This window comes from Agrilus planipennis, unplaced genomic scaffold (genome assembly GCF_000699045.2).
Source record: "Agrilus planipennis isolate EAB-ADULT unplaced genomic scaffold, Apla_2.0 scaffold200, whole genome shotgun sequence".
In the NCBI taxonomy this organism is placed as follows: domain Eukaryota; kingdom Metazoa; phylum Arthropoda; class Insecta; order Coleoptera; family Buprestidae; genus Agrilus; species Agrilus planipennis.
The window spans coordinates 478,417-541,902 of record NW_020438971.1 but is presented as its reverse complement, the minus strand read 5'-3'; the positions used below and the strand labels follow the sequence as shown (position 1 = coordinate 541,902).

The window sequence follows — 63,486 nt, the reverse complement described above, 5'->3', positions numbered from 1 at the left end:
TGTAAATGGTTATTTTGAGGAGCTTGACGAATCAGTCTATAGAGATGGCATTAATAGACTGGAACACCGCTATGAGAAATGTATCAGCCTTGGAGGAGATTATGTTGAGAAATAAAAAAAAAAAATTTTTAAAAACCTTGTTTTTCTTGGTCAGGCCGGAAACTTATCAATCCACCCTCGTAGATTACTGTTCGCAAATAGTTAAGGATGTGAAATGTTCTGGTTTTAGGGAAATGCGAAGTTTAGCTCAGGATAGGAAAGACAGGAGGTACGTGTCCAACCAGTCTTAGGACTGATGACGTTATGATGATGATACTGAAGTGGTAGCACGAGACGGAATTCACGCTTTCTTATAAAAGCAATGCATTTTTGAGACAAAGGTTTTTCTTTTAACGACCACACTCTCTGTACCTGTGTAAATGAAAACAATGACCTTAACCGTTACGACCTATAGGAAGGTTCCTTTATGGTTGGTACGGCCAACCCTCGTAGCGATCAAAGATTCGCATCTAGTGCTAGCATTTAGTGTGCGACATAACGACTTGAAAACATCGAAACAATGAATGCTAAAGTCATAACGTCAACTGAGTATCCAAAACAGTTCATTCCCACGGATCTAACGTTTCGTGGTGTTATTATTTGCCCCTTGAATCAGTGTATTGCGATTTCGACGTCGCCGACCGGAAGTTACATGTGCCGTAGCAGTTCCGGCGTAATTATTGTTATTAACAAGTCACAGGGGCCAAGCGAAAGGTACAGAACGCATTGTTAATAGTTAGAATGCACATCACCGTCGAGTCTCTTTCTTCGTCCCATTGTCGCGTCCCGATCGGTGGTCGTGTTCCCTTTTCGACTTCTTTTAAATATCAGCTCAGCGAGATATCGCGACTTGTATGCGTAATTACGTACCAGAGACGTAAAGATTGAATGGCGATCAAACGGCGACGACACGTCTTCACGTGCGAAACTTATTCTTTCCCTTTTCTTCTGGTTTTTTTTATTGTGCGTCGTGCGAATACAATGGAAGAAACGAACGTTAAATTCTTCGATCCGTTCGTTTGAACGGTTACCCATATTCAAATCCAACCTTTCATCTAATGCGATCGAATGTAATATAAAGCATTGCACACGGAACAATAACGTGTCCGCAATTAAGTTGCTAAGTTCTCGATTGTGCATGTAAAACTGGAGAAAACTCACGGCTAAATGCACTAAATTTCCTTCAAAAGGCGTGAAATTTAGTACTAGATAAACATTCTTATATTATACTTCGTGAATTTTAAAGAGCTCTCCTGTAATCCCGTTTCAATGCGCCCCGTTGGATAGTTTCATTGAATACACATCATATTCTGCTGTTAAACTGTTAAAGGAAATAAAAGGAAGGGTTGTTTTTGATTGGAAAAAGGACTACAGATTTTTTTTATTCGAAAAGTACCTTTGATCTAACATATTTCAAGATTTGCTTCTTAAAGGTGGTGGTCAATCCTATAGGATTGACCAACAGTCATTCCCGGGAAGCGCATACGCCTTTTATAATATGTATATACCCCACAGTGGGATCCCCAGTAGCGAGTTGAGAACCGAACATAGGGATATTCTATTATGTATTACATGCAATCATCAATCAGCAACATCATTTTATGAAAAATACGGCGTGCTATAGAAAAATTCGTACCTTCAACGCATCTTTTCATACGTAATAAAAGCTCAATAAATGCAGTTCAATACTTTTGAACTTGTTCAAAAAATTCAGTTTGGTTATATTAGAACTGATTCCTGACATGTTCTTTATACGCTCAACAAATTACGCATTTTTGTTTGTGCGACATGAAAAGAAAAAACACTGACAGGGAAATCCATGTTCGGTAAATGTTTTGCCTTACACTATAAAGCTTGAAATTGAATCTCTAAGGATGAACTCCCTCGGTGCTGAATCGCGTTTTACATAGATTCCTAAACGTTTTTATAGAATTTTAATTTTTAATATTTATTCAGTTAAGTTCGACAGATTTAATTTTCTTACAATTAAAAAGTAAAAGGATAATGAAGGGGCACTATGGCAAGAAAATAACAAAGAGTAAAAGAAAACGAGCACTACCACTTTGATTATGTGCATTATCCACAGTTTTGCGTAGATAATAAAACTCTCTTGTTAAAATAGTAGTTGTGTGTCTAAAATACGTATCCACAGGAACGAACTTAATTTTTTGAAGAAACTTTGAATCCGTAAAAATTTCTTGAAAGTAACCTTTATTAAAATTCTAAAAAACTGCAACCATTCTAGAAAGCGTTCATGACAAATGATTCTTAAATTAGTAGCATTTTCATTATAAGCAACTTTGACATATTCAAAGTTTTTATTCGTAATTTTCCGGTGAAGAAATTGTTCTTATGTAAGTACGTTCAACATGAAAACCTGTTGACATCGATTAATTAAATAATAAAAAAATAGTTTTTACATTTACATTAGTCTTGTCAATACTTGTCCAAATTATCTGACTAGATTCCCAGAATTACGCCTGATTGTCACACTTCCAAGTAGCCTCTACCCCTCGTTATTACCGGTATCAAAATATAAAGTCCATATTCTTGTAAATCGCAGCAGGTATATGGTAAATGCTGACTTTGTATACTATTCATTACGAAAAGGCAAATTGCTTCTCAGAAAATGTTTTACTGTACTTATACCTGCTGGGAGCACAATTACCTCAATTCGACTATGGAGTATATAATTCAGTTCTTTTTGGAAAAACCGTCAATAATTTGTAAATACATCTATTGAATTTTGTCAGATGTACTGGAGAAAATTAAAATATAATGTAAGCTACATGTTAACTGGTATTTCAACTTTACCCTTTTCTGAACCGAAATATGAATTATTTGCCTAGGAGAGCACAAAAAAATATTTTCTTACGTACTCTGATTGAGAAACTTTCTGACAGTTCAAAGATTAAAACTCTTAGTATGTGGTCTTGAAAATATTACAATTATATAAACTTTATTTCTAACTCTAATCCTGAAACATTTAAAAGTAAATTTTTTTAATAGCAGTTTTTTTCTCGCAAAACATCCAATGGAAAATGAATGCTCTTATTCAAAGTAACAATTTGATTTAGCCCAGCGTCAAAAGTGGTATTTTGATGTAAAACTAATTAAGTATTAAAAATTTCTCCAAGTATAGAAAAATATAATATATCAACGACATCATGGCCCAACCATTTTTTATAGGTACCGATTTGGTGTCATATTTTCATTTTATTTAGTTATTAACAAAAAATAATGAAACTGTCAAGAAATAATTAAAAGTTATTAGCGAATAAGATTCATAACCTAATTGGTTATTTTTTAGGCAATAATATAATAAAAATTAGTCATTAAGATAATTTAATTTACTTGTAGTTATTACGTTAGAGGTATATTCGGACAATAAAAATAAAATAAATATTGTATCTGTTCATTACAACAATTTAAATATTAAATATACGAAAGAAAGAAAAACTTCATTTTCAAAATAATAATTCACGGTATACAATGTAGATATAACCACCTACTTGAAAATCGTTAGCAGATTTCCTTTTAAAAGAAGACAACTTAGATATTTAAAATGTCAGAAACAGATATCCATTCAATGAACAAAGAAATTATTAGGTATAATTATGATAAGAATAATAAGAGATATTGAATATTAGTTACTACCAAGGAGTTTACCTGCTTTTTTCTTATACTTTAAATGATATTAACCGTAAACTATTAAAAAAAAAATTATTTCCTAAAAATCAAGCCATTTGATCGCCTGGCAATTACCGTTCAAAAAAGGTTTATTACACTATCAAAAAAGTACCTAACTTAAAGAACTTCAAGAGAACTTTATTTTAATAAAGGTTGCTCGTTAACATACAAGAGTTGGTGGCTCAATAACAGAATCATAAAAGCACCCTTTAAATAGAACTATTTTTTTTTTGTAGATTTGCAGAAATAACGACATAAACTTTCATACTTTACACAAAAAAGCAAAAAACCATTAGATAAAAAAACACTTTTTGATACATAGAAAAACTGCTAAATATTCAAATGCTGCAGAATTTGCTTTCAAATTTCCCCGATCGGCTTCTGAATTACAACTAGTATTAATCTATTAACTTATTGCTTTATTTTCTGTCCAATGCAAACCGTTACGTATATCATTGAACTAGTTTTGTCATCGGAATAAGATGAAACTTTTCACACACTAATTTTGATGATAAAATAGATAAAAATAAAATAAAAATGAAATACCTAAAAAGTTAATCCATACCTAGGCATATCTGAAGCTTACATGTGACAGTAAAAGGTCAATATACTGTTATAATTTACCAAGACGATCGGTGTACGGATTTACCTACAATTTCGATTCGACAAATGTTCCGATTCGCCAAATTTTCCGTTTCGTTGACAGCCCTTATTTAATTACTTTTTTATTTCCGTTTCTCCAAGTATTACAAGAAATGTGTAAATAAGAATTATGAAGATGTGCATATTGAGCCAGGTACACCCTATAGGATCCTCCTAGAATATTAATTATTCAAGTTCAAATACGATAAATCAACGCTATCCCTTACACTACGTATAAGTGACAACTACTAATTTGAAAATTTGGTCCGCCCTCCTAGGAAAACGTCTTTGCTACGCCTATGATGTTCTCAAATATGTGTTATACGAGATAAATCGTAAAAACACTCGTCAATATTATTGATTAGTTTTTCGAAGTACAAGATTTGCAAATTAAACCAATGAAATGAAAATATTCTACATTCTTCTACTTGGTTCTCTGCACACTAATCAACTGAAAATTCAGCAAATTTTATTTCGCATAAGAACTATTATATTGGATTATTTACCTAGAAACTTATGAGTTAAATTCTACAATTAATGTAAATTTAAGTATATATCTGTTACAAGTAACAATTACTGTGCAAGGGATACAAAATATATATCTGGCAGTTGGAAAATCGGTACTAAAACATATGAAAATTTGATGTTTCGCAAAGCCAGAGTTGGAAAAACGAGAAACCATGAACACACCCTCCCAAAACATTTACTTTTCATTTATGAATTTAAAGTTCTGGTTTGTGTAAAAAGGGTCTATAAATTATTACTTACTAAATTTAAACATTGTTATAAATTCAACGAGAAAAATCAAAAAGATACAAAATATGTACATACCTAACCTTCTCTAATACTAAAAATGATTTGATTCAAAGAAAAACAAATGATTCTGAGATGAATTTATAAAATTTTTCGACACTTTTGGTATTGCTACACGCAACATTAAATTTCCTCTATACCTACATAAGATAAAAAGTTAAAAGTAACGTGTGGGCATATGTATTATAATAAGTACCTATATGGTTCTTATAGTTATAAGCAGTAAAACGTAACCGTCAAAATAACAACCAACAGCAGCCATCTGACTACTTAAGACGCGGATTTGTAACAAGGCGGAGCAATAAATTGGCGCAGGATTGACGGCGACCAATTTCCGAAACAGCGGGGTTTTCTGGATCATAATTACCAACATTTTTGAATCACGGCCTGGCCTGCCTGCCCAGGCCTTGCAGCCAATGCCTGCCCACCCGCTCGTCGAGACGGGAATCGTTTTCGAACCTAAATTGCTGTTTATTTTTTCCAGAATTTATTGTGCACATTTCGGAAGCAAGTGTGGGTAAGCAATAATAATGATAAGTGCCCATAACGTATCGAAAATATTACAGGAATGAAAGAAAGCATCAAAAAGAAAGTAACACTAATTAATACAGGTAGATACCTATACCAGATTGGACTACTAGGGACAAAATCATGAAATAAAAATAGATAAAAAACAATCCAATGGTTTTCTGACATAAAAAAAGATACATATAAGAACCACCCTTAATAAGGTCTTGCAGAGGTAGTTACGTAAAATTTAGATTCCAAATGAGATTCTGATTCCATTCAGAAAATTTCAAAAGGGATCGCAGCAAAATGGAAAAGAACGCATTTATCTTTCATTTTTCCTAGGATAATTATGAAATACGATCAAAATGTAAACTTTTCTTATTTCAGAAAAACAAATTGATGTTGCAAGTATTTATAGATAATACCACTTGCACTTTCAAAGTGGTTTGATCAGTAGTAATTGTCTTTGGATTACCTACGATTCACTGTGGGCAATTATTCAAGGATATGCCAACAGCCAGTTATTATTGAAACAGTAATAATAATAATTATGAACAACGTGGACCGTAATTAGGACTACTGATGTAATAGTACCGCTTCTTCAGTGCGCTCAACAAGTGGAACTTAGCACCACGTTATCCTGGTAGAACCACCTCCTGGTGCGATTGGCGACACAGTAACCAACGGACGCAGTGGCGGAGCACCAGGACCCAGAGCGCCAATGGCAGGGGTTCCCCTGTTAGCCAATAAGCTTTGCCGATATCCCGCCCCGCAGACGCATTCCAAGCATGGCTCACTGGGGCCGATCCGCCGATCAGTCCAGCTGCGAACTCCGGGAACAGAGGGTATCCTGTGGTGTTATCCTTCAACAACTTCTTCGAGTCACAAAACGATACCTCATCGGGAATTTGTCTATTACCTTATAATCGTAAAATAGGTTGTGAAATCGGATTTGAATTTGGCAATTGTGCGATATTCTTAGTAGTTTTGAAAAAAGGAACTGATAGTGGAGCCGGTCATCCGGACTTATCAAATTGTGAAGTGGAAGTGGTCCTTTTAAAGAACTGGTCATTGAAAGGAACAAATATGACGCTTAAGTTAAGTTAAACCAACAGTAGACTTCTTTCTTTTTTTGCTTCTTCCAAAGGTCCAAATTGCCTTTAGAATGGAATCCATCAGGCGGCAATCGTCAGTACAACATTGTTAGGTCAAAGGATAAGTCTTATCGTAAGATAGTGCTTAGTTTTTGTGAAAGGACAGGTTTTTCTCGTAATACTATTGATGAACTGGTTGACAACATAAATGTATTTTGATGTGAAGCAAGAAGACAACGGCAGAATGATAAATGCATTTATGGACTCGAGTCATCATCATTTGGCCACCTATGGATTGAAGATGAGCCCAAGTCATCATGCTGGTGGAGGCGCAACAATCCCATCGCCTCACCATCAGAATCCGGCGGCTGCAATGACGGCTCCTGACGTGGGTCCCGCGGGCCAAAATCATCACTTTCAACCCAACTACTCGCATATGGGTCACCTAAATCCCCATGCTGGTTACGCCGCACGAGATTTCCTTCTGCGCCGGGACCATCACGATTTTCCGACGGCTCAAACTGCTCCTGCGGATCCGGTACTTTTTCACCATCCCCATGCGGACATGACGCCCCATCAGCATCACCATCTCGGGCCACACCATCAAATGTTATATTCGCGAACGGCGGATCCTCATCACGCATATGCACAACCAAACCATCACCATCAGTACCTTAATCATCACATGGGAATGCCGCATCATCCGTCGAATGTACACGGCGCCTTCTTTAGATACATGCGACAGCCCATCAAACAAGAGATGCAATGTCTCTGGGTGGATCCTGATCAACCGCCGCCGAGAAAGACATGCGGTAAACATTTCACGAGCATGCATGAGATTGTCACGCATCTGACGGTCGAACACGTGGGTGGACCAGAGTGCACGACACACGCGTGCTTTTGGCAAAATTGTTCGAGGAATGGAAGACCGTTCAAAGCAAAGTACAAGCTAGTTAACCACATTAGGGTGCATACAGGAGAAAAGCCTTTCCCGTGCCCTTTTCCCGGTTGTGGGAAGGTCTTTGCGAGGAGCGAGAACCTCAAAATCCACAAAAGGACGCATACTGGTAAGTGGTTCTTTTGGTTCCTGGTGGAGGTTTCCTTTTGTACGAAATATTGTTGTAGTATCCAGCTCAGATGTTATTGCTCGAATCATACAAGTGGTAAAGTATTTGTACTTTACTGCTTATATTTTTCAAGTTGTTACAATGGTTAATTTCTTGAATTGGTTTTCCCTTGGACTTTTCTTTTGTTCTTCCTTTATTCCTTCCTTCAAAAGATACTTAAATCTCATTGTAAAGGTTGTCTATTCCTTGATGTTACATACGATAAGATGAAATTTTGGGAAAACAAAATGAAGATTTGGAAAATGATGTTTTAAAACTATAGCTTTGTTAGAAACATTGGAAGTTACCATTCGTTTTCCGACGGCAGTTCCTTCGTTCAGAACATGAACCTGGTACTTAGCTGTTAGCTTTTTCTTATCAGAGAACTGCACAAGATACTTATCAACATTCAATACAATATATTAAAAAAATTAGCCGATTCTCTTTAATTGAGAGTAGAGAATAAGAATAATTGCATGTTAGAGAAAATGCAAATTATCTCCATTTAAATTATTTACCAACATCCGGTTCATGTTCACTTACATACAACTTATTAGACGCTCCAGTTCCGAAACTATGAGATAGTGAACACAAGCATGGCTGTATTGTACTGAACAATTGTAGGTACAAATTAATTTTTCCACAACATTGCCCACAAAAGTTTTCCTAATTATGTACACACAATGTTTGATCTATGTTTAGATTACTATTATTATAAGGAAGAACATTGTCTTGATAATTATTTACCACAACAAGTGGTTAATGATTTGTATGATAACGAGTTGAACATTAGGAAAAAACAGAAGTTCTGTTGAATTAGGTTATAACTATAGTGAATAACATTCAATAAACAAAACAACCTAAAAACATTTAAAAATGTGCTACTAGCTAAGTGTTTCGTGTAAAGAGTCTATCAAAAGTCAATTTTATAAAAACAGAAATCATTTAATAATTGATAATTGAATGCTTCCGGTATGAGAGCTTCAATAGCGTAATGATCCTTTTATGATAACGTAGGTAATCGAAGTTGTATAATATATTTCAAAATCAAATCAGATTTCCAAAACATTTTGAAAAGTATCCTGACAATACGAAGTGAAAGCATTCCAGAAGATTAAGCCAGTGGAAGCTAAACACCTCCAATGTTTTCATTATCCTTTATGTTGTATTTGGACCTCACAGCGACAATTTTTCAATCATTTGCATTATTACGGTGACGAGACGTGCATACTGTGTATGCATAAACGTATTTTTCAAACTTCACCTGCGCTTCCGCTTATATCTAACACCCTCGGATAAGGCTTTGTCGTGGGCGTACAGAAAAATATGCGCAATCATAATTAAACGCACACGAAGAACGCCTTTATTTCATCGATGAGTAAGCGTTTTATTGTTCATCGCATTCTCTTCTTATTCTTATTCTTATTTATCGTCGAAGTCGTCTTCTTATTCTTTTTGTTATTAATATCGACGATGGAGCGACGGCAACAAATACAAGTGCCTTGATGTTGTTCCTCTTTATTAAAACGAAATAAACAGAAAAAGGACGATCTCTAATTCAATCAACTATTTGACCCCAAACGATCGTCTAATATTATTATTTGTTTGCGCCTGAAGAACGGTGTACAGTATTTCAATTTAATTTTGCTTACTATTACATACAGGCCGGCTCAACAAATATTCAGTCACATTTTCCCATCAAAACAGATTAACGATCAGAAGGATACTCTAAAATGTTTGATTTGAGCCACCCTGTGTATATGGAGAAGAGAAATTGTTTCAGAATTTAATAAAGCATTACATACAAAGAGGCAAGTGGGAAAGCTGGTGGCAATCATTGTATGTGAGCTGAATGTCCTAGAAATAGCTTAAGGATGTTTGGAAGGTACAATAGGAGACAAGAGTACATAATATTAGAAATTCGTGATTAATTAGGTTTTGCAGCATAGCATGAGGTAAATAAATACTATCTATACTAAAAAAAAAGTATACGATTTGAGAGAAAATTTGGAATTTGACCAAAAACTTTGAATAAAATAAGAAATAACGAATAATATGGAAAATTTTTAACTGACTTTTGGCAGTGAATATGCCTTGATTTCAACTTCGAAACAAAAAAATATTTAGTTTCAATCTCTATTAATAATGAGCGTAAAACTTTTTAATATGTTTAAATAATAATTAAAACTTTAAAATTGCATTTATTTCAGACAATTATAAATATTATCATTATATTATCAAGTAAAAACGAGATTTTCAGCTAATTTTTCATTTTTTCCTCGATAACCATTTAGTGAATTTGAATAACCTTACGCTAAAGTGATTCTCCAGAGTTCAAGTTACTTATTATAAAAGTTTGAAATTTCTGGTAGCTTTTTTTCTGTTAATAAAAATAAATTTAATCTGTTCGGTTAACGAATCTCCATAAAATGACGTGTAAAATTACAATTTTTTAAAATTTCAATAACTTTTTAACGGTTTAGTGAATCGATTTGTAATTTTTACAGGAGTTTTAGAATTGAATGAGGAGCGTTCTTCCAAATTTTTATTTGTCTCATAGCATTTTGACATACCTCCCAAACATCCTTAACTGATTTCCTTGACGAGGCAGATATCAAATATTACCGCATTTCAAAGAAAAAACATCACATTAAAATCGATTCTGAATTCGAACAGCCAAAATATGAGATAGCCAGACTGACAGACTCATAAGTTGTGATCTTATAAATTCTTCTTCCAGTTCCAAATTGCAGAAACCTTTATTATTTTGTTTAATTTCCTAAATTTTAATGAGAATTCCTATGTACCCTATTCTAACCCATTTATGCAATTCTCTTATAAAATTTATATTTGTCAATTAAGCACTATTATTAGATACATAAAAAATGAAACGTAAATAAATAATGTCTGCGACCACGAGGATAGTATATGTTGAAGGTGGATGTTCTTTAAAAACTATTTTATCTTTTCACGGTTTCCTGAACCATTGATGGTAAACTGTAACACACATTAGCGTTCGCCCATTAAATATGAGATCGATTCATTGCGAACTAATCCTTTTCAATCCGTGTAATCGATTGGTCCGGTTTGTACATTGGCGTACGGTTCTCCAGCATCAGACACATCATCATCCCATCCACTCGTGGTGGTTGTAGTTGAAGCCCTCCTTTGTCGTTCGGTCTGAGGGGCTCAACAATTAGCTGATTTTCAACGGCAACTTTGTGTGCCCGTTTTGTCGAACGCGTTTTCGAGTGCTCTTCAAGCCAATAGGCAACTACTTCAGTTAGTCACCACATAGGCAAAGCCCTGTAGTTGTTGGCTCGAAATATGAAAAGAAGAACAAACACGCAGTGCTATTTTGTTTTCCATTCTTCAAAATTCAAACCCAGTGCGGTAATCTTTTATAATTTTCGACACAGTTACTAAACCATGTACTTATTTACTTTATATACAGCTGTAACTGTAAATAAGAGAGTTTGGTTTTATTATGAACAAATATATGCACGTTATAGTTCAAATCTGGTTAAAGCGACCAACCGCCTATAAAGGCATATCATTTGATTTCGAATTATGACTATGCGTTAGGATCCTTTTTACCATAGATTCTTTTAATTAATTTATAGTGTCCGATTCCTTACTTAAAGCTACTCATTGATTATATTGTCGATTCTGGGTACATAAAAATTCTGTGCTTACTTTATATACTGGAAAACATATAAATAACACTGATGAATTGGGACTTTTTTAAAGAAATAATCCACTGTTTGTGGTCAGTGTCAAAATAAATTCGTTGGCCAACATGTTTCATCTTTTCTATATAAAATCCGTATTTCTATACTTTAACGTCAACTTTTTATGACTCTACTACAGAGATTGGTTGTATCCGGATGCATCAGTATATTCATACAATATACGGATACAAAGGTGCATCCGAATCCTTTGGGAAAAATGCGTTCGTCCATTAACAATTTCAAAACTCTCCGACAACTCTCCGGCTGAAGAAAGCAAAATGAAAACAGTATTCAATAGAATGAGTATCCGTATTCATTATCCTGAGAAAGTATCCGCGCACTAGTATTTTGTATTTTACAACTAAAAGCATCCATATCTCCTATCGGGGTGACATTGCCGGTATCAGTATCCGATTCGCGAGTCCAGTTCTGCCCTATTGTGATTTCTCTTCAACGTCGGTGTAAATTTATTTATACAAAAGCAACGAGTTGTAGATGGTTTACCATTAAAACATACTTTTGACGACAACACGCAGTCTCATTAGAAGATTTAAGTATTACCACCAATTTTTTTCTTAAATAAAAATAAATACCACAGGTACCCTGCGTGGTATAAAATTGGGACATACTGTAAATGTAATTCGTCATATAGAGGGTCAAACCCAGTGAATTATACCAACGTCAAAATAGTCGTTAGGGTTATTGTGTCGGTGCTAAGAATGACGGCGATAAGTGTCCTCGATATGCTACATGGGGTTGGTGTAGGGGCGCCGATTATGCGAATGTTAATGTTTGCTTGATGATGATCGAATAAAAAAAGATACAGCGGGAGTTCGGCCATTTTTGTTACTCACAGTAATAAGGGAGCGATCAGTGAACAGGAAAGCGTTTAACGTATGATGTACGTCCATTTAGTGCGTAAAGAATTTTGCACAGTAAAATACGAAATTACAGATAAAATCATTAAGAAAATCATTCCGGGGTATTTTATTGAATATAACGTTAAAGTATGGTTACCACCAGGCAAAAATGGTAGGTGGATGCTGTAGGTACCTACATAAAAATCATTCCTTATAGTTTGAACAAATTTCTTTGGAGAAGAACGAGGCCGGGTGTTTTCCGATGTGGAAAACTTTAAAAAGCTGAAATTGCCAGAGAAAAGTGAGGGAATACTTTATGGAATATTGAATAATTAAATCTAACGTTTAGAATTCATTAAACATTAAGAAATAGAAGTATTAAAGTCCTGAGTTCCAAAAATGTAATTTTCAACATTAAATATATTGAAGTCTGGACATAATTTGATTTTTTCAACAGCAATAGCCACCCACATCAGGCTAAGAATACATAGAACGCATTTGCTCCAGTATTTACTCTACTGCATGCATTTTTATGTACTACTGAGGAAGCAACACATTTGAAGCATACTGTTTGTTCGTAAGTCCTCACCAGGATCATCAGGATAAAGCTAGAGTGTCTAACTTTCTAGGTTAAATATACATTTTGCGTAGAATGACAGTAAATTCTGTCCTTAATGAGATGAAATTTTTTTTCTGGGTAATAGGTAGGAGCCCTATGTCCTTTTCTGGATACCTGACAATGTGTGTGAAAATTTCATTATGATCGGTAATGATCCATAATATTGCTTGGAGTGTTTTGAGAAGACCAATTGAAAATGTTTTGCAAAAAACGCTTGATAAATCTTGTAAGAGAGTTTAGGAGAATGATTACAACTCACCGTTGTACTTACTTCCGCACAATTTGGGCCATCTTTTACCGATGATCGGTAAATTAAGGAATCCTGCAATATGTGTTAAATTGCCATAAACGGAAGAAATTAATAATCCTTAACAATCTCGTTTAGAAAACGTCTTCGTGCTCAGGCTACCAAAAAGAAAGAGAGAAGCAAAGTGAGATGGTGCGGGATGATGTACGACAGACAGTCACTCGAAACAACGTCGATTAATATTGTTTTAATAGCAGTATCTTGACGCAGCACTATTTTCTGTTTTAAACGTCGTGTATAGGGAGGTATTTGTGCTTGACCGTCATCTTTTTAAACGCAGGTAATATTTCTGTCAAAACCAATACTGTTTTTCATTTTCCTTTTTTTTCCGTTCGAACCAGCATACAATGAAATATGAAATAGACGGGAAGTTTTTAATTACAAACTGAACCCACAGACGGGTGGTTAGGTATGCGTACAGATTGCGAAATGCAAAACAAGGGCTAATACCCCTAACAAATTTGTACGTTGTGTTCTTAATTTGAAAATTCTTTAATTTCTTAGGAAAGAATTATATTTGCATTTTAATGATTCTGTTTAAGTAGTTAATTCCCATCAATAATTTATAAATGTATAGAGTATGTCCATGTTCTGCACCTACTGAAATGTTTCGTCATCTAATTGATTATGTCATCCAATTTATAAAATATGAACAACTAATGGGTACTTGCTGGATTAAAAATAAATATATAACAATGAAACGGTTATACAATACATTTTCTCACCTTTTTGGGTACGTTTAGAATCCAAAATTCTCCTCAATTTCTTAAGCTGGATTATGTCTGAAGAAACACTGAGAAATTTTTACGTTGCAGTTGCTTATCTATGTTGAAAATGTTTCACAAAGTTTCCTAATGGTTTTGTATGTTTCGGTAGCAAGAGTTGACGATTTGTACTTGTCGCCCGTTTCCATATTGTGAGTAGCAAACTTCAAAAGAAAATCGGAAACTTGAAGAAACGAATACGTGTTGCTACCGCGGTGGAATAAACAAATGAGGTAACTCGATGGTAGTCACTTGTTTCAAGGAATCGCACTGTGACAAGAAGTCCTTTTAAAGAAGGAATAGGTTGTCTGTAATTCATGTCCTTTTTTATTTCTGACATTCGTACAAAATTTTAGACATTCTCTATTCTTTCCGTATGTTTAATTACAGTGAGTAACTGCTTCACGCACCATCTTAATACTTCCTTTCCTGAAGGCTTGTGTTTTCTTTTTCGCCTCTGCTAACGCTACTTTTCCTCATTATCCTTCATATCTTTGATTATTGTTCACGCGCACTGGAAAGTTGCGCTCTCACATACAACATAGGACTACAGAAAATTATTTCAGTTCTTTGACTGATGGAAACAAGAAATTTATGTTTGCTACCTAATAGTTTCCACTCATTTTACAATAAAGATATAAATAATCAGGCAGCAATAAGTTCCTCTACGTTTCTGCGATGGAATTTTACTTTTTTGAGGATTTTCCTAACTTTTGTCAGAATTATTTACTTTTCTTTTATTTAAACATTTTTGGGTTTCATTTTCCGTTTCTATGCAGGTAGTAATTCCACGTCAACATTTAAATTAGTATTTAGACGTTTTGCTTCACTTGTGCTATGAGATTCTCTTGTAGACCATACAGGATTTCACATAGGATTGACGGGTAAATGAGGCCGTCCAGTGGGTAATAAAGTATGCGATTTTTGAAGTCGCCTTTTGACTTTGGCATTTGTCTACAGAAGGTAATACAAATAAAAGTTAAGCGAGCGGAAAATGTGCCTGATCGTGTAAAGGGACACGCGGTAAATGGTTTGTATAGATGGACTGCTCTTAACTAAGTGCCCAGAATATTAGATAGCCTACTGATATGCTGTGGCTTTGGAAGCGCTAGAAGTTATTTTGAATTTTCGTAATCATTATACGGTAGATATAGACCTAGATCAGATTACTGCTCGCAAATAGTTAAGGATGTGGATTGTTCTAGTATTAGGGAAATGCGAAGTTTAGCTCAGGATAGGAAACAGTGAAGGTACGTGTCCAACCAGTCTTAAGACTGACGACATTATGATGATGTAGTATGGTTTGATTAAAGTACTCAGAAATGGTTGTAACAGTGTCTTATTCGTCACCCATTTATTAAATCACAATTGATTGAATGCTACTTCAGTAAAGCTGGGAAAAAAACAGTTTTCTCTTAGGATTTTCCCTGTTGGAACCGACCACGCCTGACGATCGGTTCTGTCCCGCCTTATCGCCGATGCTGCTACTACCACTATCCATTAAAACACTGGGTCGGTTAAAAAGTGCACCAGCAGCTGCCCAGCAGCAAGCAGTAAAATTGTGTGACGCGGTGGCGGTGGTAGAATTAGCAGGCCGTCCCCGTCTTCGTCCAACCATCGGCTGCAGAGTCAGTCCATCGCTTCATAAACGCAATTTATTAAAATATCGTTCCTCAACCGTAACACGCCCAACATCAAACCGCCGTAATTAATTTACGTCTTGGCTCTGGCATTCCATGGCACGTCGAGACGGAAATAGATTGATCGGTCTATAAATATATTACTCCGACCACCGACCGGAAAATGCGCGCATGAGCTGAGCTCGGCGGCAGGATTATGCACACGTAGGAAAATGAACCACAGCCCTCATGAGATTTGTATATATTAGTTAATTGCATGAAACTAGTCACGTATTTAGTCCAGGAAAGGTATCTATCAGCTCTCCTTGTCTTTCTTCTATTTCAACTTCCCCATATAACGAATCCTATACCATTTTCCCTTTTTTGTTCAACTTCAATTGCTTAAGCCCTAAAATTTCTCATAATAACTAAATGATAACCCTCTCTAAAAGGGGTGGATTTTCTTAAAATTGCCGTTTTAGTAAGTATATATTGGATATGTTATTTTTGAGACTTTTTATACTTTATGCAAAAAGTCGATCGTTTTGAAACAAACAATAAAATCATTCTGCATTTTCTTTTGGGTAGGCTTGTTAGGGTGCTAGTTTGAGCTTAAGAAAACACTGATGATTTAATGCCCAATAGACTACTAATTTATTATTTCCACTATATATTACATGAGACTAATTGATTTTACAAATTGAATGATTATTTCTTCCACTTGAAGACAACGAAATAAAATTATTATGGTGACAATTAATAAAAGTGTCTTATTAACTTAAACGTTATTTGTTTTCGCCTAACTGATTTTTTTAATTTGTACTGTAACTGCTTTTAAGTGTGCTCCTCAATCGTTTAATCCGATTCAGATATAATTTACTTTAAAGACTTTTTCATATAAAACACTGTGTTCATTATCTACTTAAATTATTCATGGAGGAATAAAAAGTAGAATAAACAGTAATTTCCCAATGCTCAGTGTAGGTAATTAAAAGCCAGCTAAGACCTATAGTACTTGCTAATTAGAATATGAAATTATAGGGTAATTAGACGGCTTTTATTATGATTGCGACATTGCAGTAAATCTAAGTGTGCATCTGCATTTTAATTCCAAACAAAATTCTATAGAAGAAATGAATGAAAAGAAACGAGATGCAACTAGTACAAACATAAATTACTCTTCATTTTATTTAATTCCAATTCCCATTATTCCTTCGCTCAATAATTCAATAATAATCGGTTTTACATATTTACACAAATTTAATTAATGTAAAGTATATCGAATAACTGCTGTGTTTNGTGTAAAATTACAATTTTTTAAAATTTCAATAACTTTTTAACGGTTTAGTGAATCGATTTGTAATTTTTACAGGAGTTTTAGAATTGAATGAGGAGCGTTCTTCCAAATTTTTATTTGTCTCATAGCATTTTGACATACCTCCCAAACATCCTTAACTGATTTCCTTGACGAGGCAGATATCAAATATTACCGCATTTCAAAGAAAAAACATCACATTAAAATCGATTCTGAATTCGAACAGCCAAAATATGAGATAGCCAGACTGACAGACTCATAAGTTGTGATCTTATAAATTCTTCTTCCAGTTCCAAATTGCAGAAACCATTATTATTTTGTTTAATTTCCTAAATTTTAATGAGAATTTCTATGTACCCTATTCTAACCCATTTATGCAATTCTCTTATAAAATTTATATTTGTCAATTAAGCACTATTATTAGATACATAAAAAATGAAACGTAAATAAATAATGTCTGCGACCACGAGGATAGTATATGTTGAAGGTGGATGTTCTTTAAAAACTATTTTATCTTTTCACGGTTTCCTGAACCATTGATGGTAAACTGTAACACACATTAGCGTTCGCCCATTAAATATGAGATCGATTCATTGCGAACTAATCCTTTTCAATCCGTGTAATCGATTGGTCCGGTTTGTACATTGGCGTACGGTTCTCCAGCATCAGACACATCATCATCCCATCCACTCGTGGTGGTTGTAGTTGAAGCCCTCCTTTGTCGTTCGGTCTGAGGGGCTCAACAATTAGCTGATTTTCAACGGCAACTTTGTGTGCCCGTTTTGTCGAACGCGTTTTCGAGTGCTCTTCAAGCCAATAGGCAACTACTTCAGTTAGTCACCACATAGGCAAAGCCCTGTAGTTGTTGGCTCGAAATATGAAAAGAAGAACAAACACGCAGTGCTATTTTGTTTTCCATTCTTCAAAATTCAAACCCAGTGCGGTAATCTTTTATAATTTTCGACACAGTTACTAAACCATGTACTTATTTACTTTATATACAGCTGTAACTGTAAATAAGAGAGTTTGGTTTTATTATGAACAAATATATGCACGTTATAGTTCAAATCTGGTTAAAGCGACCAACCGCCTATAAAGGCATATCATTTGATTTCGAATTATGACTATGCGTTAGGATCCTTTTTACCATAGATTCTTTTAATTAATTTATAGTGTCCGATTCCTTACTTAAAGCTACTCATTGATTATATTGTCGATTCTGGGTACATAAAAATTCTGTGCTTACTTTATATACTGGAAAACATATAAATAACACTGATGAATTGGGACTTTTTTAAAGAAATAATCCACTGTTTGTGGTCAGTGTCAAAATAAATTCGTTGGCCAACATGTTTCATCTTTTCTATATAAAATCCGTATTTCTATACTTTAACGTCAACTTTTTATGACTCTACTACAGAGATTGGTTGTATCCGGATGCATCAGTATATTCATACAATATACGGATACAAAGGTGCATCCGAATCCTTTGGGAAAAATGCGTTCGTCCATTAACAATTTCAAAACTCTCCGACAACTCTCCGGCTGAAGAAAGCAAAATGAAAACAGTATTCAATAGAATGAGTATCCGTATTCATTATCCTGAGAAAGTATCCGCGCACTAGTATTTTGTATTTTACAACTAAAAGCATCCATATCTCCTATCGGGGTGACATTGCCGGTATCAGTATCCGATTCGCGAGTCCAGTTCTGCCCTATTGTGATTTCTCTTCAACGTCGGTGTAAATTTATTTATACAAAAGCAACGAGTTGTAGATGGTTTACCATTAAAACATACTTTTGACGACAACACGCAGTCTCATTAGAAGATTTAAGTATTACCACCAATTTTTTTCTTAAATAAAAATAAATACCACAGGTACCCTGCGTGGTATAAAATTGGGACATACTGTAAATGTAATTCGTCATATAGAGGGTCAAACCCAGTGAATTATACCAACGTCAAAATAGTCGTTAGGGTTATTGTGTCGGTGCTAAGAATGACGGCGATAAGTGTCCTCGATATGCTACATGGGGTTGGTGTAGGGGCGCCGATTATGCGAATGTTAATGTTTGCTTGATGATGATCGAATAAAAAAAGATACAGCGGGAGTTCGGCCATTTTTGTTACTCACAGTAATAAGGGAGCGATCAGTGAACAGGAAAGCGTTTAACGTATGATGTACGTCCATTTAGTGCGTAAAGAATTTTGCACAGTAAAATACGAAATTACAGATAAAATCATTAAGAAAATCATTCCGGGGTATTTTATTGAATATAACGTTAAAGTATGGTTACCACCAGGCAAAAATGGTAGGTGGATGCTGTAGGTACCTACATAAAAATCATTCCTTATAGTTTGAACAAATTTCTTTGGAGAAGAACGAGGCCGGGTGTTTTCCGATGTGGAAAACTTTAAAAAGCTGAAATTGCCAGAGAAAAGTGAGGGAATACTTTATGGAATATTGAATAATTAAATCTAACGTTTAGAATTCATTAAACATTAAGAAATAGAAGTATTAAAGTCCTGAGTTCCAAAAATGTAATTTTCAACATTAAATATATTGAAGTCTGGACATAATTTGATTTTTTCAACAGCAATAGCCACCCACATCAGGCTAAGAATACATAGAACGCATTTGCTCCAGTATTTACTCTACTGCATGCATTTTTATGTACTACTGAGGAAGCAACACATTTGAAGCATACTGTTTGTTCGTAAGTCCTCACCAGGATCATCAGGATAAAGCTAGAGTGTCTAACTTTCTAGGTTAAATATACATTTTGCGTAGAATGACAGTAAATTCTGTCCTTAATGAGATGAAATTTTTTTTCTGGGTAATAGGTAGGAGCCCTATGTCCTTTTCTGGATACCTGACAATGTGTGTGAAAATTTCATTATGATCGGTAATGATCCATAATATTGCTTGGAGTGTTTTGAGAAGACCAATTGAAAATGTTTTGCAAAAAACGCTTGATAAATCTTGTAAGAGAGTTTAGGAGAATGATTACAACTCACCGTTGTACTTACTTCCGCACAATTTGGGCCATCTTTTACCGATGATCGGTAAATTAAGGAATCCTGCAATATGTGTTAAATTGCCATAAACGGAAGAAATTAATAATCCTTAACAATCTCGTTTAGAAAACGTCTTCGTGCTCAGGCTACCAAAAAGAAAGAGAGAAGCAAAGTGAGATGGTGCGGGATGATGTACGACAGACAGTCACTCGAAACAACGTCGATTAATATTGTTTTAATAGCAGTATCTTGACGCAGCACTATTTTCTGTTTTAAACGTCGTGTATAGGGAGGTATTTGTGCTTGACCGTCATCTTTTTAAACGCAGGTAATATTTCTGTCAAAACCAATACTGTTTTTCATTTTCCTTTTTTTTCCGTTCGAACCAGCATACAATGAAATATGAAATAGACGGGAAGTTTTTAATTACAAACTGAACCCACAGACGGGTGGTTAGGTATGCGTACAGATTGCGAAATGCAAAACAAGGGCTAATACCCCTAACAAATTTGTACGTTGTGTTCTTAATTTGAAAATTCTTTAATTTCTTAGGAAAGAATTATATTTGCATTTTAATGATTCTGTTTAAGTAGTTAATTCCCATCAATAATTTATAAATGTATAGAGTATGTCCATGTTCTGCACCTACTGAAATGTTTCGTCATCTAATTGATTATGTCATCCAATTTATAAAATATGAACAACTAATGGGTACTTGCTGGATTAAAAATAAATATATAACAATGAAACGGTTATACAATACATTTTCTCACCTTTTTGGGTACGTTTAGAATCCAAAATTCTCCTCAATTTCTTAAGCTGGATTATGTCTGAAGAAACACTGAGAAATTTTTACGTTGCAGTTGCTTATCTATGTTGAAAATGTTTCACAAAGTTTCCTAATGGTTTTGTATGTTTCGGTAGCAAGAGTTGACGATTTGTACTTGTCGCCCGTTTCCATATTGTGAGTAGCAAACTTCAAAAGAAAATCGGAAACTTGAAGAAACGAATACGTGTTGCTACCGCGGTGGAATAAACAAATGAGGTAACTCGATGGTAGTCACTTGTTTCAAGGAATCGCACTGTGACAAGAAGTCCTTTTAAAGAAGGAATAGGTTGTCTGTAATTCATGTCCTTTTTTATTTCTGACATTCGTACAAAATTTTAGACATTCTCTATTCTTTCCGTATGTTTAATTACAGTGAGTAACTGCTTCACGCACCATCTTAATACTTCCTTTCCTGAAGGCTTGTGTTTTCTTTTTCGCCTCTGCTAACGCTACTTTTCCTCATTATCCTTCATATCTTTGATTATTGTTCACGCGCACTGGAAAGTTGCGCTCTCACATACAACATAGGACTACAGAAAATTATTTCAGTTCTTTGACTGATGGAAACAAGAAATTTATGTTTGCTACCTAATAGTTTCCACTCATTTTACAATAAAGATATAAATAATCAGGCAGCAATAAGTTCCTCTACGTTTCTGCGATGGAATTTTACTTTTTTGAGGATTTTCCTAACTTTTGTCAGAATTATTTACTTTTCTTTTATTTAAACATTTTTGGGTTTCATTTTCCGTTTCTATGCAGGTAGTAATTCCACGTCAACATTTAAATTAGTATTTAGACGTTTTGCTTCACTTGTGCTATGAGATTCTCTTGTAGACCATACAGGATTTCACATAGGATTGACGGGTAAATGAGGCCGTCCAGTGGGTAATAAAGTATGCGATTTTTGAAGTCGCCTTTTGACTTTGGCATTTGTCTACAGAAGGTAATACAAATAAAAGTTAAGCGAGCGGAAAATGTGCCTGATCGTGTAAAGGGACACGCGGTAAATGGTTTGTATAGATGGACTGCTCTTAACTAAGTGCCCAGAATATTAGATAGCCTACTGATATGCTGTGGCTTTGGAAGCGCTAGAAGTTATTTTGAATTTTCGTAATCATTATACGGTAGATATAGACCTAGATCAGATTACTGCTCGCAAATAGTTAAGGATGTGGATTGTTCTAGTATTAGGGAAATGCGAAGTTTAGCTCAGGATAGGAAACAGTGAAGGTACGTGTCCAACCAGTCTTAAGACTGACGACATTATGATGATGTAGTATGGTTTGATTAAAGTACTCAGAAATGGTTGTAACAGTGTCTTATTCGTCACCCATTTATTAAATCACAATTGATTGAATGCTACTTCAGTAAAGCTGGGAAAAAAACAGTTTTCTCTTAGGATTTTCCCTGTTGGAACCGACCACGCCTGACGATCGGTTCTGTCCCGCCTTATCGCCGATGCTGCTACTACCACTATCCATTAAAACACTGGGTCGGTTAAAAAGTGCACCAGCAGCTGCCCAGCAGCAAGCAGTAAAATTGTGTGACGCGGTGGCGGTGGTAGAATTAGCAGGCCGTCCCCGTCTTCGTCCAACCATCGGCTGCAGAGTCAGTCCATCGCTTCATAAACGCAATTTATTAAAATATCGTTCCTCAACCGTAACACGCCCAACATCAAACCGCCGTAATTAATTTACGTCTTGGCTCTGGCATTCCATGGCACGTCGAGACGGAAATAGATTGATCGGTCTATAAATATATTACTCCGACCACCGACCGGAAAATGCGCGCATGAGCTGAGCTCGGCGGCAGGATTATGCACACGTAGGAAAATGAACCACAGCCCTCATGAGATTTGTATATATTAGTTAATTGCATGAAACTAGTCACGTATTTAGTCCAGGAAAGGTATCTATCAGCTCTCCTTGTCTTTCTTCTATTTCAACTTCCCCATATAACGAATCCTATACCATTTTCCCTTTTTTGTTCAACTTCAATTGCTTAAGCCCTAAAATTTCTCATAATAACTAAATGATAACCCTCTCTAAAAGGGGTGGATTTTCTTAAAATTGCCGTTTTAGTAAGTATATATTGGATATGTTATTTTTGAGACTTTTTATACTTTATGCAAAAAGTCGATCGTTTTGAAACAAACAATAAAATCATTCTGCATTTTCTTTTGGGTAGGCTTGTTAGGGTGCTAGTTTGAGCTTAAGAAAACACTGATGATTTAATGCCCAATAGACTACTAATTTATTATTTCCACTATATATTACATGAGACTAATTGATTTTACAAATTGAATGATTATTTCTTCCACTTGAAGACAACGAAATAAAATTATTATGGTGACAATTAATAAAAGTGTCTTATTAACTTAAACGTTATTTGTTTTCGCCTAACTGATTTTTTTAATTTGTACTGTAACTGCTTTTAAGTGTGCTCCTCAATCGTTTAATCCGATTCAGATATAATTTACTTTAAAGACTTTTTCATATAAAACACTGTGTTCATTATCTACTTAAATTATTCATGGAGGAATAAAAAGTAGAATAAACAGTAATTTCCCAATGCTCAGTGTAGGTAATTAAAAGCCAGCTAAGACCTATAGTACTTGCTAATTAGAATATGAAATTATAGGGTAATTAGACGGCTTTTATTATGATTGCGACATTGCAGTAAATCTAAGTGTGCATCTGCATTTTAATTCCAAACAAAATTCTATAGAAGAAATGAATGAAAAGAAACGAGATGCAACTAGTACAAACATAAATTACTCTTCATTTTATTTAATTCCAATTCCCATTATTCCTTCGCTCAATAATTCAATAATAATCGGTTTTACATATTTACACAAATTTAATTAATGTAAAGTATATCGAATAACTGCTGTGTTTTCTAATATTAAGTACCTACTTATAACGTATAAATAAATTATTGTAACAGAGTACAGAAAGCGTTTGATGTCATGCCATCCGCCATTTTGTACGCTGTCGCGGACACGTGACACAATCGATCGGCGATATCTGGGGTTGACGTGTTAAAGGGAATATCAGGCGCTACAATTCATTGCCCTCCTGTTTCACCAATCGTTCTAGCAACTGACCGATAAAGCTTCGTTGCGTTTCATTATCCTTCGATCCGTCCTTTCTCCTTTCGTCGAATATACGTCACCCCAAGTCGAATTTAATTTCTCCTTCTCTTAATTTTTCTACTATTGGTAACTGATGTTATAATAAATTAATTTATATAATGTGTAGGCACCTACCACAATACATGCGATTTAGGGTCCATTAGACCTTAAACATTACTACCAAAATTTGATATCGATATCGATTCGGAAATAGTTTTTGTACAATAAGAATGTATGTATTTTGGTGGAATTCTTGTAAGAATAAGTTCAAATCTTTACCGAACATTTGACGAGTACCTAATAATCCTTAACTACTTCTGACCATAGCAAATTCTAAATTTTTTGTAAAATATAAATATGTATAGATAATACCAAAAATATTACGATCCCATAAAAATAACAAACATGAAATAAAATAACGTTGGTTTATTCATTATCACTTTGGTCAAATCATGCAACAACCCCTTACCGAAGGGTGACAAATCAATTGCCACGCCTGTTTTCCTAAACAAGTTAATTATATGCCAAAATGTCCCTTGCACTGTCGCCCATTATGTGTATGCAGATTTATTGTACAGTACGTCACAATAATTTTCAGAAAAGGCAGAAACAAATCAACGTTTTCTATTTTCAAGGAAAAATGTAATAAGTATAAAGTGCGGCAACATATTTTCCTTTTTCAAAACACAATCAAATTCCTTTTGTGAATTAGAAACTTTTTCATTTTTTTCCTATAATGTAGGTTAGTATCTAAAGTTTTGTTTCACACAGTTTTGAAAATCATGTCAGGTAGGTGACGTCCACCCATTGTCGATACCCTGAATAGGCCGATTACTAGCGTTAGTCATGACTCTTGTTAGCATTTCAGCGGGTATGTTGACAATTTCTGCTCGGATGTTGGCCTTCACGTCTTGTAGATTCTTGGACGAGTGGAAAACACACGGAATTTCAGAAAACGCCACAAAAAGAATCGCAATGAATTGTTCCCTCAAAACAGGCATTGATATCTTTGAAGTGTGAACCGTTGCGTACGCTCTTCACTGTTCCAATGCATGATGGTCTCTCGGATGAGACAATTCCCGACCCCTTACGATCCCTACAACCATAATAGCGCGTATTTAAAAAAAAAGAAGTTATTGGTAAAAGCTTTCGTTATCAGTAAGTGAACTGATGCTATTCTGATTCAGTTTAGGGTTATTTCCTAACGTTTCTCTAGTACGAGTGCCGAGCTTCTTTGGAGGTCTTTCCATCTCCTATGCTGGATGTAGACCTCTGAAGAAGGTAACTCCGCAGAAGAAATCGGCGATACTAAAGTGAAGTATGCCTTATGCCATTTTCATAATGATCTTGTGAGGCAAACCTTAAACAAGCCCAATATCTACTTTATGGGGATTCCATTAGGCAAACATTAAGGAAAGTGAAGGAGACTGTGGTAATTGGTAAATAAATAGGATAAAATCAAATACACCCTTCTTCTTCTATCGCTTTGAATAAAAATGAATGATACATATAGTGAGTCTCTCTTCGATTTTATTTTATTTTATACGAACTTTTCTTACACAAACTTTTATGGTAATTATTACGGTATAATCCGATTGATTCTCCCAATTTTTTTTTCCAAACGGGTAGCGATTATTTTTGCTCAGGAGTTCCACATGGGGCAAGGGTAACAGCGACTAAGAAATTACATCAAATTAAGCGTCTACTATTTTACTTACTGAAACTGTTGAGAGATAAACTGTATATTAGTCGTTAGTTTAATGTTTTTAGGACCATACTGTATCCATACTGCGACCGCCATGGTCAGAATGAATGTAGCAGATGTTAGCCTCCCTAGCCAACCCCCGAACGACGACGGCAGCGTCTCGATTAAACCGACAACGAAACTGTTTCACCCCTTTTGCTTGCGCTACTCGTCCATCCCCCTATTCGGACGCTAAATAAAGCGATTATGTTGAAACACAAAAAATAATCCGCCATTATGCCGGTGCCGGTGGCAGAGTGTTCGTGCAGGGCCACAATGGGCCTGTCGCTAATCTGTAACAATTTTCAGAGGACGCGATGTTTTGTGTACTTACTGCTAGACGTTTCTATTACATTCCCTTTACATATAGATACTTATACGATAGCTATTATTAGAAGATAGGACTGCATATAAGAAGGTTGCCCTTGTTAGTTTGTTGTCCGTCGTGAATGGACCGATTGAGGGTATCATCTTAGGGACGTCGAAAGCGAAGCGGAAACGAGCGGTTCACGTCTGGGCAACCTCTACAAACTTTGTTTCGTGATCAAATGGCCCTTTGTGCAACGTGAATGGCGAAACGGGCTAGACCACAAAGTTCTCAATATATCAAGTTACCGGAGCATTTTTTTTACAACTATTATCTCGCATACCGATGTACGCGTGATTGTCTTTAAAAACGGGAACGCTGCTCTACATCGCCAAAAAGATTATTAAAGAGTTTAAGATTTACCTTATTCATTTGAATTTAGCTGTTAATTTGGGAAAAGCATCATAAAGTATAGGCTTATTATCAATTATATCAAAACCAACTGCAAGGATATTTTGTTATACATATTTCAAATTGTGGATTATTAAATAGTCATCGTTAAACAGAAAACGATTCTCATAGAAAACCTCTCGCAATTACCTGTCTATATAAATATTAATATTGTTGTTAATAAATAGGATATCTAGTGATAAATTACATTATCAAAAAGCGGTTGGTATATACATAATTTATGCCTAAAAACTACAAAATCACTGACTATATCAAAAAAAAATTTGTACCCTGGTATGTTCAGATTTCTAAGAATAGAAATTGAAAAATGAAAAAGACTTAGTTTTGAAAACAATAATCATTAGAGTGGATTAGTAAACAACATTACTTCCAGCATTTGATATGTTCAAGAATCTTGCTAATAACGCAGTTGTCGATTTAATAAATATACACCCCTGGCACAAGTAGGTAATACAAAACTGTAAATTTTCCAAATTAACATTATAAGTAATTTTAACAATTTAAATTAGGAAAATGCGAAGATTATCTCAGGATAGGAAAGAGTGGAGGTGCGTGTCCAATCAGTTTTAGGGTTGACGATCTTATAATGATGATGAAATTTAAATTCAAAGCTACTCCACCACAAAATCGCTACTTTTATGTATGATTTCCGGATTTTCTATGAACTTGAGGCCCTACGTAAAAAATAGCAAATGTGCAATAAGTTTCAATTAAAATCTATAAACCATTGCGTAACTCGCTGAAAAAAAAACACAAATATAAGTAATTGATTGCTTTTATGATGAAGGAAATAAATCAATGTATATAGTACAAGAATTATAAATTCTTTCGCTATAATTATAAATCTGAACGTTGTAACCACTCGAAGAATGCACGAATGCACCATACAACCCTGTCCGGTGGTATCTATCAGCTCGCAAGATTCAACAGCCTGTCAGGCGTATACGTATGTACCTAATACGTAAGTACCTTCAAGACGAGCAAATAATAATTCACTTATGGCGCATTTCGTTTGCATATTCATTACGTCAAATTCCAAATTGGTCGTGGTCAGGCTATAAAAAGCACGAAAGCACATTACCCCGCGTATTTGTACGAGAACCTCGTCGATTATTCATGGTAATTACGGTCGGCATTCTCTCGTCCGAGCTTTGTGCAAATGTTCAGCCAGCGAGATCTAATTATCTTCTTCTGTTCTACATAGGAATAAAATTGCAGTAGTACATACATATACAACTCCATACGACTCTTGTTCGGCGTTAACAAACTAGGAAGTCAGGAATCGTTCGTTATTATACGATCAGGTTCGTTGGGAGTGGTATGTAAGCTTTCTTGAGCATATCCTGTCCACCGCCAAACATCACCTGCATATTCTCATTTGTAATTACCTGTGTATGTCCACTTATTACTGCTTTGATTACACACTTTATAGCTAAACGTTTGACAAAGTTGCGTTTGTAAATAAATTATTGAATACGAATGAACGTTACGATAGGTAATCGGAAAGTTAGGTTAGGTTAGGTTAGGTTAGGATAGGTTAGGTTAGGTTAGGTTAGGTTAGGTTAGGTTAGGTTAGGTTAGGTTAGGTTAGGTTAGGTTAGGTACTTAATTTGCCTTTTACATTATTCATTTTCACAAAACAATTGTTATGAGTATTCATAATACCCCAAACTAGTACGTTTTGTTGTTTTAAATGGTCAGTATTACAGTCGAAGTAGTTTAACTAACCCAACCTAACGTGCTATAACCTAACCAGTGATTATTTTTTTTATCTACCTATTTGTACATTGACCGTTTAGTTTCCTTATGCTAATAATTTTTGTAAAGAAATACTAAATATATGTAAATAAATAGAAACTAACCATTTAATTTGTTGCCCTAAACGAATGGGAAACCATGAAATTAAAGAGAAAATACACAGGATATAAATCAGGACGATAAGTACCCAACAAGGGCGTCATTCGTCGCCAGTTTTATTTGGTCATTTATAACGTTTAATTTTGAATATATCTATGGATTTTGATTTTAATTTTTTTCTAGAAAACAAAAAATAGTGTAGGTTTCATAAAGATTTTTTGCTTTGTTATTAAGGTACTAGTACTACATCCATCTAGCAATTGCAGAAAGCTTTCGTAACTTCATTTGTTTTTCATTCTCTTGTAAGTTCGTTTTTCTCAGGAACAACATTATCTTTTTGTTGTAAAAGCACAAAAGGATTTCTTTTGGCAAACTTTAAAGTAGGTGAATTGTGTTTTGTACTAAAATATGATGAATGTACTAGAAATTGGATAACTAAGTTATAGTTAATTATTTTAGTTCCAATCACTTAAAAAATATTGCATTATAAAATTATTTGTATACTATATGGAGCAGCTATCGACACCAAATTGCTAAGGGTCGGCCATTTTTTATACATTTACATTTATAAGGTTCGGAAAACAGATATCCACCCCTTCAGACACGAAGTAAACAATTTAATAAAGTGAAATCAGTGTGTTTTTGTTTTCGGATTCTTGAGTTTGAAACAAGAAAAGAACAGAAACGTTTCCCCTATCACCTTTACTTCGTCCAAAATAAACCACTTCAAGGTGTAAAACCAACAAACAAAATTCTTGCTGCCTGTTTTGCCGGGTCGGCGGCCATATCTCGCCCTGGCGTGCAGTAAGCCGGGATAATCCAGTGAACAGTACTTCTTCATTCTACTCAGGTAAATATTTGCTCTCGTGTAGTAGTGGTGTGGTGTGCGCTTGCAACTTCTGAAGTGACGTCTCGATTCCATGTACTCTCCAGCATTGTTATGTATGCCGAGCACAGTCTTTTTCGAGAAGAGAAAAATATTACCTGTCAAATGCACTCGCTAGCTCAGAAATTCTTATAACTTGGCACATAGACAGATACCAAGCACCTTTATACAATCTAGAAATTTACTGGAAGATCACGAAACTTTCGTTAATCAATTGTTAATTAATCATTTTAAAAGTAAGTATTATGGTTAAAAACAGGTGCTCATTGCTTTTGTCAAAAGCTCAAGATTATAACCAAATGAAGGCACAATTGTTGATTATTCTTACAGTGAATGTACCTACTCGAAATACGAGGGTGGATTGATAAGTTTCCGGCCTAACCAAGAGATGACGCCACTAGGCCTACCTTGAGGTGACATTCTATAGTACCATCCTTGGATAGCTTGTAGCTATAGTTTCAGCCCGATCTCCTTGCTAGTGTAGGTTTGACAGCACGCTGAACAAGACGCCTCTGTGGTTTTCGTAAAAATGGAAAAGCAGGAAAATCGTGCTGTCATCAAATACTTTTATTTGAAGGGGTTAACGCCGAAGGAAATTAAAAAAGAGATGGACTCAACACTGGGGACATCCTCCCCGTCATATTCAACCGTTAAGCAGTGGGTTTCCGAGTTTAAAAAGGGTCGTGTGAGCACCTCTGATGGGCCTCGCTCAGGACGCCCCGTTGAGGTCACAACTCCAGATATGATCGAAAAAATTCATCAAATAGTGCTGGGAGACCGCAGATTGAAAGTGCGTGAGATAGCTGAGACCTGTAAGATGTCATATGAACGTGTGCAACATATTTTGCACCAACATTTGCATATGGAAAAGCTCTGTGCAAGATGGGTGCCGCGTTTGCTAACAGTCGACCAAAAATTGATTCGAAAAAACATTTCTACCGCAAATTTGTCATTGTATAAGCGTAATCCAAGCGAATTTTTGCGTCGATTCGTAACCGTTGACGAAACGTGGGTCCACCACTACACTCCTGAAACCAAAGAACAGTCTAAACAGTGGATTGGACCAGGGGAACCAACTCCAAAGAAGGCAAAAACAATTTTTTCGGCGAACAAGGTTATGGCTACTGTTTTTTGGGATGCAAGAGGTATTATATACATTGATTACCTTGCAAAGGGTAATACTATCACTGGTCAATACTACGCAGACTTATTGCAACGTTTGAGCCACGAGGTGAAAATTAAACGACCTCATCTGGCGAAGAAAAAAATCTTGTTTCATCACGATAACGCACCAGCGCACACGTCAATCGTTGCGACGGCTAAAATCAACGATCTAAAGTTTGAATTGATGCCGCACCCTCCTTACTCTCCAGACCTAGCCCCGAGTGACTATTTTCTGTTCCCTAATCTCAAAAAATTGCTTGGCGGTAAGAGATTTGCGGACAATGAAGAAGTAATCGAAGCTGTAAATGGTTATTTTGAGGAGCTTGACGAATCAGTCTATAGAGATGGCATTAATAGACTGGAACACCGCTATGAGAAATGTATCAGCCTTGGAGGAGATTATGTTGAGAAATAAAAAAAAAAAATTTTTAAAAACCTTGTTTTTCTTGGTCAGGCCGGAAACTTATCAATCCACCCTCGTAGGTCTCCTTTTAATGTGGAAAACGTACGAGTGAGACAGTGGTGCAATTGAGGATCATCCCCTGCACGACTATATTCGAGTGTTTCGACGGAGCGCAGCAGTGGCCCACTACAACACGGTGTAAACGGAATAATAGGTTCATTATGCAAAGTTTACGTGGCGGAAGTAAATTTCATTCAAACAGAGCATTTTTCGGATACGCTGCGCCCTATGCCGCTACTTGCCGCACGTCGTCGAAGAGGGTGTTTTGAAAATCCACTGCTGCTCGGGCGATCAAATAAAAAGGAAAATAGTAGTCAGCCGACGACCGTGGGTAAATATGCGGTTTCGAGTTCATTCTGACTCCCCTATTTCTTCACTAGTGGTAGTAGAGGCCCAGGAGCATATTTACACGCATTGTTGGCCCTTTCGAAAACCGTATAAATACCAAATAATTTGGGGTTCATTTTGGACACTGGCGCAATTTTCTTTATTCTTTAGTATTTACAATACTATTGTTACATTAGTATACCTACACAGTTCACCAATGAAGTAAGTTAGGTTAAATACGAATTATAAAGAAGTTCGATGGAACGTTCTACTTCTTCAATTTGACCCTAAATGCATTTCGGCAATGACTTGATCCTTATTTTTTGTTGCAATATAAATATGTGGTACCATTTAACCTATATATCGAAGACGCGGTAAAAATCATTTAAAGACTTTAGAGATAAATATACAGGGGCAGAAGAATAGCATGCTTAGATTTGCAGTTTTGGTATATATTAAATAATAAAGTGGAGGTTAACCTAAAACTGTTTACAAACTGTTAAGGATGTGGGATGTTCTAGTTTTAGGGAAATGCGTAGATTAACTCGGGATATGAAAAAGAGGAGGTGCCTGTCCAACTACTCTTGAAGGACTGCCGACCCTATGATGACGGCGATAAGTATGCCCCTTTTAGAAAAATCCATATCACGTTACGCCTCCGTTTAGGATAAAGTAAAAGAATATAGTGTAATATTCTAGAATTTTTGACTGAAAGATTTGATTATGAATTTGTACCTAATAATTTTTAAATTGTCTGAAACTCAATTTATAGTCATACTTAACACCAGCTATAAATATTATGTAATACGAGGGTGGATTGATAAGTTTCCGGCCTAACCAAGAGATGACGCCACTAGGCCTACCTTGAGGTGACATTCTATAGTACCATCCTTGGATAGCTTGTAGCTATAGTTTCAGCCCGATCTCCTTGCTAGTGTAGGTTTGACAGCACGCTGAACAAGACGCCTCTGTGGTTTTCGTAAAAATGGAAAAGCAGGAAAATCGTGCTGTCATCAAATACTTTTATTTGAAGGGGTTAACGCCGAAGGAAATTAAAAAAGAGATGGACTCAACACTGGGGACATCCTCCCCGTCATATTCAACCGTTAAGCAGTGGGTTTCCGAGTTTAAAAAGGGTCGTGTGAGCACCTCTGATGGGCCTCGCTCAGGACGCCCCGTTGAGGTCACAACTCCAGATATGATCGAAAAAATTCATCAAATAGTGCTGGGAGACCGCAGATTGAAAGTGCGTGAGATAGCTGAGACCTGTAAGATGTCATATGAACGTGTGCAACATATTTTGCACCAACATTTGCATATGGAAAAGCTCTGTGCAAGATGGGTGCCGCGTTTGCTAACAGTCGACCAAAAATTGATTCGAAAAAACATTTCTACCGCAAATTTGTCATTGTATAAGCGTAATCCAAGCGAATTTTTGCGTCGATTCGTAACCGTTGACGAAACGTGGGTCCACCACTACACTCCTGAAACCAAAGAACAGTCTAAACAGTGGATTGGACCAGGGGAACCAACTCCAAAGAAGGCAAAAACAATTTTTTCGGCGAACAAGGTTATGGCTACTGTTTTTTGGGATGCAAGAGGTATTATATACATTGATTACCTTGCAAAGGGTAATACTATCACTGGTCAATACTACGCAGACTTATTGCAACGTTTGAGCCACGAGGTGAAAATTAAACGACCTCATCTGGCGAAGAAAAAAATCTTGTTTCATCACGATAACGCACCAGCGCACACGTCAATCGTTGCGACGGCTAAAATCAACGATCTAAAGTTTGAATTGATGCCGCACCCTCCTTACTCTCCAGACCTAGCCCCGAGTGACTATTTTCTGTTCCCTAATCTCAAAAAATGGCTTGGCGGTAAGAGATTTGCGGACAATGAAGAAGTAATCGAAGCTGTAAATGGTTATTTTGAGGAGCTTGACGAATCAGTCTATAGAGATGGCATTAATAGACTGGAACACCGCTATGAGAAATGTATCAGCCTTGGAGGAGATTATGTTGAGAAATAAAAAAAAAAAATTTTTAAAAACCTTGTTTTTCTTGGTCAGGCCGGAAACTTATCAATCCACCCTCGTATTACACCAAACGTTTGTATAAGCATCATTTATTAGAATCTGCAGTCATTCTGGACTACCTTGTGCATATTTCCCATTTTCAATTCAGAACCGAATTTGGATAAAGAAGACTATTTTCTGTAGCATTATTCTAAATAGGTATTTATTCTCATTCATCATACTATTTTTACCAGTTCAATTCGTACTATCCGAGAAGTCTGAAAGACATCGTGGTCCCATAGTACAGAGCGCTTCTTCTCATTTAAATTTGGTGAAATTATGACCGCTTCGTTGTGGAACGCCTACGTCCGACATTCCTCGCGTTATCGTCGCGATCCATCTCCAGAACGTATCGTATCGTATCGTCTTGTGCATTTTCATATTATGTATTATAGTATACATACGTGCATACGTCGAGAAAGACAATGTTACTCGTCCGTGCGACACAAGAGATGGGACGGTAGTAATGTCGAGCAGGCAAATAAAACATCCGAGGCGCGTAATCTTCGTGAAATATAAAACCGACTGCTACCAGAAAACGCTCCCAAAACCACAAACAACCTGTAAAGCCCCCTGCTCAAAAGACAAGACAAAATTAAACATTTCCAAGGGTGTCAATACAATTTAAAACGTTTTCGAATATCCCATTGCCGAATTCTAATTCGACTGATTTTCAATATTTTCCTCATCTTCATAAGGTCGTCAGTAAAGTCAAAGGTCATTTTCATACCTGCCGAAGATTTGATGGCATAACGTGCCAGGGTATTATTTCTCATTAAATATTGTGATTGCTTCATCATAATAAGGTTGTCAGTCCTAAGACTGGTTGGACACGCATCTCCACTCCTTCCTATTCTGAGTTAACCTTCGCATTTCCCTAAAATTAGAACAACTCATCCTTAAATATTTGCTAACAGTAATCTAAGCTAAGTCTACCTCTACTCCTATTAACTCCTGTTTCTGCCTCTAATATGTCTCTGACTAGACCTTCATGCCTGAGAAGGTGTCCTACCAAACTATTTCGCCTATTTTTTAGTGACTCCCATAGAGTCCTCTGTTCTCCTATTCTATCTGATACCTCTTTATTTCTAACTATCTCTATCCACGGTATCCTCATAATTCCCCTGTAACACCACATTTCCAACGCTTGTAACCTTTTCTTTTCCGCTACGCCCATCGTTTCGCACCCGTACAGCGCCGCACTCCAAACACACCTTTAACAATCTTTTTCGAATTTCTAAACTAATCGTTAATATTTTCCTGTCGTGCAAGAAATCTAAAATTATAGTCGTAGCCTATATGTCTGCAATAATATCCTTATTGAATTCATATGTGTACATAGAAAGGAAAAGTAATGTGTTTATTTTTTAGTAATGCTAGAAGAACGTTTCAGAAACCCATTTGCTCGTTTGCTCGTAACATCATCTGAAGGATGTTTAGCGATTATTGTTTCCGTTCGAATTTTAATCCGTACACACATTATTTAGAAAATGTGCCCCTCAATTTTAAATGTGTCAGTATATACTGACTGGTTGCGCAGATGAAGCGGCATGACTGTATATTTTTCCAGTGTCAGCTGTCTGTCACTGATTCCGACAGGGAAGTAACCCAACACCAAGATAATATTAGTCTAAACTTAACTAACTGCATGTACCGAGCAATGTATGACGTTTCTCTTGTAGTTTTCAATTTCTCAAAACGAGTTATTTATTGAAAATTATTCCGCATTGTTGTGACTTAGACCTAAAAGCACCAACGTTAATATTTTAATGTTTTTAGAAAACAATTGAATTAAATTTCTTTTGTTCTTCTTTCTCTTATACTAAAACGTTCAGAGTCAAATTCAAACAATAGTCGATCCATAAATGGTAATGGTATCCAGTGGTATTATGAATTCATTCACATCAATACTAAAGAGCCAAAATTTACAAAAATTTTGAATTTGTTAAAAAATTAAAAATGATACAGTATTCTGTTCAAGCATATTATTATATGTTAAGTAAAGCTTGAACAAAAACTTCAACCACAATTGAAGATATGATTCCCAATCCCAAATTGTCCCGTACGACAATCGGTATTTCAGTAGAAAAATTTCATCTGTTTTATGTCTCCTCAAAGAATACTGAATTTAGCCTAAGAAACCTCTCGTTTATGAGTGATTTAGAGAAGAGCTATGCAAAGGACTTTTTCAGTTAAAGATTTGAACCCGCTTCCGTTAGAATGCTACCCGAGCACACTGCGGCTACGATATTTAGGCTACATGAACTCATTTTCTGTAATTGTCTTTGGAATTATCCATCCGATTATATACTATATTGAAATGTGGTGTTATAGGCGATGAGGATAACGTGGATAGAAAAGGTTAGAAATGAAGAGGTATTAGAAAGAGTAGGAGAACAGAGGATTCTATAGAAGTCAATAAAAAATAGGCGAGATAGCTTGGTAGGACACCTTGTCAGGCATGAAGGTCTAGTCAAAGACATGTTAGACGCACAAACAGGAGTTAAGAGGAAAGGTAGACCTAGATTAGAGCACTGTCCGCAAATTGTTAAGGACGTGAGATGTTCTAGTTATTAGGAGGGGTAGAGGTAGACTAGGTTAGATTACTGTCCGCAAATAGTTGTGGATGTGGGTTGTTCTAGTTTTAGGGAAATGCGAAGTTTAGCTCAGGATAGGAAAGAGTGGAGGTACGTGTCCAACCAGTCTTAGGACTGACGACCTTATGATGATGATGATAATTGAAGGACAAAATCGAGTGAATTTTACCCTGAAGGAAAAAAATTATAGTGATCCAAAATCAAGGAAAAAATCGGACCAATCTCGCAGTAAAACAGATAAAATTATCAATCTTAGATATAAACAGATGAAATTTTTCGATTCGGGTACAATAGAGATATTTGGAACGTATTATGGTCTCATGTAACATTGTAATTTGTAAAAAGGTTGAATTCTATTTTTCCTTTATTTAAAGTGTTAAATATCATGCAGTTTCTCTTTCCACACTGTCTCTATGTTCTGGTTTTGTTGTTGATAACAATTATTGTTTTCTAATTTACGACTAGCCTTTTAACAAACAAAATATTTTACAAGGGTGTTCGCCGACATAACTCATAGGCATGTCGGCATCTCTCTGTACAATATTGACATCAACAATTTTGAGTTGACTAACATCAATTGTATCGTTGGTTGGCGAAACAATAAATCGATTATATTTCCGACTGATATACATACATGTAACGGTAAATAAATCCGATTTTTACGACAATCACGGTATCTAATTGAATCCCGCCTATTATTAATTCGCGATCGTTGTCCAAAGTCATGGGATGAGTTCGAAATGATAGGTACAGCATTGGTCGTGCTTATTTTACTCTTCGTCGGCACGAGAGCGAGTCAAATCAATGACGTAGTGTACATCCGTGACCATTTGATGGCGCAGACTCTCGCATGCTTCTCTGGACCGTGGCATATTGGCAGAAAGTAATTAAAGTTGCTATTCGAGCTTTACCGTTTTTTAAGAAGAGCGGAAACGGGCTCGTTTATGAAACGCGTTTACTTTTGTCATCGCAGGTCAGAGTCGCTAAACTTTTTTGAACATCTTGTAATAATTTTCTATAACTGAGCTTTTTGCTTTCCACGTCAGTGGCGCACGGGCTTGGTGAGCGGGATGACCAAATAAAATACATAAATTAAGAAGTTGCTTTGTTTTTTTATGCTACGTTATGGTACCTCAGTTAGCATTAAACGACATGTTCTTGTACAAGATGGTAAAAAACATCATTTATTTATTATTTAGGAAACTGAAGTTTCTATAAAATTCAATTTCTTTAACAAATAAGTCTTGAGGTAGATGCTTTAAATATGCATTTTTATTACAGTAACTACAAGGGCATGTGGCTTTCCCAAATTTGTAAATGCATACAAACAAACGAGTGAAAGAAAACACGGCTGCCATTACCAAAAAAATAAAATAAACGACACGCGCGCGTAGGTTATTGTTTACCATTGTGTATTAGAAGCAGTCGCGATGTTAGTAAACGTTTTCACGCTTTTTTGTGACCTCGCGATGTTTACACCCCATGCCATCAACAGTAGAAGTGTTACGCATCTGTCTTCAATTGCACGACACACCGGTGCTCTTGTCGGCTGTTTTCTAGAATAAAATTTCGAGATACCACACTATCTTCACAACTACAGTAATTCCATTATTCCATTACAGTGATTATACGTAAATTTGTAAAAAGGATCGGAGCCAAATAATAATTTTAAGTGTAGAACCGACACCAACGTTTCGTCTCTAGCCGTGAGGCTTTATTAACAGCTCTGACTCTTGTTACTCATATTCAAGGTATAGGGAAGAAATGGTGAATTATATACTTGAATATTTGTCTATTGTGAAGTTTTTGCTGTTTGACATGATAAATTAACAAACGACATTAAGAGAGAAATTAGCTATTAGAAAAAAGCATTACAACATCTAAAATGAAGCACCTAATGTTGAGGCAAGATTGTTGCTTAGTTTTTTACAGACAAATAGAAAATATTCATGATATTTATGCACCAATTGTGGTTAGGGTTGCCACCCGTACTTTATTATAAAGTATTGTACTCTATTTCGACTGTGCGTACGTTATACTTTACCAGACACATAAAGTACGCAAAAATACTTTATTTAAGGCTTTAAGTAGACATCGTAATTTTGTAAGCGATTATTCGAAATTCAGAGTACATTTGCATCAATAATATTGCACAGAAAAATGGCAAGCCATATTTACGGAACAACCTAATTTCCCAAATCTGTTCAAAGTAGTGTTACTTTTGCTGTCCGTTCCGGCCACTTCAGCATTTACAGAAAGAGTGTTGTCTGTTATGAACGCAAAGTGGTGGGACGACAGGAATAAAGCTTCATTAAAACTAATTAAAAATGAACTTTGAAATTACTTAAATCTTTGTTTGCCATTTTTACAGGCTATTAATGTATTTAAGAGTGGCAGCAATTTATTACTGACTGCTAGGTGTAACAAAAAATATTTTTTAAAAACAAAAAATAAAATACTTTATTTTTTTTAACCTTTTAGTCGAGAAATACTTTATATAAAGCCTGAAAAGGTGACAACCCTAATTGTGATGTTATGTTTAGACTTCACTTTAAGTAGCAAATAAGTCCAGTACCTAACATAACAAAAAGTAAGGAACGATAATTGTGTTTCGGACGTTGTAACACCAGGGCCATTTTGGACATAGTTTTTGCATAATTTTTTTTCGAAAAATTTGGGTAGGTACTTGTAAAATATGCATTCCAACAGTGTACCATAACACTTAAACAAACACAGCAATGACGTATACAGAGAGACTGAAGAAAGCTTTATGGTATCTACTAACGTATAAAGTAGTGAGTGAGGATACTCGTGATATTGCATGGGTTTCAAGTTCGACCCCAGAACGCGGGAGCCCATTTATCAGTCCGTTGTTCCCGTGACAAGTTTTATATTTTATTTTAGCTCCGGACTATTGTCATCGGACGATCCGTGCTGCCACCTTTGTATAACAGTCAACTTATATTGGCCCTATAAATATAAATAAATAGCTCGGGCCCCGAGCTTGAAGGAGAAGTGTACTTGTGTGTGCGACGTTTGTCCTTTTATTGCCCGGACTCGGTTTACTTTCCGACCCGGTTTGAAACTTGGCATTATCCCTGGCGTAAATAAGACGAATTGAGTGAAAATCTCAAAATCGTCCTCAAGGGCAAAAGAGGGTAGAATGCAAGAAACAGAGATGTACGTTTTTCAACAAAATTGCTGACCTACTGTAAATCATTCCGAACGAACCCCATATAATAATAAATCTGTTATACCGTGAAGGCTTTCTTCATTTTTTTTTCAATATTTCGTTGGTTGTTCATTATCGGTGTACAATGTACTTGAATACTCTTTTTATTGTATGTGTATGCAGTTTATAGTATAAACTTTATACCACTAGTAATGTAAATACGTATGTGTGTATATGAATAAGGTAGAAGGAGCATGTCGTAAATTCAAATACTTGCTTATTTCGCTTGTCGAGGGCGCGTACTTGGTCTGTATTACAAATCGTGGTGATTTATTTCGTGTTAGCTGCAACCCGACGAAATGACCACCATAAATACGAAACTGGACGGGATTTTCTTCTTCGATCCCATTTATCATAACTCGAGCAAAAAACCGTACACTGGAAAGAGTTTATTTCGTTGACTTTTACTTTTTACTGCTTCATTACTTATAGGTTTCGTATACCATTTAAAAATTGGTTACATGTCACTAAATTAGAGCTTTCCGTAGGTAACATATCTTAGCAGAGGTATATGGAAGGTATATAGAGCTATGGATTTCCATTCCTCGGAATTATTATAACTGATTGAATAATAGTGTAAGTGACTGAAAGCCTTAAACAAAAATTACCCAACAATAGTTACAGCAAAAAAAAAGTATTACTGTACACGATAACTTTAGCGTATGTGGGCAGTGCTTTGAATTACCCATTTTGATTTGAAAGTAAATATAGGTCATAAAATTTGCTGTTATTGTATTACGTGTTGTCGTAAATTAATGCGTTCGATAATGTAAGCCTGTCACAGATGGTGTCAAGATACTGAAATAAATTAAGCCAGTTTCTTCGATTTATCTTACATCTGCAATTAAGGCAATAGGTTTGTCAATTTGTGCTTTGACTTTGACATAATAATATTAGCAGCCACAATGCCGAAAATTTGAATTGAAACTTTAAAAACCAAACTTCATATTCATTTTGCCATAACAATCCGTACGATTTCTCTTAAGTCAAACTTCCCTAAACAGAGAAAATTATTCCCAACAAGTGACGTTACTATTGCCAGTGGCTATGCTTCTTGACTATTATATAGTTTAGAAATTTTCGTACTGAACTGCTTACCTTGTTATCAACACTGATTGCTGAGTAACGACACAATATGTAAATCGACTCTTTAATTGTAAACCACCATATTTCAAACAATTAAGATGTCCCGCCATTGTCTATCTCTGTCCACGTTGGATATTGTTTGGGGTTTATATTTACAAATTATTATATCAAAGGACTTCTTAATTAGTCAATCTTAAAATATTCCTTTATATGGTCAGACAACTAATTTTAATATCTTGTGGGTACACATTTTTCATGTTTGAATTCTTGGACCAGCTTGTAGGAATTGTACAAAATCCCTAACAATAAAATTTAGAAAGTTTCTGGGGGACCTTGGCAGAACCGTAGTTTGCTCATCTTCGGCGTAATGTTGAAGCAATAGTTCTGTTTAAAAGGCAGGTAAAACCACCCAAAGATGAAATTCTAGGAAGGGCTAACAATTAGTGGAACTTTTAGGCAGCAGCTGCAATGATCAGTTTATGACAAACACCACCACAATGAGCAACTAACTTAATACAAAGATGGACACACCATGGTAACGTACACCCACTAAAGGGTGCAAAGCAGTTCCCAATGTTGTACCTAATGCGTAATTTTTCAATTGTTTTGTGTAAGGTATCCCGAAAAATAAGGATAATTCATTTGCAGTATACTACTGAAAAACTACAGATAGCGATTAAGTTCTTATTTAACTTCATCAGCACGCCCTAAGCAGTCTCGATAAATTATCGATCAAGCCAAAGATTCTCTACGTAAGCCTGTTTACACAGATAATATCGACTAACGACAGTATATTAATAGATGATGGCTACATACTGTTGTAACTCGATATTATATAAACACAGGAAGAAATAGCACTAAGTGATTAAAATGTGTACTTTTCTTGAGCAATAGATTTGTTACTTTATTGATTACGTTATTAGTTAAATTATAAATGATTCCTTTATAAATATAAAAAAAAATAGTGTTATCCGTGTTAAAATTTGAAAAATGTATACTTGTGGTTAGAGAGTGAAATTAAATCATTTGATTATCTCTTGAAACAGTGTTTCGGCAGCTAAAGACACGAATATTAGGACCCAAATGAAATAACAGGCTATAAAAACGGTTGTCAGGGAGATAGGGAGAGAGGATACAAGTTTTAACAGCTAGAAAAGTTTATGTCAAACTGTAAATTAGAGATCCCCATAAAAATGACATTTATCATTTTGTGACCATCCTTTCGATTCTGCTAAAAATGACTAAAGAATGCAGGTAGATTTAAACCCTATTTTAAAATAAATATATGACTAACCTCCTAAACCCATCACTCAAGAAGTTTTTAGATCTGGTGTTTTAAATTAACTAAACGTTAGAACCTAACATCCATCCTTATATTAAAAAATATTTTTAATAAAGATTTAAAATAGTTTTATAGGGTAGTATTTTTTGTCATTGGCAGTAACAACAAAGAATAACGGAGAATTTCAAAATCTAATCTGATTTTGTATTTTAAAAAATTTGATGTTGATCACTAACTATTAATTTAAAAACGCCTGAAATATTTTTTTGTTTCAATAAGGCTCGGCTCTGCAACAGTTCAACTACCTGTTAAAGGTTAGATTTCATTTACTGTATCGAGTGACCGAAGATTTGCCTGGCTATTTAAATAAATTAATGCCCATTAACTTTACAAAATGAGATGTCAGTGGTAGCCATCCACGTGAAATTCAATACCTATATCGAGAAGTTACTGTTGTAAGAATCGCACTTTTGTGAGACCAGGTAACAGATTTGAAGATATATACATGAATGCTTGTAGAGAGCACATTTGACAAATACCCAGAAGTATTACGGAACCAAATATTTTTTCTTTGGAATGGTTAGGGAAATATCAGCCAATAATTCTAAAACTATAGAAAATATCAATCATTGATATGTATGCAGTAGGTACCTATATGCTATGAAAATGAATTGAAAAACCTAAACCTACAAGACATCTATTTGTTACAATATTAATATTTCACTAATTCTCAGACCAAAGCTATTTTATAAGGGACATCTACCCCTCCTAACTCCCGTTTCTGCCACTAATATTTCTCTGACTGGATGTTCATGCTTGAGAAGGTGTCCTACTATCCTATCTATCCTATTTCCTATTGACTTCCATACAGTCCTATGTTCTATTATTTCTAATACCTCTTCATTTCTAACCTGTTCTATCCACAGTATCCCCACCACTCGTCTGTAATACCACATTTCGAACGCTTCTTACCTTTTCTTTTCGGCCTAGTCCCCCTGCCCATGTTTCGCACCCGTACAGCGCCCTCTCCAAACATACACCTTTAACAAGCTTTTTCGAATTTCTTAATTAACCGTTCGCGAGCATAGAAGGGAACTAGAATGAATCTCCTTTTCAGTTATTTTATGAAACTTGATTGGTTCTCATTATTTCGGAAGTTTTATAGAAAAAAGCTGTAGGCATGCTTTCGAATGAGTAGTGACCTTGAATGTGATTCTCACCTTGATCTTGAAATTAATTTGAAGATCAAGTCATTTTTTGAAAAGGAATAAGAAAGCTCATACGATGAGGGCATTATGATTGTCTTTAATAATTTATGTCTACTTCACTTTTTTCTTAAATATACCGAAATCCTCATTTTTGTAAATTTTTGAACATCATCTCGACGATGTAATTTAAAAAATTAATCAGGAACTTTCACTCTGCATCTAGTCACTGTTTTGTAGCGAGCTGTCGTTTTGCATGGAAATCTATTTTGTCTAACTTGTTACGGAAATACGTAATTGTACTGGTTTACCAAGTTGATACACTGCCAAGAATTTTTGTATCTAATTGATCATCGTGCGTGTAAGTTTACAAATTCTCGTTATTATTATTTATTAATAAAAATTGCCGGCTGCAATTGACAAAGTATTTTAATTGACGCGAATGGAATTCGATATGAAAACCACACCATCTTGATCGTATAGGCAGTGCTTCGTGTAGGGCTTAATTTACATGTGTTTCTGGGGATATCGCGTGACAAAATTCACCGCAACCACCTCAACTTATTATTCCCATTAAAAACGAAACTGCAATAACTCATGCCTTAATTAGATATCAACTGAATGTTTTAAAACAGAACCATAATTTAGTCCGCGTAAATTAATATAGCCACAACAATATGCAAATGATCCGTCATAAATTGTTGAAAACAGCAAAAAGTAAATTATTTAGTATGCCGCAAAAGATATATAAAAAAAATTGTCTGAGAATCATAAAAATAGATTTGATTTAAATTAATTTCGAAAAACGAAATTTTTGTAGTACAAATAATTATTTTATGTGCCTTCTTACTTACTTAGTAGGTTAATATATTTTCTATACATTGTCGGGATCATCATCATAAGATTATCAGTCCTAAAACTGGTTGGACACGCACCTCCACTCTTTCCTATCCTGAGCTAATCTTTGCTTTTCCCTAAAACTAGAACATCTCACATCCTTAACTATTTGCGAACAGTAATCTAACCTAGGTCTACCTCTATTCCTCCTAACTCCTTTTTCTGCCTCTAATATGTATCTGACTAGACCTTCATGCCTGAGAAGGTGACCTACCAACCTATCTCGCCTTTTTTTATTGACTTCCATAGAGTCCTCTGTTCTCCTATTCCTTCTAATACCTCTTCATTTCTAACCTTCTCTATCCACGGGATTCTCATCATTTCGAACGCTTCTAAACTTTTCTTTTCCGCCGCGCCCACAGTCCATGTTTCACACCCGTACAGTGCCGCGCTCCAGGCAGGAAGGAAGGAATTTAATTAAACAAATAAACCTGTAAACTCCACATAAAAACATTTGAAAATCTAAAACGCGTTTCAACACCCCTCAGTAAAACCTGTGTTTTATTTAAAGTTAGTTTGGTTTATTAACAATATTTATGTAAGGAATTTAAATACAGTTGAATATGTAAAAGTTTGTAAAATTCCTGTGTTATTTCCCTTTTCTTTCTAAATTAATGCAACTACGCTTGTTCTATAAAGAAAAATACTGAAACTTCTCTCTTTGCATCATTACCCCTACGATACAATTGATTCGTGTTTTATTCGTTTTAATGTCTCAGTTTTTCTAAATTAATAAAACAAAGTGAATTCGTCAAATTTCCTGAAAGCTGTCCCTTACAAGCTATGAACAGGTACTTCACCCTATCGTAGATGTCACAACAGTCTTGTATGCTATTAAAATAGTCATTCGAAAGATACAACGATCCAATGCAATTTATTACAACTTTAAACGATCTATCACGTCCGTATAAATAATATTCACATTGCATTATGCATACAACATGGTGTAGCTACGTTCGAAATTGTAAGCGTTCGTAACATCTCAAGATTTACAAGTAATAAAACATAAACAAACAGACTCATGAATATTGTATGGAAACAAAAATTAGCGAAATATGAATAATATGTTTTCCTGACAAGAAATAGATTCAAACTCTTCTTTTGCAGTACCTGCTCTACATACATATGGAATGTATACTTACACGCTACCAATATGCTAAGTGATTTTGCATCTTAAAAATAATGTGCTGTTGTTGAACGTATATGAAATTAGTGTTTGTTTGAAGATTAATTTCCGGAATGCGAATTGGCAGGAACGAAATTAATTTCTAACCAATTACAGGTCCTTGACTTGACCAAAAATGATTCGAAGAACACCAACGACCTTGTAATGGATGAGCAGTAAAAAATTATTACATTATTAATATTGCTTCAAACGACAAGAGATGAAATGAATATATAATTATGGGAGTCAGCTTTTTAATCAATTTCTTGATAATTATAATAGTAAATACTAAATTGAAACAGCTGCCTGTATAGTGTAGTTAAATTACCAAACCAAAACAATTTCTTTTTGTGTTATGTTTATGTAGAAATCGTTTACAATACTTTCCGGATCTACTTAAAATTAAGTTTAATGTAATTGTTAGGGATGCTGTAATGAAGCTCACTCAGACCCAGGCAGTTTAATGGGGGCGGCTATTTACAAATTAATTTTGTGTGGGCCATAGAGCGCTGGATAGAGTCAATTTCGATTGCAAAAAAACCTAAATTAATTCGCAATCGATAAAAATTAGTAAAGTGGTAGTAATCAAACATACTTCGCATTTAACTATTTAGCAACAAACGTACATAAATACCTTAAACATCCAACAAAATATAAGATAAGTCAAAATATATGAGAAAACAGTAACAGTGTAATTGATTATCAAAAGGTATTTCCTATCCTGTCGATCATCGCATTACCCCTGAACTGTAGCACCCCACAGGTCACATCTCTAACTATTTGTGAATAGTAATCTAATCTTAGTCTTGCTCTACCCCGTTTTTCTATTCCAAAGTACTTTTCTACTCTTTTTCATATCTCCTTATGTTTAACCTATTCCATCCACCATCATTTTTATCATCCGCCTATAACACCATATTTTAAACGCCTGACTTTATCTGACTTCCTATATTAGATATCGGCAACTTCTAGTTCATTATCTCTAGTTTTTATATTAAATCTAACCATACCTCCAGCTTTTAAAGTTCGTTTATTTAGTGGGAATTGTCCTTTCTTCACCTAATTTTTCTCACCTAATTACTGCTTTTCCCTTTTGCATAATTATGAAACTCAGAACAACTCATATTGTACGTAATTATAAATGCACTGAAATATCCTTTCAATTGTCTTAATTTTTCTTCTTCCTACTGTGAGGATATTAAAGAGAATCCGTAAACCGGAACATGTAGTATTTTGTTTGGCATCAACGCAGGCAAGCTCTGTAAACCAGAGCAAGTTTCCTCAGTGCCTATGGTACAGTTTATAGTTTGTGCTATCAAAAAATTTATTTGAGGGGTACCAAAATATATTTTATACATTTCTGGAAATTAATCTTTCATTCAGGAATTCTTCAAAACTATCTCTTAATTTATTTATACAAACCTTTATGAGCTATTTATTTAAGATTCATCATCATCATAAGATCGGCAGTCCTAAGACTAGTTGGACACGCACTTCCACTCTTTCCTATCCTGAGCTAAACTTCGCATTTCCCTAAAACTAGAACAGCCCACATCCTTAACTATTTGCGAACAGTAATCTAATCTAGGTCTACCTCTACCCCTCCTAACTCCTGTTTCTGCCTCTAATATGTCTCTGACTAGACCTTCATGCCTGAAAAGGTGTCCTACCAACCTATCTCGCCTATTTCTTATTGACTTCCATAGAGTCCTCTGTTCTCCTATTCTTTCTACTACCTCTTCATTTCTAACCTTCTTTATCCACGGTATCCTAAAAATTCGCCTGTAACGTACCCGTACAGCACCGCGCTCCAAACATACCCCTTTAACAATCTTTTTCGAATTTCTAAATTAACAGTTCGCGAGTATAGGAGTGACTTTCTTTTTACTGAAGGCTACTCGACCCCGCCCTATCCTCTACTTTATATCCCTATTACTCCTTCCATCTTGACTTTTATTTAAGATTATGAACTTAATTTCGAATGTAAGTATGTAGGTACCTAACCAGTTATTTTGTTGCCATCCAAGAGATTACTTAATTTATTGGCTACTCCGAAGAACAGGTTCTGCAAAGCGCCTAGCCGTATCTAAGCATGCCGGATTTTGCAGATAGTCTGTGACATTTATATTATGTAGTTAAGTGTCCATGGCAATAATATCGGTCGTTTATCACATTTTGTCCGCACGGTCGATTCTTTTTCCCAAATTCGTGAATAATGGACTGAGGTCGGGCCACAACGCCGTGCCAGTCGCCAGCGTTTGCGGTTCGGCTTCTTGACAAAAAAACATTAAAACAAAATTTACTACAGTTTTTTTCTTGTGAAATGGACATTTCATCCTCTCCTGACTTCTTCAGTTCTTGACATCTGAAATTTCGGCCTTCCCATCGAAGTATACTATGCCAGTTTGCACACGTATGCATTATGTCTGTTGTAGACTATTCCTAAGTATCAGTTAAACGTCTACTACTAGCTACGTTTCTTGTCTACCTGGAATTGTCACCGGCAACTGTAAGCCGCGTGTTTGGTCTGTCAAACATCTTGTAGGATCCGTCCTAAACGGCTGTTGTAACATGTTTCCACGATACCGCGTAATAGTCAACCACTACAAAATTCTTTTCTGGGACATGCTCTTCAATCAACGTATAACACCCGCTAATCTTTTTGAACAACGTTGTCTATGCAAGGACAAGAAAACTACAGTTGAAGTATGGTGCTGTACATTAAAAATATCATTGAGTAGTATATGTTTCTAGAAATCTGTGAATGATTGACTCACCAAAGTAAAACCTCAAACTACTGTAGATGCCGGGGAGGTACTGTGGACACCCTCAAGCTTTGGTGCCAAGTGTCCGAGTTGACATTTTCATGCCTGAATTGTCATATCGACTTACTCTTCCTTGCGATGTTTATTGCGAATGACTAAAAAAGTCTTATTTTATGTAATAATTACAGCTAATCTTTAGAATAGGGTTAAGTCGGAGTTGTTAACAAAACTCATCAGCGAATTCATGAAGCTCACTACGCCCCAGGTAGATGAAATAGATGTGCGTGAACGGCTTATCGATTCGCCGACTAGCCGCGGACGCTTTTCTTCATGTGCGCCGTATTTGTAAATGTGTATGTCGTTTTTGCGTTCTGGGAAAGCAGTTAAACAGTTCAAAACAAAAACAAACTATTCCGATGTTTCCAGAAGGTTCCCGAAAGTAAACAAAAGAATATTTAAAAGAAGAGACGATCGCCGAGAGGAGATACAATAAATTAACCGTTGCAGAAGTGAATCCAGAAATAAATTGACAGTGATAGAACTGAAATAAATAGCGCAGTGAATAGTGATATATCAACAGTAGTGTAAATAATAAGAATAATTCATAACCTAAGTTTAGTAATAATTTAGTAGTGTTTTTAAGTTCTTTAACAATTAGTGTAAATAAATATTTTTGTCGTTATCAGTCTTAGTAGTTAATTTTGTTAAACCCACGAACATTAGTATCTCTTATAAAGAGCAAAAATATAATTATATTGATGATGATGATGACACGCCAGTCATTAATTAATACAAAAGATAGCAAGCTTAAACAATATTTATTTCGTAGAGAATAGTTTCAATAACGCATTTTCGAGAAGTGGGTAATATTAACGACAGGCACAGTAATATTCAAGTTGCTTTCATCGAGGCGTTCGGTCGAAGAAACAGATCAATCTTTTTGCAGGGGGAAGGACGGACGTGTTGCACTTGGTACGGTCATTAATTTTTTCGAAAGTCGAAGGTTACGATTGGGTTCGCATATATTCACGGCACATTGTCGGTATGACAAATCGAAAAATTATTGCACAATGAATGGCGAACAATAAGGCACTGTGGGAAGATCCGTTGGCCTTTTTGACGTCGACATAAAGAATAAAGAATTATAGTGGATGGATGACCAAGAAGAGGTACAACCTTACGGGGAGGATATGGCTATTCTTGTTGTTGTTATTATTATTATCGTATATGATGCGACGACGTTAAGAAACATATCGACACCAGTCAAGGCTGTTGACATGGAATTGCAATCAAACTGTTTTTTTTTTACCTTTGGAAAAAGACAAACCCGCGTATTTATCGATCCCTACCAATCCCGTGTAGAGTTGCATGCTGTTTTTAATTAAACCTGATGAATGAACAATGTCCGAATACGAATGGCAAATAAAAATGAATAATTAATAGATATTATACGGGGTTAATTTAAATTAATTGCATATATCTTCACATTATGACGAATGAATATTCTATACTGATATACATAATATAAAACGGTAAAAATGGCATAAGGGGGAGCTGACTTCTTTTTAATAAAATTTTAAACAAGACCATGTGTTCATTTTAATTTTTTACAAAATAAATCAGTTTCTGGGCAGACCTGGGGCCCCCCTTTGGATCTACCTCCCCGTGCTGTAAATATGTATACCGAACACAAATTTTCAGGAAAGTGATACCCGTCTGGGTCACAAAAAATGAAATGGTAAAAATAACCCTTAATAATGAATAGTATCTAATAAAAGTAATTTGTCGAAATAAGTGTGAAACTACATATACAAAAATATTTCACGATTAACTGTTTCCATTAATGTTAAAATTAATTTAAGAATATCAAAAGATTTTCATATTTTCTATCACCCCTAATTCATCATTTTCTGTTTTCAGGTGAGAAGCCGTTCAAGTGCGAATACGAGGGTTGCGACCGACGTTTCGCCAACTCCTCAGACCGGAAGAAGCACTCGCACGTTCACACGTCCGACAAACCATACAACTGTCGCGTGTCCGGCTGCGACAAGTCGTACACGCATCCTTCGTCCCTCAGGAAACACATGAAGGTGCATGGCTGCTCGGGTCGATCGCCGCCCCACTACGACAGCGACGGCGAGGAATCCAACTCGTCATCTGCGGGAAGCATCTCCGTCGCGGCTAGTCCCCAAATATCCCAGGTGACCGTAAGCGGTTCGCTGAGTGACTGGTACGTATGCCAGTCGACGCCCACGCCGCCCGATCCCCTGGGCGGCCTGGGACACTTTGGACACGTGCACGGCGGCGCTGCAACCGCGTATTGATATTGAATGTTCTCGTTTTATGTGTAACTTAATTTAATTGTGTAGTTTAATGACGACGAATGAAAAATGCGAACAACGTTTACCACGTGCAATTTGCGCTGTTGCAGTGCTATTTTTATTTTATTGTTTTTCCAATGTGACGCACACCAAATCAATTTCTTGAAAGACCAACGATAATAAAACGCACCCCAAATAACAAATTGTATGCTTTCTTCGAAAGAATATATTTTTTTTATCAGAAAAAGTAATATTATGATAAAAATGCTTTGTATTATTTATATTACAGTTTGCGCTATTCATTTACCTAACTATAATCTTCATCAGTTTCTGAACACCAAAAAAGTTAGTGAAACGCTTAATGCAGTTTTTAATTGCGTTATGGACTTTTAACTGATGATTGTCGGTATACTGCAAAGTTACATTTTAGAAGAACTAATTTCATTAGATTTTTCATAATACGGCATTAAAAAGAACATGATTTTTGGTTGATGCACTTCTTTAAACATTTCTTGATATTTTAAAAAACAATTTTAAAAGAAAAGAAAATAATAAAGTAGTTAAAAAAAGAGAATAGTACGATGCACCCGTCGACTGTTCCGTGCGGGTCTGAAAAGGTAAAAGTTCACCATCTAGATCATCCTCCTCGAGAGACGTGAAGGATGACGATGAAGGATGTTAGAGACCGAGAGCGAGAAGAGCGCGTCCGTGCACACGTCACGGTCCTTGCACGAGCGTGCATTATTTATGACAAATAAGTTATGGTTGTTGGTTTTATTATTAAAAACGGGTCGGTGTAGGTCTCTGCTCATTAATAATTTCTCGCGGCCAGCAGAGAGCTCGAAAAAGAAACGCCATTGTCAATGCGCTCAAAATATTAAAATACGAAACTGGTACTCGTTTTTCCTTGTCAGACATCATGCTCGTATGTACAAAATATTATAGAAGGTAAAAAAAACAGTCTGAGGGCATCGTACTGCTCCTTTATCGATTATTTCTAAAGAGAAAAGGCCAATTTCCATTTACATCAAATTATTTATCAAGACTCTTGTCACAAATTGTCTCCACTTTTTAATTCTCGTAATAATACAAAGCATTTTGTTATCTTAACATTCTATGTCATGTATGTTTGTTACCCAAACATTTGTTGAAAATTATTCAGGTCCACTGTGAATTTGTACATCCCTCAAAAAGGACTCCTTAGTTCAAAACGATTTCATTAATGTTTTGTAACTAAGCTTGTCATTTACACGCTTTTAGTTGTTATCTTAAGTATATTATCATCCGTAATACGTTGTGTGATATTACATTACTTCTCTAATTAAAAGAGAAGATTCTGTAAATAAAGATTTGACTTGTATAGAGATATGTATGTATAAAAAAATGTACTGACGTGTATTATATGTTTTCACGAACGTTATAAAATATATTTATCAAATTAAAATGTAGTTTTAATTGACGTGTCAATTAATAAACAGTCATGCCATCCAAGTGCAAAAGTCATACTGAAAAGTAGTACAATAATTCGAATTCGACTGGATATATTTTGTTGATACTGATTTTATCTGAAATCAAAATTGAAAATGTTTTTTTGACATCAGTAACCACTAAATCAGGTTGAAATTATAACAAGATTTAAAAGGCTGAAAAAAAGTGCATCTATTATGGGCTATGGCCAATTAACTAAGCACATTAGATACATACATTTTTAATGTTAATTATTTTTCTAAAACTGTTTCAAACTATGCAAAGGAGTAAAGGGGAAAGAGGCATTGAGGTAATTTACATCTAAATTAAATGTTATAGTCTGATTATCTTCGTAGTAATTACCACTTTTAATTTTAAATTTTCTCAGTTACGTAATTTACAATTAAAATTAATTGAATGAAACTATAGCTAATGAAGAAAGTAGTATATAAGTGAACATCATCATCATCATAAGGTCGTCAGTCCTAAGACTGGTTGGACACGCACTTTCACTCCTTCCTATCCAAAGGTAATCTTTGCTTTTCTCTAAAACTAGAACATCCCACATCCCTAACTATTTGCCAGCAGTAATCTAATCTGGGTCTACCTCTACTCCTCCTAACTCCTGTTTCTTCCTCTAATATGTCTCTGACTAGACCTTCATGCCTGAGAAGGTGCCCTATCTCGCCTATATTTAATTGACTTCCATAGTGTCCTCTGTTCTCCTATTCCTTCTAGCTCTTCATTTCTAACCTTCTCTATCCACGGTATCCTCATAATTCGCCTGTAACACCACATTTCGAAAGCTTCTCCCACCGTCCATGTTTCGCACCCGTATAGCGCCACGCTCCAAACATACCCCTTTAACAATCTTTTCCGAATTTTTTAATTTTTATCCTCTGCTTTATATCCCTACTACTCCTTCCGTCCTGACTCCCTAGATACTTAAAATCAGTCACTTCTTCTAATCTCTCGTTTCTTATCTTTATATTCGTTCTTTCCCTACTATTTCTTCCCTTACATACCAGTATTTTTGTTTTACTTTTATTTATTTTCTTACAACACTGTTTTGTCAATACCGCTTCCATTGCATTTAAAGCTATCTCTAATTCCTCCTTGCTAGATGCTAATACAGCTATATCATCTGTAAGTATATGCATATAAAATAGTCAGAATTTTTAAATTATTTCAAAGACGTAATTTAAAAATGTACCATAAGTAGATACAAAGGGTGACCGTATTTACGCCTTGTTACTAGTGGGCTGTCTTCCTGCTTATAGGCATAACCCCCGTTATTATTATCCGAACATCTAGTACCCGGCCTTCCAGCTCTCCTACTACCGATGATATGAACTTGTCAAGCTGAACCCACGGCGTTATCACGTAAATTTAACTGATACTTCCTGTTCATTTCAACTGATAATCCTACTCCCTTTTCTTTTATATTGTAACTATTTTTTTTTACAAATAGACAAAACAATATATATTTCGATTTAGAAAATTCTTTACGTAATGTGTGTTACGTCCAATAAATAAGTAAAATTAAAGAAGCAGTCGATCTCTTACATCATTATTCTCGGAAATATTAATGTTTATATAGTGCCAGCTCAACGAATCCTGTCTTTCAAAGTATGTACTTTGACAAATTTTATTTATATTTTCCAAGAAGGAAAAGTCTGTACTTGATGTTGATAAAAGTAATACACGCGTTGGAAACATAACGGTTGTAAAGATAAGTATTTGAAAAATGTAAATTAACATTTTTACGTAAGGACATTTTATTTTTGTAAGTTGCTTCTTTTAAAAATTTAAGCATCGTGACTAAAGGCAGCTAGACATTTCGTTAACAATAAAAATAGAGCGTACTGATTATGTAAATTCCAGTTTATAGAATTTACATAATCAGTACTAATTAAATTATATGAATTGTAAACATGAATAATTTTATTTAAATATATGTATGTTTATTTTAGTAGAAATACATATAAATACAAGATCTAATTAAAATGAAGGGTAAATATAAAAACTCCACATCGTTAAATATCGCAACCTACAATTCACTCACAAAATAATTAAACTCCTACTTGTTTAAGCATGTAGCATTGTAATATAGATAGTTATGAAATTTTATACGAAATAAAAATCTCCAAGTGTAATATTTCCTTGGACAAAATAATGAAGAAGAATGATCAAAAGCAATGAAACACAAAAAAAAGGGATGTGTGCAACTCAGTACAATATTAATACATCAATTAGCAATCGTACTAATAGTTAGACATAAGATTCATTGCCGATCAATTAATCACTAGAAGCGCGTCACAAGAGAATCATTTTTCCTAATAGTTACTAGTTATCTGCCATCTTCTACGTTTTCTCGTATAAAATAACGTAGGCCAATATAATAACTTATTTAATTATTTGTCAGTTATCATTAAACAGTTAATACCTATATAATTCGCTTCTTCATCACAGTGTACTCAACAGAGAATGCCAAAAAAAGTTTTACTTTAGAAATTGAACATCATCATCAACATCATTGAAGGTTACGGGTACATTAGCAAACTAAACTGTTTAGTCCCACATTTGTGCGCGCATATGAACTAAGTAAATTGTTATTTAAAAGAAAAATAATCTGCATCTCAGGCAAATTTAATCCTCATCATCATTATAAGGTCGTCAGTCCTAAGACTGGTTGGAGACGCATTTCCACTCTTTCCTATCCTGAGCTAATCGTCGGATTTCCCCAAAACTAGAAGGACCCACATCCTTCACTATTTGCGAACAGTAATCTAATCTAGGTATCCTACCAACCTATTTCGCCTATTTCTTATTGACTTCCAAAGAGTTCTCTGTTCTCCTATTATTTCTAATACCTCTTCTCTATCCACGGTATCCTCATTATTCGCCTGTTTTCTAAATTAACCGCGAGCAAGTGACTTCTTTTTATTGAAGACGACCCAACCCTACGCTATCCTGACGTATCTGACTTCCTAGATACCTAAAATCAGCCAGTTCTTCTCATATTTCATCTCCTATCTTTATATTCGCTCTTTCCCTACTTTTTATGTCCTTCATACCAGTATTTTAGTTTTACTTTTGTTTATTTTCATACAGTAATGTTTTGTCACTACCGCTTCCATTTTATTTAAAGTTATCTCTAACTCCTCCTTGCTAGATGCCTATAAAAAATATTGTTTTAAAATTACAAAAGTATAAACTAAACTGATCTGTCGTCATAGACCTTGCTGTCTTTTGCCTATGCTGTAGGTCTGACGATCAACTGTTTAGTTGGGTACAAATTGTGACAAGACTCAACTGAAAAGTTGGTGAACTTTTGTGTCGGTTAATGCGCGCGTATTCGTATTTATACCATTGATTTCACATGGCCGACAAAACAGTATCAGTGCGCGCATAGCCTAATACATTAACGAGGAATCTACGTGGGATTTCAAGGAGTTTACCCCATAGATTAAATGGCCTAAATTATGTATTATTTATTTATGATTTAATAAAGTTTACCCGTCTCGTTTCTTTTTACTATGACTGATTAATTAGTTGCGGTAAGTCACGCTATCGCAGACATTGTACATAAATATGTAGCGATATATGCGCTATACCTAATATGTTTTATGCATGTTTTCATAAAACGTTAAAAAATATATTTACCGAATTAATACGTTGTCCTTTTTAACAGCCGCATATTTCCCGCTAGATTTATAACGGCCCGAATCTGAATATTTATGAAGGAACTTGTTCCTTCTCGTTTTTGCCCGCGTCTCGTTCTGATCATTTTTTAAGTGTGCTCTGAGAACACGTCTTGTTATAAAGTTATAGCCAGGAATTTGTTATTAACCCGAGAAGAGAACGAAAGGTTACTTATATAAGATGAGAAAAAGAGTGAGGGAGGCGGTGGCGGCTGTAGTATGGTCCACCGCCGCCGTGCAGTCCCCCGACCAAAAACAAAAAAAAAAAAGAAAAGCATTCACATGATTTAATGGTACACGATACTCTTTAACTAATGTCGTGAGATATTATGTATACGCCAAGATGGATAAACTAAAATACCTACAAGACAAGTAAAATTTCTTTTATGCATGTATTAACGATGAAGTGGAAGTGTTATTAGTTGGGAACGAAAATTTATAACAACAAACCACACACAAAAACACAAAAAACCATTTATACTAGTGCATTCAACTTTATCTTTTGTGTTATAAACTGTGGGATATTGCAAATTTTATTTTTCATTCATTTAATTGCTTCCACATACTAACTAACTAAAAAATATGATCCTCTATTCCAACAATATTTTAAAACATTTTTATAGGAAATAAACTAAACTAATTTATTTTTTATTAAGTTCTACACATTGATCGCGATTTCAACTTTATCAGATCTCATCAGCGCGTCATATGCTATCACAAAGAAGTATCTGAAAACTGCTCCAAATAATACAGTATTATTATCAAGAGCAAAAAGTATAAAGTTTTTAATGCAGAAGTAATGGGTAGAGTGTTTAGTGCTTTCCGCTTGAAAACGTGCTTCAGGAGATATAAGAACCGAATTCAAGCCTAAGTTTTTCTCTCTTTTTTTTGTACTTAAAATATTTTTAATTTAAATTCATATTTGTAATTTTAAATGGTGTCTAAGTCTAACAGGACCAGGTTACATTTTACCTGGGTATTTACAGAATCCTTATAAACTGGAAATAAATGTTATATGGCGATTGTGCTCATATTTAATGATCCATATTCTGTGTTATATTTAATTTGTAGTTATTCACCCCCGCTAGAATAATATTCACCAATTTACCTGTTTGTAGATACAGTTGTATGGTAACAGTAGTAAACGCATTGAGATTTCATCTTTCAAACAAGTAAGTTTTGCATCCATTATCCATCCAAAATAGTTTCCATTGTCGGACGAATTTGATAGTTTTAATTTAGACGTTGAAATTTAGTTTTATTGATTAGAATAGAAGTTCGAGTAAATGTTTTATTCATCATCGAAATCACGATCCAATTTAACCATCAGTTGCACAATATTAATTTGGCGTGCAAAGTTCAACGTTTGTACACCCTTTCACAAAAACAATAAACTTGGGATTGGTGAACGACTTACACAAGCTTTGTTTTAATTGTTTTTGAAGTAATTGGCAATTCGAAGTTCTTGGGTTTGAAATGTAATTGGACCTAAAGCACTTTACGTAAGGGCTTTAGGCTTAGGGCAAGACGAATACAAGGATGTTACCGATTTGTAATAATAATATTTTTCAAAACTCCAAAAGATTGTCACGTATTACCATATAATGCAGTTTTTCTTATTAACAGCATTTTGTCACATTTCATCGTAACCGAGGTTTGTCAATTTGTTACGAAGAATCGTGGTTAATCAGAGCCTGTCTAATAAGCACGCGACAGGCCCGAGTCTAGCAACATTCCTCTGACAGTTTGACACACGTTTCTTTGGTTCCTTATTTTTATTTTATTCCATTCCACCTAACCGATATATACAACAACTGACTCGCGTACCATGTTAAATTAATGCGACGACAACGTCTGCGCAACGAATTCCAAACCTTCCAGAAACTTTTCAAATCTCACGTGCATCCCATATTTATTGCCTCTCTCAATCTAAAGGCGTACCAATATTAATTTGTAAATACCAAAATTAAAAACATAATCCTAGTCTTTGCCAACAAAGAATCCATTGGTTACTAAATGATGAGGTGTTCATTCACTAGGTTGAGTAGGGTTTCATCATTATGTAATTTGGACTAGTTAAGGGAAAATGAATTTGTTCGACTTTGATATTTTAACCCCTACTAGGCCACTAGGTATAAATATTTTCATAAAGATGATAAGATAACAACAAAAATACTGTTTGAGTTTTAAGCAAATTAGTTGTTAATCATCATCATCATCATCATAAGGTCATCAGCCCTAAGACTTGTTGGACACGTACCTCCATCTTTCCTATCCTGTGCTAATCTTCGCATTTCCCTAAAACTAGAACAACCCACATCCTTAACTATTTGCGAACAGTAATCTAATTTAGGTCTACCTCTACCCCTCCTAACTCCTGTTTCTGTCTCTAATATGTCCCTGACTAGACCTTCATGCTTGAGAAGGTGTCCTACCAACCTATCTCGCCTATTTTTTATTGACTTCCATAGAGTCCTCTGTTCTCCTATTCTTTCTAATACCTCTTCATTTCTAACCCTTTCTTTTCCGCCGCTCCCACTGTAGATGTTCCGCACCCGTACAACGCCGTGCTCCAAACATACACCTTTAACAACCTTTTTCGAATTTCTAAATTAACGGTTGTTAATAATATTAATAAATAAAATCTTAAGTCTATTTTAGAAATCTCTTAAAATAAACGAAAGTACTGCGACTTATCAATCAGATATAAATGAAATATCTACTGTTTAGTTTATGTAACTACCTCTAAATATTTTTCAAGTTGTAGGAAAAATAAAACCAAGATAAAGTATACTTATAGTCATGACAAATGTAAGGATGTTTATTAAGTTCTTGAAACTGTCAGATGTGAATCGCGATTTCAAACTTATTAGATCTCATCAGCGCGCCATAGGAAGCCTCGATAAATCACTAACCAAACCGACGAAGTTTCTAAACAGCTAGTTTATATAACTTCAATTAAACATAAATGAGAATGTTACGAAACTGTTTTTGAAGATATCTCTGTCCTTAAAAAGTTCCATTTTCAGATTTTTACACTGCCCCATCAGTTACGATTAAGAAATAAAATATGTGTAACCAAGGGTTTACTTTATAGCTTGTAGCCTTTTATTTCTTTCATGTAATAAATAATCGAAAACAGCATACAAAATAAGTATTAAAGAATTTAAAGAGTTACATACAGAATGAGAAAGGTATACAATTTAGTATAATTAGTATCTCAAGATAAATTATCTGATATTTAATATTTAGCGTCTATTTTAATTCATTGTTAATTTTTAACAATTTTATTAAATCATATTTTGCAAATTTAGAAATGAATAATTATTACCACTTTCATAAGAGTTCACGACTTTTTTCGTTAAACGTTGTCTTCTTTTTTCTTTCATTATAGCTTGCCTAAATCAAATTCAATTTATTTTGGGCAACTAGTGAATCAAGGTAACTTTGAAAGTATATACAAAAACTAATTTTCCCCAACCTCCTTAAGAGAGGGTGTAGATAGACCCGTTGAAATCTATAAATGATGTCAACTCAATTTCGAACGTTTGTAGCACGAAATAATCGTGCGCTCGTCGCGACGCGCCACGACGCGCCATTTCCATCGCCAACCGGGCCGGGTGGCTGACTCTTAGTAGTATTATTGTCGATTCGCGAATACGATAGCTGTAAAATATATCGGCAGTCGAGGCGGATTTATGCCGTTTTACGGAAAATATCGTCAGCTGATCCGGACAGAGATTAAGAACAGCGGCACGAGGGCATCGGGAGCGCGCAGGAGAGCGGTGTGTTGCGGACTTATCTTTTGTTTATTGGTATTTATGTTGGCGGCGGTGCGTTCGCGACGCGACCGACGCGGTGCCGTCGTCGCTTGTGTCGCTTGCCGAAACAGCAAAACGGCGCGCCACCATTTTTCCGTTCAAATCAAATGCCCACGTATTTATGGCGATCCGATCCCTATCCGCGATATGATTTTATTCTGGCGACGCTGAACGAGATCCCATACGCGATTTGAACGAGAAATAAATAACGGTCTTTTTATAAGAAACGAACAGAATAATATAGATAACGAATTCAATACTGAAGATTTGTACTAATACCTGCTTACTTAACATTTTGGGGACGGTGATTCAAAATGAAACCTGCGATTTGGAAAATATATTTTTATTTAACCGGGTTAGTCTAACTTTCAAAATAATGTAAGAATTGAGTGTAATAGCGGCTAAGTTGTACAGAGACAGCACTGGATTTATACTAGGGGAATTAGGGTCTAGTTCCCAGGCCGGTAAAAACAGTTGACTTTGCAGGCCATCTCTCAAAATTTTCGTTATTTTCGAAATTTATAATCCCTCAAAGAATACGCACTTGCAAGTAATTGAACTCAGAGCTTAAAAATCCGATAATCGTTTCAATTTTTTTTTATATTTGAGCAGAAGTACCTACCTTTTAAATGAATCAACCGGTTGAGGTAAGTACGGTCCACAGTATTTGTTAACGTTTGTGAAGCACAGATAACTAAGTGCCAAATGACTTTTCGCCAACAATATTCTCGAACGGATCAATTGATTTTGATAGGAATTATAACATTTGACGTAGTTTTTTGAGCTTTAGAATTAATACTCAATTTTCTAAAATCGGCATGAAATCAGTAACTTTCCAATTTTGAAAAATTGGTGGTTTTTATAGGGGAAAGTCAAAAAGTACTCTGAACTGAAAGTCCGGCCCTGTATAGGAGACATGCCTCATTAAGCGTGTGGGCCTCATGTGGCATATGAGAGGCCCACTAATAGAGGGATTTATCCGGAGATACCTCGCTAGAATCCCCACAAAAGAAATGAGTGATACTGAAGTAAGGTGTTTTATAATTTTTTTAGAAGAATATTATTAGCAAACCTAACACATACATATATATAATCTAATAAAGAAGTGGGCAGTTCCCATCTGCTTTATAAGGGATTAGGCAAACATCAAATATAGAAACTCTGTTTAGACTAATAGGTGCTGTGCCATGTCCGAAAATTATCAACAGGTATAATATAATCCGATTGATTCTTCCAAAAATTTTCAAAGTAGATAGCGATCTGTTTCCTGGAATAGGCCACAAGCTCTATATTCATAGCGAGGCGCGAATGAAGCTTTCCATTATGTCCTTATTGTGCTTCTTATATGGGATCCTCATGAGGTCCACACTAGACACTGCTGTCGGGACCCTGTGCTTGTTCAAAAGCTCTAGTCGTGTATATATGTATGTATAATTAATCAGCCAATGGATTAAAAATATATCCATTTCTTTATAATATGTAGTGTTTTTGGAAATATGTAAGTCATAATCCCCAAGACAATCCGGATTATACAAGCTTTTAAAAGTACCTATTACCATTTGATATTTATCGACGCTTGATTATAATATTTACTCTTAAAGATAGAGATATATGATAGGTGTATTCATACATTCATTTTTCGTTTTAATTATAATATTAATTGACACGTAGCCTTTAGATTCTGTTTACAGAATTTAAACATCATGAAAATATTTCGATAAAAAAAAATACATAATGCATCGCAGAGACGACTAAAACGGAAAAGGATAACGAGATGGCCCATTCATTTCTTCACATAACGCCGATATAATAATGACCAACAAGCGCCATGAACCAGCGTCGCCGTCGTCCTAGTACGTCGTTCCCATCGTGTGTGCCCCATATGCCCCCTCAGTCGTACAACATATACACACACACGTACATATGTACCTACAAAAGTTTCTGACATGGGTTTATGAAATACTACGGGATTTTATCAAGACGTCCGTCGGCGAGAACGGCCAGTGCAACGCGGCTGCATTCTTTGAATTTTTTATGACCCGCGCCGTTTGCTTCAACTTACAGTCTCTCACCACAATAAAATACAACGTGGAAACACGGTGAAGATTTGAAATAGAAAATGACGCACAATTTATAATTTTCAGACCATCACTAGAGACAAATTATTGAAGAAGAAAAACTTTATCAAAACTTCGGAACCAAAAATGCTGTCAACTGGACTCATTTCAAATGCTCGTAGTAGAATAAATTGCAGGAACTGAATTCTCCCTTATTTTCAAAATTAAAAAAAAAATACAAAAATTTGGCCCAAATCATCAAAATAAAATAAAATCAATGTGTTTTTATGTAATACTGAACAGTTTGTAATGCATTAGCCAATTTTATCAACTCTAATAATTTCCTAATAATGTAATACCTAATCCTAATTTCGTCAACTCCTGACAATACTAAATGGTATAAATTCATTAATACCTAGTGATTATGAAATACGGGAAGCATTCCAGACAAAAATAACCTTTTATTACGTTTTATTAATTTCTAATATATTGCTTATGATAAATTGATCTCCAATTTAGAAACAAATACTGTTTGTGAAGCCTCACGTATAACTTGGGTTGCATTATGTTAAGTTACGCTTTACTGACCCCAAATACAATATTGGTTGCTAAAAGGGGTCAAAGATCACCTAGATACTCTCTGCGCTAGGAATGATACCATTTGAAAAGCCTTCATATGGGCTTTCAAAAAAGTTTCACTCGGCTACCAATTCAGTGGATCTGAATCATTTGAGTATCTACAAAAGTCTTACTTTTGTGAGTAACTGTACAACTTTATACAAGCTTCAATACCAACAATCTTGGACCATGCAGCTACAGTATTAATTTGATTTTATTTTATTGTGACGCAGCCCAATAAATTTCGTTGAGAAAAAGAATGAGAAGGAGTAGTATGAGAGAGCGAGAGAGTGAGAGACGGGCGCCAGTGACCTGGCGCCAATCACTAGTCCGTATTTCTTATTACTTTTTATCTTTTGTTCTCATTCGTTTTTTATTATTTTTTTTCCAAAAGTAGCTGTAGTGGCAAAGGAAATTCTTTGAAAAGGAATAATATTTATTATTTATTATAACGAAATCAGCACAATATTAGACACCCAACATAATATAAAAAATAAACGAAGATGATTGGAAAATAAAATAACAGAATCTTTAAATGCAACAAAGCATAAACATAAACAATGTGCAATTAATAATTCGGAAACCCAATTTTATAGAAAATATTTTTAAATTGTTAAATGAAAATAACAAAAAATAATTAAGTACGAATGAGTGCACCGAATAACTTTCGCCCTTATGACAATTGATTTACGAGCCGGTTGCACATCGGTCGTAGCCATGCAATCGATCAGCATAATTAGAATCAAAACGGCGGTGTCCTCCCCGCGGCGACTCCACCCACCCCCCACGGCCGCTCTACCCCTCGAGGCCGCGTGGCGCAGCAGGTCTCGTACCAATAATTAGGATAAAATGGTAATGGGTTTTGTGGCGTCTCCTTACTAGTCCGGTATTCATATATACACCAATACGTTGCACATTCTAACATCCACAATTCTAATTATTATCATAGTCTTTCATCCCTAAAAATACTCCCAATTTGAATGTTTTTACACTCACAGACAATGCTGAAGGTTAAAATCTCGAAAATCAATCAAATTAAAGTTATTCATTTATGAAAAACTGTAAAATAATTCAGATGATTAACGCAGTTACTTAGAATCTAGAAGTATTTATTCCCAAGCAGTTAGAGTTGACAGCGTAAGTTAGATTATTTCATAGTAATACATGAATTGTTTACTGGTTCGTATGCTTATTGGGAAGATTTTTTCTTTACAATATTTCTACACAATTATTCTTCGATGACATTCTACAGATTTCCCACTCGCTGCGCTGATGACATGTAGCGATATTCATTCATTTTCATTTTTCAGAGCCCAGTGATTTTCACTAATTATTTATTTTTTGACATATAAGGTTTTCCAATGTTTCTGCACATTATTTAACATTGACACTTCTTTTTCCGCGGCAGCCCTGTCTAGCCCAGTCATAGCACTCCCTCACTACCTTTGCGTACTGCCCATACTAGGCCCTACTTCAAGATTTTCTCTCTTATATGTCTAATCCTTACATTAGTTCGTCACTTGTTCATCCTACTTTAATAACGTTGTACGAACTGCTGCGTACTCATCGAAATGGAGACTTTTGGGGGCAGAGAAAAAACAAATCCGAGATAAAGCTGATAAAACATCGGACAATTTCAAGACCTATCTCACAACAGCCCAGAAAAAACTGTTTTGCTCAGAAATTGATAAAGTTTTAGAAAACAACAAGTATTTTGTATACACCCTTTCTAAGTCATCAAACTTGCCTATATTAACAGCCCCCCTCCAGCAAATTTGTACCCCTCTAAATGTTACATCAGTAAATACGGCGCTGCTGTTGCCTTGAATATTTTTTTGTGATGACCAAGTCTCCTTTAAGTAGTGTCATTTCTTGTC

The 63,486-nt window shown here is 35.3% G+C and overlaps 1 protein-coding gene across 1 annotated transcript; it reads left to right on the top strand.

Moving 5' to 3' along the window:
- Positions 1–6,429: 6,429 nt before the first annotated feature.
- Positions 6,430–51,344, top strand: LOC108739995 (zinc finger protein ZIC 4). Its single transcript, XM_025975403.1, has 2 exons — positions 6,430–7,855; positions 49,542–51,344. The coding sequence occupies exons 1-2, from the start codon at positions 6,997–6,999 to the stop codon at positions 49,943–49,945; spliced, it is 1,263 nt and encodes a 420-aa protein (XP_025831188.1). The 5' UTR covers positions 6,430–6,996; the 3' UTR covers positions 49,946–51,344.
- The last annotated feature ends 12,142 nt before the right edge of the window (positions 51,345–63,486 follow it).

Bases quoted from the DNA above. Each gene is read 5' to 3' on its own strand.
- LOC108739995 (XM_025975403.1), top strand. From the start codon at position 6,997: ATGTATTTTGATGTGAAGCAAGAAGACAACGGCAGAATGATAAATGCA. The intron at 7,856-49,541 runs GTAAGTGGTTCT...TTCTGTTTTCAG, and splicing joins CCACAAAAGGACGCATACTG to GTGAGAAGCCGTTCAAGTGC.